General features: G+C 53.6%; 4 protein-coding genes across 4 annotated transcripts; 2 read left to right on the top strand and 2 right to left on the bottom strand.

Moving 5' to 3' along the window:
• Nucleotides 1-23649: 23649 nt before the first annotated feature.
• On the top strand, nucleotides 23650-25189 carry IUM83_18700 (gibberellin 2-beta-dioxygenase; the record flags this gene model as incomplete). The annotated part of the gene is made up of 4 exons (XM_067943710.1): nucleotides 23650-24483; nucleotides 24790-24808; nucleotides 24980-25019; nucleotides 25087-25189. 4 exons carry the CDS (start codon nucleotides 23650-23652, stop codon nucleotides 25187-25189), a joined length of 996 nt encoding a protein of 331 aa, XP_067780040.1.
• A 5583-nt stretch (nucleotides 25190-30772) lies between these two features.
• On the bottom strand, nucleotides 30773-32918 carry IUM83_18699 (KIF-1 binding protein; the record flags this gene model as incomplete). The annotated part of the gene is made up of 4 exons (XM_067943709.1): nucleotides 30773-32412; nucleotides 32501-32561; nucleotides 32650-32739; nucleotides 32859-32918. 4 exons carry the CDS (start codon nucleotides 32916-32918, stop codon nucleotides 30773-30775), a joined length of 1851 nt encoding a protein of 616 aa, XP_067780067.1.
• Nucleotides 32919-33590: 672 nt separating this feature from the next.
• On the top strand, nucleotides 33591-34601 carry IUM83_18698 (uncharacterized protein; the record flags this gene model as incomplete). Its single annotated transcript, XM_067943708.1, has 6 exons — nucleotides 33591-33658; nucleotides 33765-33789; nucleotides 33865-34242; nucleotides 34304-34335; nucleotides 34427-34459; nucleotides 34523-34601. The coding sequence occupies 6 exons, from the start codon at nucleotides 33591-33593 to the stop codon at nucleotides 34599-34601; spliced, it is 615 nt and encodes a 204-aa protein (XP_067780066.1).
• A 3505-nt stretch (nucleotides 34602-38106) lies between these two features.
• IUM83_18697 (Phosphatidate cytidylyltransferase) lies at nucleotides 38107-38405 on the bottom strand (the record flags this gene model as incomplete). Its single annotated transcript, XM_067943707.1, has 2 exons — nucleotides 38107-38232; nucleotides 38304-38405. 2 exons carry the CDS (start codon nucleotides 38403-38405, stop codon nucleotides 38107-38109), a joined length of 228 nt encoding a protein of 75 aa, XP_067780073.1.
• Nucleotides 38406-52442: the final 14037 nt, after the last annotated feature.

Below are 52442 nucleotides of genomic sequence, written 5' to 3'. Positions count from 1 at the left end.
CAAGCGTTTGAGCCTCCGCAAAACGAGTTCCGGTCGAGGGCGGAATTCCTCGACCTGCAGTAGGGTAAGCATGACGTCCATGCTTACGCGCAGCGTGCGCGGTACTTGGTCTCGAATATCGTGACCAACCCGATAGACGAGGCGACCAAGGTCGTCACATTCATGAAGGGACTTAGAGATGGGCCTATGAAGACCTATCTCTTCCCAGAGTACCCGAGTACTCTCGAAGGTGCGATTACTCTCGCAATGCAAGAAGAGTTTAGCCTGCGGCAGGCTAAACTCCATGCGAACGTGCCGAGGCCGCAACCGCGCCCGGTAGTGAGCACGGGAGGTCCGGAACCCATGGACCTCTCGAACGCAACGGCTGCTGGTCACCAGCAGCACGGAACTAATGTGCGATGCTTCCGTTGCGGAAGGATCGGTCACTTTGCACGCGAGTGCACAGCTCCCATGCCCCCTGGAGGTGGCCGTCGTGGCGATGCTAGGCATCGCCGCGGACCAACAAAAAACGCGAACATCCAGTAGGCGCGGGGCGCCCTACTGGTAATGCAGTCGCGCGTGCCGACATCGGGCACACCACGCTGAGGACTGCAGCCCCCAGTGAGACCAGCTCTCACTACAAGAAACAAGATGACAGGCCGAACCTAGTCATCTTGAAGGTTTACTCGAAGAGAGCGAGTGACTCTCTTCGAGCTTTGATAGATTCAGGCGCGTCGAACAACTTTGTTCGACTACGAAGCCTGTCGAGACTTGACATCGAGGATGTAAATGTACCTCGAAGTCTTCTGGAAGTACGACTGGCAATAGGTGGCATCGTGAAGACCGAGAATCGCGTCGTGAACGTGCGCTTCTCGTACAAACAACGAGTGTTTGTCGAACACTTTATCGTCCTGGACCTGGACGATAAGTTCGACGTGGTAATGGTCATGCCGTGGCTTGCACGGCATGATCCGGTAATTGACTGCAAGAAGCGCACGCTCGTGCGTTTTGGCCGCGACTGCGGAACAGAGAGCGATGGCCCTGTTACCCCAGCGCACGCACCAGCAGGTGCGCGCAACTCACCAGTCGAGACAGCGCTTAATGCCGCTGTCCCGAAGTGCCGAAGGGGTGCGAGAGGATGCGCACAAGTGGGATCCACGTCGACGGTGCTGCCGACGTCAGAAGAAAAAGATGTGCTGGTTCCGGGAACCAACACCCACGTCCAAGTGCGAAAGGGACAGCCCCTGACCCGAAGAGGTCAGGTCGACGACGACGCGTCGGCTCCGGGAGCCGACGTACCCTCGGTCATGAAAAGCTCCGCCAATGAATGGCGTCGAGGTGACAAAGGCGTGTCGACTCCGGGAGTTGACGCTGCAAACAGTGCGGGCGGTTGCAAATGTACCGCACTGACGCAATTTGCATGCTGTCGTGCAGCTGGGCTGCACGACGAAGCGCTATGCGATCCAGCCGGGCTTGATACCACGCGCCCGCGGACAGGGTTCGCCGGCGAACAACTGTCCACGGCCGGGCCCGGACCAGAATATACTGTGCGGAGCCTGGCTCCGGACAACTAGAAGACGGCTCATGCGAAGAACGCTGCGCAAGTCTCGGTCCGGGACCGAGATGCCACGAGAACTGTCTGCCGGGCAGACAGAGGCGGCGACGCCGGACGTCGAGACGCTAAACGTCTTGACGCGCACCGATACTGGATTCCAGTATCGTGAAATGGAACTCGCTAATCCTCCGACGACGGCGTCGGAGTTGACTTCGCTTCCAGTCATGAGCTGGAAGCGCTTCACGCGCGACTTGCACGATGGATGCATCGAGCAGGTCTGCGTTCTTTCGAACAGCGAAAGAACGGAGAGCGAGAGCAAAGCGCTGAGGCAGCTCTTCATGGGAAGTGCTACTGAAAGTGTCTTCACTCTCAGTGCGAAGACGAAGCGAGAGCGCTTCGAGGAACAAGGTTGGGACTCGGTAAAGTCGAGTCCCTATTACGAATTGTTGAGGGAGTACAAAGATGTACTCCCGGAAGAAATTCCTGCGGAGCTTCCGCAGGATAAGGGCATTCAGCACGAGATTGATCTCGTGCCGGGCACGAAGTACTGTGTCACGCGGCAGTGGCCACTGCCGCGAGAGCAGGTAAAAGCAATCGACGACTTCTTCGAAAGTCGTCGCAAAGCAGGACAAGTGCGGGAATCAAAGTCCCCGCACAGTGCTCCGACGTTCTGTGTCAAGAAGCCACAGGGCGGATGGCGCATCGTTCATGCGTATAATAAGCTGAACGATGCGACGGTACCGGCGCAGACGCCGATACCGCGAAAAGATGTTATCATCGATTCGATGGCCGGGAGCACCGTTTACAGTGCTCTCGACTTGCGAGACGGAATCTATCAGATCCTAATGCGTGAGAGCGATATCCCTCTCACGGCAGTGAGCACGCCAAGCGGCATGCTCTGGGAATGGCTAGTAATGCCGCAGGGGCTTAAGAACGCCCCTGCAACCTTCAATAGGTGCGTGGCGCACTTGTTGCGCTCGGTGCGCGATTTCGCACCGAGCTACTTCGATGATGTATTCATCCACAGCCGGGCTGTGGACGGGAAGACCGACGTAGAGATGCACAGGGTGCATCTCCGGAAGCTACTTGAACTTATGCGAAAGCATAAGCTCTACGCGAACCTGAAGAAGTGTATCTTCGGGGCGAGCGAGATACCCGTCCTCGGGTGTCTCGTAAGAAAGAATGACGTTCGCCCTGACCCGGAAAAGGTCAGAGTGATAAATGAATGGCCAACGCCTTCAAGTGTCAAGGAACTGAGGCAGTTCCTTGGCTTGGCCACGTACTTGTGCAAGTACGTGGAGGATTATGCGGGCAAGATCCGCCCGCTGTCACAGCTTCTTAAGAAGTAAGCTGTGTGGAATTGGACAACCGGTTGACAAAAGGCATTCGATGTAGTCAGGCAGGGCTTGACGGAGGCACCGACCTTGGCAGTGGCTGACCAAGATCGTCCATTCCACGTCGTATGTGACGCATCCGACTTCGCGATCGGATGTGCGTTGATGCAGCACAATCAGGATGGCCGTGATCGTGTCGTCTACTACCAATCGCGTCAGCTGAAAGCAGCTGAGCGTAATTATCCGGTACATGGCAAGGAACTCCTTGCCATAAAATACGCACTCGCAAAGTTCCGAGTGTATTTGCTTGGGAGTAGACCGTTTGTGGTCTACACTGACCATGCATCACTGCGCACTGCAGTAAAGGCACCACACATATCACAAAGAATGGCGAGATGGCTCTCATTCTTTGCGGAGTATAACTTCCGGGTCGAATACAAACCCGGAAGATTGAATGTAGTGGCCGACGCGTTATCACGTCGGCCGGACTACGCAGAAGCTGCTGACGTCAATTCCATTGGCGTCATGCGATCGAGAAAACCCACATCGTCTCCGTTGGACGATGTGAAGGCCGCGTACGCACACGACGCGGACATGCAGTCCTTGCTAGCCTATGGCACAGCGCCTTCTGACAGGTCCCGTCAGAAGCTGCCCAAGCACCTTCGTGCGCGTGAACACCGCTTTCGAGTGCACGACGGACTACTGCTTTACGATGCAGTCTACGACAACGCGGATCGCGTTGTCGTGCCGAACGATCATGACCTGCGACTCAGGATCATGTACGAATATCATGATGCCCCGACTGCGGGACATCTCGGACGTGAGAAGACATACGTCCTTCTCACGCGCGACTTCTACTGGCACCTCCAGTATAAGTGGGTGCGCAAGTACATCCGAGCTTGCGAAGTATGCCAACGCGTAAAGCCTGCGCCATTCGCGCAGGCTCCTTTGCAATCACTACCGATTCCGTCGGAGTGTTGGAAGTCCATGTCTTGGGACTTCATCTTTGGTCTTCCACCGGACAGCGGTGGGAATACCGGTGTTGTGGTCTTCATCGACCGCTTCAGCAAGATGGTCCATCTTGCTGCAGTGCCGGCAGAAGTGACCGCGAAGCAGACGGCCCGTCTGTTCGTCGACTTGGTGTTCAAACACCATGATGGCATGCCGACCGACGTCGTGTCGGACAGAGACCCGCGTTTCACAGCGCACCTGTGGCAAGAAGTGTTTACACTTCTTGGGAGCCAGCTTTCAATGTCGACTGCGGATCATCCGCAGACGGACGGTCAAACCGAGCCCGTGAATCGCGTGCTCGTCAATATTGTGAAGAGCTACGCTCACTCGTTACAATACTTGAACAAGTGCTTATTGATGGCAAAGTTTGCCATTGATCTGTCTTCCTCGACTTCCACTTCAGTTTTGTGGAGAAAAATGGAAACTGACATTGATCTCTCGTCTTCTCGGGGGCGAGCTCCGCTGGCCCCCACATGCACACTCACTACTCAATGGCTACAAACTAGATACTTCGAAGTACTTTGCAACCTAGGTACACCATGAGTGCTCCTCTGGGTGTGGGTACAACCCAGATCATTTCCCCCCTCGACGACGGCCGCGACCAACTTGGCGAATTTCAGTTGTCACAATTGGGTCCTTCGGTGCCAATATCGTCCACAAACGGCGTGCCAAAGAGTTTTGCGGAGAGGAAACAACGTATTGGCGAACAAGATGAGGAACATCTTCGTACATCACGGCCGCTGGTTCCCATGAAGCTTCGTCAGGGTCGAGGCCAATCCACTGGACAAAAATCTCCCACTGATGAGAGACTTGACCCAGTCGGCACTCCAGCAATTTATCAACCAAATGTCCTCCTTCGCCATGTAGAGCGTGCGCTAGCAGATCTTCAGTAACGCCACGCTCAGAGTCGCGATGCGTGACGAACCACGATGCCGTAAGGTGCGCACAGATCTTGCACCACGAACGTATAATCGTTGAGGTAGCGCACGATTCGCTTCGGACCACGCCACAAAAGCGCTACTTTGCTGCCGCCTTTGACTGCTGAAGCTGCCAGCACAAAATCACCAATTGCGAACCTTGCCATCCGCACACCGGGTTTGTTCGCTCTGCGACCACGTGCTTGGGCATTTTGCGCGACGATGTCTCTGAACTTTGCTGATGAATAGCATCCAAAGCTGTGCGAACCTCTCGCAGGTATTTTTGCTGTTGCTCTTCGATCCAGGAAAGAGAACAATTCTCTGCAAAAGTAGGCGGGAGGATAGCATTCAGTTGCGACGACCCTGGTAATCCAGTAAAAGCTGTAATTGGCGCGATTGCCCCGAGTCGGTCCGAGGGCATGCCATTCAGCGCTGCTTGCACGAGTGGTAGAAGGGTCGGCCACTGTTTAATTTGCAACTTTAGCTCACTGGCCATGGCCTTCAGACTGCTCAGCAGCAAACGGTTCACGACTTCAACTGAGCCATTTGCCCATGGAGAGTATGCCGTGACAAAGTGGTGGTGTGCTCCTAGTATATGGCGCAACCTGTCTATCACGTCGCTGGTGAAATGAGGGCCTTGATCTGAAATCCAGGTGTGAACAACACCGAATCGCTTAAACCAGTCGATCAAGCCTTGGTACGCGAATTCTGAAGTAGCTCTTGCGCACTCAATAAGTTCAACATACCCGCTCATGTTATCCTTGAGGACGAGCACGTAATCAGTCGAGTGTTCACTTCGAGGCAGTGAAAGAAAATCGAAATGAAGAACTTCGTTGGGTTTAGTGGCTCGTAATGTTTCACCGTAAGGTCGAGGCACTTTTTTTCCTTGTGTGCTGAGGCAATGTATGCAACCCGCCACAAACGACGCCATATCGGTGGAGAGGGTATCCCACATGAAAGTATCACTCAGGATCGAAGTCGATGCATCCACGCCGCGATGACCACTAGCTCCTGCATGCGATATCACGCACAGACGCTGCTGCAAATCGGTCTCATCGTCCGGAATCCAAATTCGGTTATCCTTGTACGTGAATGTACCACGAGAATCGTCCCAGCGAATGTTGCTTTTCGCTTGGCGCGAAAGAGCAGGTTTCTGCAAACGAACAATGTCCTCGTACGTTGGCCACTCAAACTCAGAGTTTGGGAGAGGAGACACTTGATCGATGATAGCGAGCTGACGCATGCGAGCCGGCCTCAAAGCGCCCAAAGGAGCACCCCACCTCGATAATAAATCACCCCACACGTTATCTTCACCACGGATGTTCTCAATTTCGTACTGAAAACAGGTGAGCGACATCGACCAGCGTTGCAGCTTGTCTGCTTGATAGCGCTGCATGTTGCTGTCCATAGCGTAAGGGTTGAAAATGTAAACAAAGTTACGATGGTCAGTCAGTAGACGGAATCCTCGTGGCCGTAGGAGCAAATATTCCAGTCTTTTGCACGACTCCACCAGAGCAACTCAGTGCATGCCTCGACCGGGCATACACCGTTCTGCGCGAATGCCATGCGGAATCCACGTCTACCGAGTTTACTCGGAGTGACGGCTCCCACTTTAAGTGGGGGAGGATCTACGACTGCAACACAGCAGCCGCAGAAAACCACTGGCACTTGCACAGTGTCAGCTGCAACAACGAGCAAAACGCATACGTCTGCTCAGGGCGTAGACTCCTCCACCAACAAGGGCGAAGACCACGGGTCTGCGCAGGGCGCAGACACCGCGAAGAACTACACAGAGGCCAGGCCTCGAGCGGAGAGCGAGTTGAACGAGATCAGCTCGGATGCGATCGACTTCATCCATCGCAGACAAGCCGTAATTCGGTTTGTCCAAGACGTGATTGCAACTTCTGTGGATAGACAGAATCTGAATGCTGATAATGTTGGCAGGGGCAACACAAATGAATTCAAGGTGAGTTCATTGGTTTTGTTATCTACTTAAAACCTGCCTAAACATGCAGTTTCCGATCTCGGAGCAAGTAAGCTTGCTCCGCGCTTCATTGGGCCATTCACGGTGATGGCACGCCACGGTAACGTATACACGCTAGACATACCGTCTAGCATGCGGCTCCACCCGACATTTTATGTCGGGCGGTTAAAGCCATGCCTCCAGCACGAGCCACATGGCTCGTCTGACCCGAAGAGACAGACTCGGCAGGGGAAACCCTCCTCTCCAGCGCGTAGTCGCGCTGTAGCAGTAAATACAGTCGGGCCTACAGCCCGACCAGCACGTTCAAGGCTGTCTGGGAGACCGCCACAGCCGGGACACGATGGTACAGAGCGGCAACCTCCGCGCTCTGAAGGTACTCCACGACCATGTGACGGTCGTGGAGCGACACGAGATGTTGGTCAACACGGCGTTGACCATCGGGGCGTGTTTCCACCACCTCCGCCACCGCTGCGAGACGCACGCGAAGAAATTCGCTGGATCGTCCAGCGAATTGTTGATCATAGGAAAACAATCCGAGGCCCGGATTGTTTTCGCATTCGCTGGAGAGGTTTCCCTCCCCAGCACGACACATGGGAACCACGGAACGTCCTGATGGAAGACGTTCCGGTCATGGTGAAGGAATACGAAATCCAACACGCACTACCAGCAAGAAGGTAGTGCGAGCGCTGTAGTAATCTACAACGCCTGACGACTCGCGTGCTAGATAATTAGCACCAAAATCATTGAAGCTTTTAGGTATACATATAATATACCTGTTGTGGTCGCGGTTGCTAATACGCACCGCCACCTGGACGGACAGTGCGCACGGCGCGCGGACACCAGCCTCCACCGCAACAGCGTGGAGTTGTTAATACTTGCCTCACTTCGAGAAGGACTCGAAGTACTTTGGCGCTTGCTTACCCGATCACGGTAAGCAACAGAAATTCGCTTAGAGATGTCGACGCACAGACGTGGTCGACATCGAAGAATCGTACACAGACACTGTGTTGTCTGTCCCCGTGGTAGCGGCGCACCTCGCGCTACCGCGCATGGTACTCAGCAACAGAGAGTTTACACTCTGCTGCAATGGCAGTATTCAGCTTGGTCGTGCTCATTGCGGATGAGCACGGAAACCCCCAGCACAAACAATTGACAAGCAGTCCATATTAATTGACGTGTCGAGACCGACACGTCTAAGCTTAACGGGGGGATGGTGTAACGGGGTTGCCCACACAAGTGACAACAGTCACTTTTGGTTTAACAGATAAATATCTGTTAAAGGTTTTAGATACTTCCTCACATTGGTGTAAGTCACACCAATGGATAAATTGAAGTGAGCCACCACAATGAGTGGTCCACACCTACCCAAAGACCCTATTGGTACAAAGCAGCATCTTTCTACCAATTAGAGACGTGCATATTGGTGGGCCAGCCGCTGTCAACCCCTTTCATAGATGATAAACAGTTTTAGCAGATTCAGGAGGAAGATCAATTTACAATCAATATAGTTTTCATTTTACCTTAAACTAACTACTTGGTGTTTTATTTGATTTATATTATACTTGTGTACTCAAGTATAATTAATTCAAATTATTAATAAACTCCTACGCTTCATCATACACGTAGCGCGACGTGTAAGCTAAAGTAGTGAGCCAAAGTGAGCCCACTACAATGGCACATAATCCACTGAGTGGAGGCTGTGGATCGAGCAGCACTTCGCTGGGTGCCGGTCGAGACGCCGGAGCTCTTCCAGAGCTGAATGAGGTGGCAACACCTGGCGCCGGTAGAGGCGCGAATTTGAAGGTCTCTTCGCGACGGACCACGTCGGCGAAGAGAAGGCAGCGGCGCCGTGCGCTGGCTGCGAGGCGCAAGGCGTCTGAACTCGCACGAGTCGGGAATGGTGTGTTGAGCGGCATGGCTCCACGCGAGAGCGAGCAGCTCTACACACTTGTGAATGGGGTGACGGGCGACGTCGACGGGAACATCAGTCTCGACGCCCTGCCCGCGTTTGAGGGTCTCTTGGAGCAGGACGAGATGTCCTTGGTCGAGTTCAGTGAGGCCTTGAAGGCTGGTGAATTGGCCGAGGTGGTTGTGATACGGCCTGAAGAAGAATCAAACTCGTCCTCGCTTCTTGATGAAGCTATCCTCGAGGACACTAAAAACGCGCTGAATGCGCGTAGCGGGTCCGCGGTCCTGAAGGACCCTTCGGATCCCTTCTACCAGGTGGTAAAGGAGTACCAGGATGTGGTCTCCAAGGACCCGCCCTCGGGGCTCCCTCTGGATCGAGGTGTGCGTCACGAGATTGACCTTGTTCCCGGAACGAAATACTGCGCGACGAGGCAGTGGCCATTTACAAACGGAGCAGTGTGACGTCGTTAACGCGTTCTTTCGTGCGAAGCACGAGGCATGCGTGGTGCGCGAGAGCAAGTCTCCGCACTCCACGCCCACCTTCTGTGTCAGAAAGCCGAATGGCAAGTGGCGCATCGTGCATGCTTTTAACAAGCTCAACGCTGCGCTCAGACGCCGATCCCGAGGAGGGATGTCCTCCAGAACAACATGGTGGGCTGCACGATGTGCAGTGCGCTCGACTTGGTCGATGGATATTATCAACTGCTCATGCGAGCAAGTGACATCCCTCTCACGGCTGTGAGAACTCCGAGCGGGATGCTCTGGGAGTGGTTGGTCATGTCCCAGGGGTTGTCGAACGCGCCGGGGACGTTCAACCGTCTGGTGGCGCAGTTGTTCCAGCCCCATCGGGCGTACGCACAAACGTACTTTGACGATATCTTCGTCCACAGTCGTGCAGAGCAGGGGAAAACCGACGTGGAGAACCACGTGGAGCACGTGCGAGCGGTGCTCGAGTGCATGCGCACAAATAAGTTGTACGCTAACAGTGATAAGTGCATCTTCGGCGCAGAAGAGATACCCTTCTTGGGGTGCTTCATTGGGAAGCAAGGCCTGCGGGCCGACCCAGTCAAGGTTAAGGCAATTGTTGACTGGCCGGTTCCCATGAACCAGAAGGATCTTCGCAAGTGGCTTGGTCTCACCAATTACTTGCACAATTATAGCGAGAACTACGCTGAGATGGCTCGGCCATTGTCTAATCTTCTGAAGAAGGTTACAGACTGGCGTTGGGACGCCGGGCATCAAGAGGCGTTCGAGGCGATTAAAGCTAGCCTGCTTCATGCGCCTATTTTGGCTTTGCCAGACCCCGCTCGTCAGTTTAGTGTCGTCTGTGACGCTTCGGACTTCGCCATCGGCTGTGCCCTGCTTCAAACAAATGCCAAGGGGCGCGAGCGCGTGGTCGCGTTTGAGTCTCGCCAGCTCAAGGCTACTGAGAAGAACTACCCAGTTCATGATAAGGAGCTACTTGCAATGAAGTATGCGCTTGTCAAGTTCAGGGTCCACCTGTTGGGCTCTCAGCCGTTCGTAGTTTACACGGATCACGCGTCGTTACGCACTGCGACTCAGTCGCCTCACTTCTCGCAGAGAATGGCCAGGTGGCTGTCCTTCTTTGCGAATACAACTTCGGGGTGAAGTATAAGCCAGGCAGGCAGAATGTCCTCGCGGACGCGCTGTCGCGCAGGCCGGACTATGAGCTCGCTCACGTCACGACGGTGACTTCGTCACTACCGGATCTAATCCGAGCGGCTTACGCCAAGGATAACACTTGTGTCGCGGTATTGAAGGCTCTGGGAGCAAGGAGTTTGAAAGCTCGGACATTGGGTTGTCGGCGCGGCTGCGCGAGCAGTTACATCGTTATACTCACGATGTTGGCCTGTTGTTTCACAACACGGGTCCCGAGGACACGCCCCGCGTGGCCATCCCTCATGATGAGGACTTGACGTATCGCAGCCTCTATGAGGCACATGATACCCCGCTGGGTGGCTATCTTGGTCGCGAGAAGACTTACAGGTCGGTGAGCACCCACTATTGGTGGCCGAAGTTGTACAAGTGGACGAGCACTTATGTGCGCACGTGTGAGACGTGTCAATGGGTGCAGTTATCGCCTCATGCGGCGGCGCCGCTGGCAAGCTTGCCGGTACCTTCTGAGTGCTGGCGCTCCATGAGCATGAACTTCGTGTTTGGCCTGCCAGCCGACAAGGCGGGCAACACTGGAGTCGTGGTCGTCTTCGTCGACCGGTTAAGCAAGATGGCTCATATCGCGGCTGTGCCGGATACGATTGATGCTAAAGGCACAGCAACGCTGTTCTTAGATCGCGTGTTTCGGCAACACGGACTCCCGGAGTCGATTGGCTCGGACCGAGACCCCCGATTTACGGGACACTTCTGAAGCGCGGTCTTTGCAGTGCTTGGCACCAAGCTAGACATGTCCACGGCGGACCATCCGCAGACCGACGGTCAGACGGAGCGCGTGAAGTGCGTCGTGGAGGATACTCTCCGCATCATTTGTGCTGAATGGCCGAAGTGTTGGAGCGCTATGCTTCCACTCGTCGAGTTTGCGTTGAGCAACGCTGGCCATGCATCCACCGGCTATACGCCGTTTTACGTTAACGGTCTGCCCCCCCCCCCCCCCCCCCCCCCCCCCCCCCCCGTCCCCCGTGTCCCTTTGACGCCACCACGCTGTGGTTCTGGGCTTGGTGGGGGAGAGATGGCCGACCTAGCCGATCGGCTTGCTGATGTCAGCCCGGCTATTGTTCGTAAACAGGTTGATGAGTTCCTGTCAACACGTCTAAGTGTCTTACGGCACGTGCGTGACGCAATGGCTGAGAGCCAAGACAAACAAAAGGAAAATTTGGATGCCAGGGGCAGAGGAAATGTTGAAAGTTATGAGGTCGGGAATCTGGTGTTGCTAAATGCAAAGAACCTACCCACACATGCAGTTTCGGCTGTCTTCAAGACGAAGTTGCGTTCTCGCTTCATCGGACCATTCAAGGTCGCGGCCAAATTGGCTGGGGGCGGCACTGAGTGTACCAACTCAGGGCATCGCAGTAGGGATCTTGGTTAGAGACGGGCTCCGACTAGGTCATAGATGTCGTTAGCCAAGACGTTAAGTGACATCAATGTACCTCAATGACAAAAACAAAAACAAGGTCGCGGCCAAACGGGGCCTGGCGTACACGCTCAACCTTCCCAAGAAGATGCGCACACACCCGGTGTTTTACGTGGGCTTGCTCAAGCGATATCACGATCCGAGCCAAGTTAGCGCGGAAGCGCTGGCTCCGACGAGGGCAGCGCCCGCTACTGGGGTGTCGGACGGACTGGGGCCCCGCGTATCATCGTCACCAGTAGCTCAATCTGGCCACGAAGACGGACGTTCTCAGAACGGAGCTCTGCGACCGAGCGTTCCAGTCCGGCCAAGCGCTGGTCCTGTGGACCCTCGAGGTCGCCAATTCGACGCTCCACATCGAGCAGGCCATCGTCGAACCGGGCGAACTGCACTCTCACCCAGTTCGGGAACGAGTGGGCCGAACGGCTCTCGTAGTCCAGATCGGACAGGCGCTGGCGCAGCACGCGCGGATCCAGCGGCGGCTCGTCGTCCTCCTGCGCTGCTCGACGAGCATGGGGAGCTCCATTACCACGTGGAACGACTTCTGAAGTGGCGTCGTCACCGGGGTCATACCCAATATCTTGTGAAGTGGAGAGGGGAGCCTCCGTCCTGGGAGTACGAGGTACCCCTGTGGCAGGACTGCCCGGAAGCCGTTGACGCTTTTGACCGTGAGCACCTGCGCCACTCAACGAGCTCGCGGTCGCCTCGCGCTTCTCGGCGCTAGACAGAGACAACGACACGTCAGAACGAGCGCTCGAGTGTGACGCGTGAGCTGAAGCCAAGGGCATAGATCTCGGTGTGTTGCGCGGGGCATCTGAAACAGTACGAGTGGCGCCTGAGGCGCGAGGCCTTTGGCCTGAATGACGATTTTGACGGGCCTTCTTCTTCGCCCACATGAAGCGGAGGCGCCGTTCGAGATAAACATCTTGCTTCTTAAAGCTTGCTCGAAGAGCATCAATCGACGACAAGTGGCGGGCGGATGCAGCCCAGGCCGTGAACTTGCCATCATCCTCGACCTCGGTTTCACCAGGGAGCAGAACCATGGGTATCCGATCCACCATCGGAACGGAGCGCAATACTCCGACGGAGCCGTTGTCTGTGGTGTCAAGTGACGTTGCCGCAGCGCAATGCGCGTATTGATCTCGGCCTCGGTCGATGCTGAAGGCCCGATCGCGTAGGAACCCAGCAGGCCTTTGGCCATTTCGTTCGTGACCTCTGCGGAATCCTCCCGGCTCCTATAGACATAGCCTCGACGGGAACCAACGAGGGGTAAGGCCTCAGAGACGTGTGAGCGCCGTGGCGTGTTGCGCTCTTCCAATTCCCGGTCCTGGGCCTCGTCCAGCGGATTCGTAATGACGCTGGGATCAACATGATCGTCGTTGTCATCGCCATACCTCGAGGACAGAGGTGGCGCGCTGCGCAGGGCGTCCATACGAGCGACAGCGCTAGCGACGGATCTGTGACTGCTTGGGTCGGCGACCCTGGGTTCAGGAATGAATGTCGCGGCGGCGAGGGCGGGCGCGCCGAGGACTCCAGGCTGTGGGCGCCCTTTGGCGAACCGTCGCCGTTGTTCGACGAGTCGTAGTCGACCTCACCCTCTTCTTTATCGCTGAGCTGGCCGTCAGCGCGGTGCGCACCACGCGACGTCTGCTCACCGGTATGGCTTGAGCTTCGCTTGGACATCACTGTCAGTCCGTGCTTGCGGAGGTGCGCGGCACGAAACTCGGCTACGGAGAGCCTGTGGGTAGTGGTGGCCGCAGCGGTCCCGGATGGGCTGGGCGCAGACAAGGAGACAGGCTCGGCTGTGGGGCTTGGCCCTGGCGACGAAGCGCGTGTGCGCGGTGACTTGGGCTGACGGTCTGACGACCCGAGCGCGGCTTGCATGCGTGTGCGCGTGGCACAGCGAAAGCTATAGTAAAGCTCAAGGAGCACGTCGGCCTCGATGCGAAGTGACTTCGACGGGAGGAACGCGAGTGAGGATTCGGCGAGTTCGCCGTTTTGATGGGGGAGAGTGTAACGGGGTTACACGAGGGGTTACCCTTTTGGTGTAGCTTACACAAGGGTTACCCCTGGATGATGTACGGCCGCGGGCCAACCATTAGGAATGAACTAGAGCTAGTTATAGCTGATAGTGAAGTGTAGATACTTCCACCTTAGGCGGCGAAGCCGCAGTAAAGAAGTTAGTACAGTTTGCCTTTTGCAAGGAAGTCTTCGTGACTTGTTCTGAGCGGGTCCTCGGATAGGACCCTGCTGGACTCTCGGAGTCGTTAAACCTTCCTCTGTGCAAGGAGCTACGGCGGCCCCGCTGCAAGTGGGCAAGGCTTGGTTTTAACCTGCCACTACAAATACGTAGCTAGATAATACAGGACTTTTCACTGTGGTCAAGCACGTATGAAATTTTCTCAAGATCTATATATTCATGCATCACGTACCGCTGCGCGAAGCCCAACATGACTGCTGTTGTTTCGAGCTCGATTATACACAGCTACTAGCAGCTTTCTCCCGGCTGCAAGAGCTCGTGCTCCAAGATTTCATCGAGCGATATCCGCCTGACTGGGTCGATTATCAGCATCTTCGAAACCAGCCCCACGATCGATGCACCTATCCGTCAATTTCCAGGATTCAAATACTGTTGCAACCGCGCTCTCTTCCAGCGCCACAAATGCCTTGCTCTGTCGAGACGCGACCGAGACAAGCGGAGAGCCTGTGAGCATGATGAACCACATGACGCCGAGCAACCAGATATCGGCCTTCACGGGGTCGTACTCGTCGCCCGCCACCACCTCCGGTGCCATGTAGTACTGTTTGCCGACGGGCCCCACGCACCGAGTGCCGACACCGACAGACAGTCCGAAGTCCGAGATCTTGCTCACTCCGTTGTGTCATGTCGATAAGATGGGACGCTGGTCGATGGAAGTTGGCTGGGTGCTTGGTAGGAAATTGTGGCGAGCAGACAGGCAGAGTGAGGGCTAAGGTGCACCGCGCCTGCGTCGCTGTTCTTTGCTTCGTAGTCAACAGTAATACAACAAGGAGAAGAAGCTGGCGGGTACCCCTTTCTGTGCGTGAAGGAAAGGGTTTGGTGACTCGAGCCGAACGGACGTGGACGTAAAGACGCGGCAGCGTGGATTTCCATCGCCGTTTCGGATCCCGTACGGTTTCAGTGCGGCCTTCCCTTCCCAAGCATTTCCGAGTGCTGGTCCGCCGAACTAACATTTATCGCCCTTGTCCCTTCAATCTCGCTGCGGCGGGAGACTCACACCTTGCTAACTCCTGCAGTCGGGCGCTGATCGCGGGGGCTATCGACGCCAGTGTTTCAACCCCGGGTTGGCAGTACTTGCGCTGGGCAGACCCCGACTGAGAAGCTCGTCTGCGAAGATGCGTGGTGACTCAACGGAAGGGCCCTGCGTACCAGATACTCACTCGGACAAGCGAGTGCTGCAAAGGCCGCAAGCACTGTTCTATCAGCTATCGCTGGCCTGTACCATCTGCGGGTTACGACGGTTCCGCTTGTTGCATGCAGATCCGTTTACGCGTGTGTTGGATGGGAGAAATCACTTGAAGATTTATCAGTTGGTCGGCTGAGCCACAGTGTCGAGATGGTGCTTGGCTGTCCGTTCATTTCTAAAAGGGCGCAAGCGAGTGCGGATCTCCTTGTGAACTATGCAGATTGGTAGCAACTCGGCGCGTGATCCTTCAGTTCCGTTAACTACCGACGAGGAAGTATTTCTCGATGTGCCGACTCCCAATCCCAATAAGTGGGGGCTGTCTTTCATCTTGAACGCTGCCACGGCTGAGACTGACACCGAAGCAGGCACTGCAGCGATTCAAGATGAGAAGAGACGCCGGCGCATGTGCCGAGTGAAAGGCTGTACGAACTACATCGTCCAGATGGGCCGGTGCTGCCGTCATGGGGTAAGCCTTGTGATGATGATGGCTTATGGAAGATGAACGATAGATGACTTCGAGCCCCCGCGTGCTGCGAGTTCAGGGCGCAAAGCAATGCCTCGTTGACGGATGTTCGACAGGTGCAAAGCATCACGGTTTGTGCTGGAAACACGGTGAGTGTCTGCTATTTCAAGCAGTTGGCGAGCGAGCACTTTCACTCATCAAGCTCTGTATAGGTGGCTGCATCGAGTGCTCGATCGACGGGTGCTCTAAGAAGGCGAAGGCGCGGGGTCGCTGCTGGTCGCATGGCGGTGGAACCAAGTGTCAGCACCCGGATTGCTTGAAGGTGACCATCTCGAAGGGCTTTTGCTGGGCCCACGGTGGAGGGAAGCGCTGCAAGATTGCAGGCTGCATCAAGCCAGCGTTCGAGCGCACACAAAACTACTGCGAGTGGCACTTCAGCCAGCTTTTAGACAGCGAGTCCGTCTTCAGGATTTCTCACAGTCAAGCTCCTTAGCACCCGCCGACTGGTGTAGCAAATGGATTAGTTCAGTATGGTGGTTCTGAAGCAAGCCATCACGCACTGCAACACGTTCTTTGGCCCAAGCGTAAGCTCCACCAGAACAGTTGTGTGTCATTCATTGCCGCTGCGCCTGCTGCTATTACTTGAATCCGAAGAAAAGCGCTCGAGTCACCGAATTGTTTTCATTTCGTTTCGTGTTCGTTGTAAGGTAAGTTTTTAAGCTAGCTAGCTAACGACCAAGAAAGAAGTCACCAAGTTAGCATGCTTGCTGCCTTAGAGTGCGTTCGCCCATGGATATTGTCTGCCACCTTGGTGGCTCTATGTACACCCACCCAGCACCTGTGTTTTCAGCGTGAATCAGGGGAAACCTTGCTGGAGGGGACGACCGCACCTTGCCCAGCCACTGAAACCGCGCTGATCCTGAAACGGCACTGCAGTGTCTTTGCGTCGACGTCCATTCAACCCTTCAAGAGACAAGAAAGGTAGCCATGCACCAAGAGCAAGCACTTGAAGCTGCGACCGTGCTGCTTCGCGTGGGTGATTCCGCTGGTCCCAATTCGTTTAGCTAGCCACAGGATGCGCGTGCACCATCATCCTGTACTTCCGGCAAATTAACTTGGTTCTAGCCATCATGAACCGGGCAGTGCCATACCCTGCAAGCGACACGCAACACTCGAAATGCTTCAGCGTTCCGTTGCCTCGCTCGAGCGACAATCGACCTTCTGCGTCCACGCACGACTGGTCTCGAGTTGATTCCATTGTTGTGTTGCTGATGACTACGAAGCAAGAACAGCGACACAGACGCGGTACACCTTAATCCTCACTCTGCCTGCCTGCTCGCACCACAACACAATTCCCTACCAAGCACCCAGCCAACTTCCTTCGACCAACGTCCCATCTTATCGACATGACCACCTCGCAACTCCGCTTCCAACGCAAACTAGCCGACGCACTCTACGGCGAAGTGACCGAATGCGAGCTGCGCCCCACCGCGCGACAACGACAGCGGTCTCCCTCGATCCCCCTCGACGAACAACTCGTTGTCGCCGTCAAGTGCATCTCGCTGCCCTACGCCGTCGACATGCGCGCTCGACACGGAGCTGGTCGCAACCTGGACGACCCCCTGCAGGAATGCCGCGTCGCTAGCCTGCTCGCCACCTCCGGAGGGGGCCACCCCAACGTCGTGCGCTCCTACTTCCACTTTCACCAACACGACTGCCTTTACCTCGTATCCGAGTACTGCGCCGACGGAGACCTCTACACGCACCTCACCACCGCCACGCGGAACGGCTCAATGGACGAGTGCACCTCCGTCCACTTCATGAAGGAGGTCCTCTCTGGTGTCGCCTTCAACTGGGTATCGCCCACCGAGACCTGTCGCTCGAGAACGTGCTCATGCACAACGGAGTGTGCAAGATCTCGGACTTCGGACTGTCTGTCGGTGTCGGCACTCGGTGCGTGGGGCCCGTCGGCAAACAGTACTACATGGCACCGGAGGTGGTGGCGGGCGGCGAGTACGACCCCGTGAAGGCCGATATCTGGTCGCTCGGCGTCATGTGGTTCATCCTGCTCACAGGCTCTCCGCTTGTCTCGGTCGCGTCTCGACAGAACAAGGCATTTGTGGCGCTGGAAGAGTGCGGGGTTGCAACAGTATTTGAATCCTGGAAATTGACGGATAGGTTGTCGGCATCGATCGTGGGGCTGGTTTCGAAGATGTTGACAATCGACCCAGTCAGGCGGATATCGCTAGATGAAATCTTACTAGCTCTTGCATCCGGGAGAAAGCCGCTAGTAGCTGTGTATAATCGAGCTCGAAACGACAGCAGCCATGTTGGGCTTCGCGCAGCGGAACATGATGCATGAATATATAGATGTTGAGAAAACTTCATACGTGGTTGAGCACAGTGAAAGGTCCTACATTATCTAGCTACCTTATACGCGATCGGGCTGCTAGACACATTGGTATGTAATTGGTCGTCGTCTTGACTCCATGTCCAACTACTGCGTTAGTAGTAGTATGATCGTCTCTGGCTGCTAAATGGAGTCATTGTCGTCTGTCCGTCGACGCACTCGTCGTCGAAATCCGTGGAATTCCCGAGTTGTTCACACTGGCAGTATGTTCCGGAACTGGTGTGAGAAGAAGGAGGAAGAGTTCGGGATCGTTCAGAGGTCGAGACTTAATGCTGATAATCTCTCGGTCGCTCTGCAAGCCAACCTTCTCTCAACGCCCCCACTGGAGCACGACAAATGCTAGATTTAGTCGAAATTGCACTGGTTGACTTTAATCGGATCGGTCCGTCATGTCCATGTTTTTATTAAGGGTATCCGCTTCCTCCCCAGCACTCGAAAATAAAATACGGATTCCAAATCGGTACTAGGTTGTGCCGAGGTTAAACTATCTCGGCCTACTGCCATCCCCGCCTGGCACCCATCAAGTGAGTGAAATACGCGGTCAGAACGTAAGGCAAAAGACCGCCTGCGCGAACGTGATTCCGAGATGAAACCCGGAACTTATACGTCTAACCTGATCGAAACGCGCCCAACCTCTCCACAACAGCCGAGATCTCGCTCTGGGCCGATGGTTACGCTAACAACATCGGGTAGTCATGCCTACAACGAGCTGCTACCCACAATGAGGTGATACAGAGATTCCGACTTCGGAAGTAGAGCCTTATCAGCTAATAAAGCTGTATCGCCAGCCTTTGGGCGTGACAAGCACCTCATCATCGACAAGACAACCGGTCGCAAGCACGCCAAGGGTCTGCGATTTTCGTTGAATCGCATGATAAGGTCGATCTTTGGAATCAAGGCAAGGAAGCAGCTTCTTTCGCGGTTTATGACGCCGATCACTCCCAAAAGCTGGACACCTAGCGCTCACGGAGGAATCATGCTTCTTGCATACCACTTCCCGTAGGTGTATCTTCCGTTTCTCTGGTTTCTCTGGGCTACCCGCTAGATAATTCCCAGCGCTCACCAACGACATTGACGCCACCATGGACAAGATGGATCTGCCGCTTGGTCTGCGCAAACGGGTAAATGAATACTATACTCACCTGTGGCAAGAGTACGAGGTGCTCAATGGCAACATCAACGAACTTGAAAAAGAGCTCATTGAAGGAATGATGCAGTTGATGTACACCATGGTTGAGAAAATTGGGTGCATGCAAGAAAATCTAATTGAGCTTAAGAAAGAATGCAGTTGCGGTGGCGACAGCAACGCGGACGGCAACTTAAAACAATCGCACCGGTTAGCGCTCTCGTTGCGACCCCATCAAAAGCGGACCTTGGTGCTGCATGGGTGGCTCCCTTGGGCACCTTTGATCTGAACTGAGTCGACCACCCAACGCCTGCTGTTGAGGTATCTTCTCCTGACAGACGTATATCCTGAGCTTCGCTAGACACCTCCACTGAATAACGCCATTCACTGTACTTCTCATGCCGAGGGTTCATCCAAAAGCAAGCACGAGAGTAATGCAGATTGGGCGAAAACTGTTTGCGTGAAGGATCGCCGACGTTCAGTCATATGCAGTAACACGGGGATAAAGCTTTCACCACGGTCTGAGATTCCGGCCGCACTGCAACCGAACTTGGATCAATACATGTAGCGTCGTGCAGGAAGAGTTTCTGGTCGCACGAGAGTGCGGCAGCAATCAGCATTCGGTGATTTTTTGTGGAACACGAGTGTGAATTTGAAGCATTCTACCCGTCTATCTGAAGCCAGGCCCTCCGGAATAGTCTTCCTGCCGGAGTTTCAGTAGTCGCAATTGGATTCGTACTGAGCGAAATTCCCCCGATAATTGATGAGCACTATGCACCCTAGGAAAATGATGGCAACGACGCTCAGACACCCTCCGTCGCGCGGTTGAGTTCTTTAGACGAGAATACAACAGGGCAGCCAAATTGTGATCCAGACAGGTAAGTTGTGACATGGCTCTGACGATATCTAGCCGGCTCCAGTATTGGTAAGGAGTGGATACATGCACAAGCGAAGAAGGACCGATAATTGCCTAGCTAGCCTCGGCACTTTGTCGATCTAACGTCGCACCATGCTTGGTTACAGCTCGGTGGGGAGATGGGCTTGACGACACAATTTTCTGCCACTAACGACAAGCAGTCGTCGGGCATACCGACTATACTTTGCTTGACGAAAATGAGTGTGATGCGCCATAGTTCAGTCGTGGATACGAGGTGCAGCGTGCTCATCATTGAAAATCGTTCTTTGAGTGAACTTTGTTTGCTTCTTGGACAAATAGACTCTTTGATAGCGACGACCAGCGACTCCAACGACCAGGATGTTTGATATCGGCACGCCCAACCTGCTCCTTGGCATGATCGCTCTCGGTTTCTTGGTCGAAGCAGAGGATCGAAAACTCGTTTGAGGAAGAGGTAGTTCAGCGAAGTTCAGGAAAAGGTGTAAAATGGCGAGCAATCTTCAGATCGCAGCAAGTTGGTTACTCATTTGGGTGGGGATGAGTGGCGGCAATTTTTCGCTGCTACCCTGGGTGATGGGTTTCGGATCTTGTGTTGCATCACCTGCACACTATAGACTTTGTTAGGAGAATATAACTACTCCCGAGATTCCACCACAACACCCTCGTGGTTCAGCTATGTTCTATCAGGCGCGAAATCGCTTTCCCGTCCTGCTGCCGGACGCAACTGAGCAGATGTGAGGGTCACAGTTCAGTCGTGGATGCGAACTCCAACCGTTGAAATCTATTGCCACCGTCGTGGTGTTAAATCTTCAGCCGTGAGTGAATTCGAGGATTCGCGACAGACAGCAGAAAACGATATCTGTCGAGTCTGTAAGCGAGTGAAGACCAGCAACTCCAACGACCAGGACGTTTGGACATCAGCACGCCCAGTCTGCTTCTGATAGGATCGCGCGCGGTGTCTTGATGGGAGCACAGGGTCGGACGCATCGTTTGAGGAGGAATTGGTTGGCAATCCTACATTGAGTCGATGCCATTGACTGGCAGCGGTAGTCCCTCACCGCTGCGCTACAACTTTCTGCAGATTCGTTTCTCTTTCCCCGCCCAGGTCGTAAGCAACGAAGTACAAACCCATCTCGGCACGTGCTTGACCTTGTCCACCCGATGCAGTTGGAGAAGCACCAACGACCGCTCAGTTGCCCCCTGCAGAAAGATCCTCGGGACAACATTCACGAAAATCGTTGGCAATGGCAGTGCTGTGGTCAGCTTTCGCCGTTATTGTCGAATCATTTCTGCTTGTCTTTGCGGTGATACAGTTACGCCAGCGCGAAGCAACCGCAACCAACTTCACTCGGCTTAGCCACCCGCCGTGCTGCTTCACAGCTGAATTTGCTGCTTCGCGCTAGCCCGGTCTCATCGATTTCCAATCGCCTATGTCCAGGTCGCAGCTTCAATTACGACGCAAAATAGGCAACGCACTCTACGGCGAAGTCCTGGTGTGTGAAGTTCGACCCACACGTGCCCAGCAGCAGCTCATGCCCCCGCTCCCCCTCGGTAAACGGCGTATCGTAGCCGTTAAGGCCATGTCGCTGTCCTGTGCTGCCGACATCCGCAGTGCGTCCGACCCCGAGAGCACCCTGGACGACCCAATGCAGGAATGCCGAGTCGCCGACCTGATATCCAACACCGGAGGACACCACAACGTCGTGCGGTCCTACTTCCACTTCCAGGAGAACGACTTCATCTACCTTGTCGACGAGTTCTGCGCCGACGGAGACCTCTACACCCACCTCACCACCGCCATCCAGAGCGGCACCATGACTGAGGAGTGGACCATCCACGTAATGAAGCAAGTCCTGGCTGGCGTCGATTTCCTGCACCGCCAACTCGGCATCGCGCACCGCGATCTGTCGCTCGAGAATGTCTTGATGCACAACGGAGCGTGCAAGATCTCCGACTTTGGGCTGTCAGTTCCTGTAAACACTTTGTGTTTGGGTCGGGCGGGCAAGGAGTACTACATGGCGCCGGAGGTGGTCGCGGGGGGAGCGTACGACCCCGTGAAGGCGGATATCTGGTCAATGGGCATCATGTGGTTCGTCATGCTCACGGGGTCTCCGCTGGTCTCAGTTGCTTCTCGTCAAAACAAGGCATTCCTCGCGCTAGAGCAATTGGAGGTCACCGGGATTTTCGAGTTGTGGGAATACGACACCAAACTGTCGGCGTCGGTTATTGACCTGGTCTCGCGAATGTTAAAGGTTGACCCATCAGAGCGGATATCGCTGAGTGAGATTTTGAGGCATTCGTGCCTGAATAGTGTAGCAGCATTCTAGTCTCAGAGATAGTTCTCTGGATTTTATCCAGAGCTGTTAGGGCGATTAGTTTTCATATGGAAATCACTCTATAAACATATATGACTGAATCACTTATAACATGATTAAAATGATGATGTATCGATGCGAACCTGTTAGGTTTTATACCGGTGTGGATAGTATATTATCCAGTTGCGTGCTGCTTGAGTCTTTTAGGGGCTACATTCGCGTGGCAAGCCCCATTTTCTATTGTCACAGTCGATCGAAGCACTCGACTTCAACCAGCAAGTTATGCCACGGTCACACGACGATGAAATAACTCTATCTAATGGGACGACTCACACGGGATTTCCTACATCCTTCACGCCGACACAAGATCTCTGGTAGAAACGAAGAGGCTGTGTAAGTTAGATGTAGAACTTACTTCACGTCGTGAAGTAAGTTCACCGAGCTGAGAACGGTTGGCTGTAAACTCAGCAACTACACTTAAAAAACAAGAAAATTTGATTGTAGTCCAAAATGAATTGGGTGTGTTCAAATTAATTATTAAATATTAAAATTGGAATGCATTATAATGGGTATTATTTGTTCGGCCTCACTGCTTCAAGATAAAATCCAGAGCTTCTCCGTGCTTTAGCACTGCTTAGTATGGTAAAATGCAAGACATTGCTTATCGGCCATATTATGAAACACTAAGACCAATTCAGTTTGTTTCTTCGTCTCGCGAAGACGACGTGATTCTACAGGTTGCAAACCCAAAGTTACCCAAATCTAAGATCGGTGTTGATGGAGAAGAACACATGAAATTTATGGCAACTTGCCACAAATTTCTTGTGCCGTGCAGCTTCGGCCGGACCCTCTTTCATCACACCCGACGACGACATCGACGCCAGGAATAGGAGCCTCCACCGCTTGGTACAACGTACGCAAGCCATCACAACCAATGGTTCCATACGCGCTCGCGCTATAATAGGAGCAGACTTACCATGCGTCCAAAAGCAAAGTGGAGCAAGCCTCACCCTTGGATACAATAACACTGGGGTCCAGCTTTTCGACGAATAAAAAATGATCGTCACTTCAACTTGGCATGACGCACCAGACGTCGCGCCAATGACCGATCCTCGTCCAGAAACGGGCCACGCTGCACCGCCGGACCGGTACGTCAGCCAGTCTTGAATCTGCGCTCAAGCCCGTAAGTCAGGAGGCGAGACGATGGTGGACATCCCAGTGGTGGACTTCTCGAGCCCCGAGGCGGCCGAGCAGCTGCGCCGCGCGTGCACAGACGTGGGCTTCTTCTACCTGGTGCGCCACGGCATCCCGGCCGAGCTGCTGGCGCAGGTGTACGCGGAGATGCGGGCGTTCTTCGGCCAGCCGCTGGCGGAGAAGCGCAAGGTGCTGGCCAACGAGTCCATGCGCGGCTACACGCCCCTGCACGAGGAGACGCTGGACCCGGCCGTGCAGACGCGCGGCGACACCAAGGAGGGCTACTACATCTGCCGCCACGTGCCGCCCGACAGCGCCGAGCTGCAGCTGCCTTTGCACGGACCCAACGTGTTCCCGGACGCCGCCGCCTTCCCCACGTTCCGGGCCACCATGGAGACGTACCACGCCGCCATGTGCGCGCTGGGCTTCGGCGTGGCCCAGCTCTTCGCGGAGGCGGCGGGCCAAAAGGGCCGCTTCGACGGCCCGGGCATGTTCGACAAGCCCATGGCGGCGCTGCGGCTGCTGCACTACGCGCCCGAGAAGTCGGACGTGGCCCGGGGCGTCTTTGGCGCCGGCGCCCACACGGACTACGGTCTCATCACGCTGCTATCCACGGACGCGTCGGGCGGCCTGCAGATCCGCCACGACGGCCAGTGGGTCGACGTGCCGCCCCGCGCGGACGCCTTCGTGGTCAACATCGGCGACATGGCCGAGCGGTTCACGAACGGCCGCTTCCGGTCCACGCTGCACCGCGTGGTCAACACGTCGGGCCAGGAGCGCTACTCGGTGCCCTTCTTCTACGAGCCCAACTTCACGTGCGTGGTCGAGTGCTTCCCGAGCTGCGTGAGTGCCGAGAACCCGGCCAAGTACCCGCCCACGACCAGCGGCCAGCACCTCGTGGACATGTACAAGCAGACCCACGCGTCGTTCGAGGAGACGACGACTTCGGCCGCTGGGAAGCAACAGAAGCCGTGAAAAGGAGAAGAAAAAGTGAAGTCTGGGGAGAAAAAGTAGCAAGAATTTGGACGGGATACCGATGTGAACGCTGCATCTTTTGAGTATTTCAGTTTTCTGCGCTGGATTTGCTCCTGCCAACTCAGTTCTGCGTGTTTTGTCTACTTGAGTCACTCTATAGTTGTGTGGCGCAAGGAGCTTTTTGCTGCTAATGGTAGGGTCTCAGATCTGAGGAGCAGTTCATATGAGCTACGCTTATCAATCAGAATCTTGTGAAGTTACTTCTCCAATTTCCAAGATCCTAGCACAAGCGTTCGCGAAAATTGGTTCACATGTACTTATTCAGTTGTTTTCTGCGTATTTTTTTTCTTTCCACCCGTACTAGACAAAGCTGGAAACGATCTAAGAACTGGACGTGATTTTCGGTAGGTTTAAAGCCTCCGCACAACCAAAATCGAGCTAATAGAACAAAAAAATACCCGTGAAATGCAGGCATTTGAACCCGCAGCCACGATTTATCGTAGGGTTCTGCCAATGCTGTTACTGCACTCACCCGAACTATTTCCAATCTAGAAATCTTCCATCGCCTCCTTGAATTGGCAAGCGAACTCGGCTTCGTGCTAGGCGTACACGGTTTCCTCAGCAGCATTACGTAGCTGGTCGCGATGTAGTCTCCCAGCCGATCCGTAGTGTGGGCGTCTACACGTTGGCTGGCGCTCTATCGATTGGTTTTGGATGTTATGAACGACTACGTGAAGATTTGTTTTGATGTCGCGGTGCTCATACCGATGCTGTGTCGCTTCCGCGGAAAGATAAGCGAGAGCAATTTTGTGGAACGGGCGGCATGGCATGTACTCACTACAGCTACCTGAACTGTACTGCAATTAACCATTATACTCAACTACGTACAGCCTATGACGGTCTAGCCATTCGCGCACAGCTGCATTTATACTCTATTATCAGTGCTACGCCAAGAAAAGCAGTAATTCAGTGTAGTTTAGTTTTAATTGTCAGTCGAAGACACACAATCGTACCCTCGTTTCTCGGTATGTCTATTGCGTCGGGTGCTCATCTATCCGAGGGTCCATACACACATGTGATGCTAAGGCTAATGGAGCTCAACGCGCTTTGATAGTTATTGTAATTTTCAAGACATCCGGTTAGAAAAGGCTTTCAATTTTACGAAGTAATACTAAAGCGCGCCAACTACAACCAAGATGAAAATTACTCGTTTATCTTACAAAGCGCCATCTTTATTATTTCTATCTGTGCATAAATTGAGGTAAGGGATCACTTTGCTCAATGTGCACAAAGTTTATTGATCACTGAGACTTTAAGAACGGCAACGTTGTCGAATGATTCCGTTTAATTAACCATTTGAGCCGGTGATGAAAGCTACGGGATGACCGAAGTACCTATCAAGGCTCAGCATGCTTGGGCGGTTCAGGGCCCAGGTTTTGCGCTCGATAACCGTATTTGATTGACGATAAACTAAGAGAACATGTAGTTGTGCGTTACAACATACCTATCTACAGTACTTGCGTGTAATTGAACTGAGTACTGTGTTAAGATGCTGCGGATGTGAACACTTGCTAACAACAACGGTATGTCTGAAATCGTTCGTTTCATCGGTGTAGTCGCAAGATGAGATCGTGTACTCACTCGCACACTATATTCGTGTTTCCGTCTTTGAAGCACCCGGCTGAGGTGGCTTGCCTGGCCTCCACCATGTCATTTTGCAAGCGGCTCTATGACAGCATGGGCAACCACGACCTCCGCTCCGCAGACTCAATTGATGAAGAAAAGGGGGAACTGACATTCACTTTGAAAGTCACAACCACGAATTCTCGCCGCTTCTGGACTGTGAAAATGCAAAAGTCTTCTCTTCGATCGACGATCACCATGCTCAACGTCGCACTGTCGATTTGAACCACCAAATCTTCAGACCAAGCAAACGCAATCGCCAAGGCGATGGTCGAGAAGCGCAAGGATAGAAGATGGCGACACAGTGGGTTTTGTTTGCCCCACGCCCAAACGGCTCAGGACGGATGCTTATGAGGGCTTGATCATGTCCAGGAGCTCAGCCCTCGAGCCTGAATTCAAAATCAACCGAAACATCTCGCCACCAATAACGCCATTAATGACGATACCCCACACTTTCCTACCCATCCGCTGGCCTGGAGATAAAATGGTAACGCACGCTTCTGCAGATCATTTTCAACTGTGAAGCTGATGTTTCCGTCAGGATCCATCAAAGCGTATGCATAAGCAGAAACCTACAAGTCTCCAATCTAGACAATAAATACTAAACTTTAACGTTGTTCGTTCCACTCATACTCAAAAAAATCCCACACGAAACCCATCTCTTCTTGTTTTGCAGTGAGAGCTGTTCGCGCCGTTCTCTTCTTTACGGTATTACTGACATGCTGTATTCGAAGCTGTCTTCGCGCCGATCCTGCACTGGAACCGCTTTGGAGAAAAAGATAATTTAAGCAGGATAGTTAGTACTTCAAAGTAGAAGCTTCCGATGCTAAATTGTTTGGTGCTGTGGTTGCTACATCTCCCGGAGCGATCCTCTCCGCTCTAGCTTTCCCAACTGGACGCCCCAATCCTTCTCTTCCCAAGGAGAGATCGACGGAACCACGAAGTCGCGTTGCACGTTGCGGTGGCCGTGTAGCTGCTCGAACATATCCAATATTGGCTCGACACGCTCGTTCCACCTGGAAACTGCGATCCTCGAGTCGAATTCGATCGCCTCCAACTTGTCCATCGCTCGACCAATTTGGTTAAAGTAGTAGGAGTGCTTGCGGATGTGGTTAACGACACGGCCCAGATTGAGACTATGCACTTCCTTCGGCCAAGTTACTTCCAACGGGACCACAAACGAGTAAGGAACCCGACAATGTCCATATACTTGGTGAAAAGTCGCCACCGCGGGCAAAATGCGCTCGCTCCACTTAGACTGAATACAATCCCACACAAAACCCAACTCCTCTAATCGAGTCTTGTCCCGCGAAACTTGCGCACTGTAAGAGTCATGGCTACGGATGCTGTTCGTGACGTTTCCGAGCTTTAGACCCCAAGACGATGTTGGCCAACTCTCATTCGATGGTACCACAAACGCGGATGGAACCCGGCAATGACCCCAATTCGATGAAAAGTCGTCAAAGCAGGCATGATGCGCTCGCTCCACTCATACTCATAATAATCCCACACGAAACCCATCTCTTCCAGCTCGGACTTGTTTTGGTTGCTGCCGTGTCTCTATAACGAATCCATTTGACAGTACTACCTAAACGCATCCCCCACGCTGCTTTCGGCCATGGTAAGTGCAACGGCACCGTGAATGCATTGCCCACATTGCAGCGGCCAAACTCCCGATGAAAGGTTCTCAATGCCGGCATCACTTTCTCGCGCCAATTGCGCCAGTACAACGTGGACTCGTGCCAGAAGTTCAGTCGTTTCAGCTCGTCCTTGTCTGCTTGTACCTGCTCAGCGAAGTCACTTTGACGCCGTATGTTAATGACTTGGTTACCCAAAAGCCGACCCCATAAGTGCTCAGGCTCTCTTTCGGAATGCGAAAGACCGACGGTACATCGGTGTGGCCGTTCAACTCGTAGAACCTCCGAAGTGCTGGCAGGACGAAGCGGTCTCATTTGTATTGGGACCAGTCCCACGCGAACCCTATATCATCCAGCTCCTCCCGCTGCTTCTGGTCAATTTTGCGTCCCCCCTCTCTCCACTGCTTCCGCAGCCACTTGGCGTGTTTGCCCAGGGGATATCCCCACGCTGCCTCGGGGTACGCGCCATCTCCGTGGGGGACGACGAACTTGACTGGAACCATCAGGTGCGACGAGCGCCGGCTTCACCGCCTCTTGCCACGCCACGGGATTGGACACTGCGTTGGCTTTCCAGGGTGTCGTGGACGAAGAGAAGAAGCGAGGCGCCTGGTAGCAGCGCTGAAAGGGGGCGCTACCAGCAGCCAGGTGAGAGGCTGCAGGGTCCACAGCAGCCGCACTCGCAGCAGGTGATTCCGCGCCGACGATGCCAGCCGCTGCATTTTGTGAGCGATTGATTGGCAAAGCGTAAACACTGGATTTGTTTCCTCCAATGAAACGAGGCCTAGGAAATTGACAGTGATCGGATTGGTCGAGGCGTTGTAGAATCGAGTAACTTGTCGTCAGTGACTGGTACAGTAGTAAAATCAAGATTAGTACTACACACTACTAATTGTATAGTACTAGTACTACTAGTATTAATATCATTAGTACAACTTCCATAAGTAGTCATTAGTACTAACATAAACTTCGTAGGAAAAAGTTCACAAATGATCTTTTTTTTTACCATAAAACTCAGTAGAAATAGCAGACCCCGGGAAAAGTCGCAACCACTAACCACCAAAGCATTCCAGGTAGACAGCAAAATGGGCGCCAGTGCATCGACGAAGGCGTTGGGCGAGTTCGATTCAGCGCTCAAAAACTCGGCCAATACTGGAAAGTTAGTGGTGACCCACTGCGAGCTTTTGGCACTGCCGCCGGAAATGCTCGAGCGTGCCATCCACCTGCGTGATCTAACACTCGAACACGCCCAGCTACAAAAACTACCGGCTAGCTTCGGTTGCCTCGAACTACTCGAGTAAGAATCATCAGCAATTCATCTATCTACCAACATTCTACGAGTTTTAACGGTCCTTTCGCGGATTCAGACGACTATCCCTAGCTGGAAATCAACTGGAGACGCTGCCACTCTCATTCCACCAGCTTAAACGTCTTGAGGAGCTCGACCTGAGCACCAATAAATTGCGCTCTCTCCTCGGGAATTTCTGCGATCTCAGTGCACTACGCCGGCTTCTCGTTCACGATAATGCGTTCGAAAAACTACCTCGGGAGTTTGGCGCACTCAGTAACCTCGAAATGCTAGACATGCGAAGAAATCAGCTCCGCAGACTGCCAAAGTCATTTCCTTGTCTTTCGAAGCTCACTCGGCTCGATTTAAGTCGCAACAAGCTTCGCAAATTACCTGATGCGTTCGGAAATCTGAGCGCTCTACGCGTCTGTAACCTCGGACGCAACATGCTCCAGGAACTGCCCGAGTTTATCGGGATGCTTGGGTGTCTCGAGGTTCTAACGCTGCAGAATAACGCGCTGTTTAAGCTTCCAACGTCTTTTGCAGAGCTTATAACTCTCAAGAACCTGTCGCTCACTGGTAACAAGATCGAGTGCTTCCCTCGCTCGCAGATTGGCTCTCTGAAGGCGTTGGTCACATTGACGTACGCAGACAACAAGCTGCGCCAGTGGCAACCAGGCGAGAAAAGTATCATTCTTGACGAGGTTTCACCAGACAAAGACGAAGTTGTCGATACTGAAGATGATGGAGACGTCGAAGATGTTTCGCAAATGCCGAGCAATCCTCTCGCAACCTTGACCACAGTGCAGTATCTTGATTTGAGCGATAATGCACTAGTTGTGCTCCCAAAGCAGGGCTGGGACTGTCTTGCCGACCTTCTGCACTTAAAGCTTGCTCGCAATCGACTTCAAGCGCTTCCTGCTGGAATAGGCAAAATACCAAAGCTCCAGCAGCTTGATATTTCTGGGAACAAGTTGACGACGTTGCCTCTCTCCCTCTTCAAAGGTAAAACGCTCGCGTTCCTCGACCTCCAGCAAAACGCACTGGAAGAAATACCAGACAATGTCGGTGAGTGCGAGGCTCTCGTCCGCCTCGTGTTGACGCGAAACCGTGATCTGAGAGGTCTACCAGGAAGCATTTGTCGTCTTTCTCGTCTGCAGGAGCTTCGGGTGGACAAATCCTGCTTCTTGGCACTAGAAGACGAGCAAACGACTTTTTGTCGGGGTATAGCCTTCTTCTCAGCGGAGTAGAGTTCGCTGGGTTTTCCTCCGCCATTTGACTGAGTACCGTTGATAGGGTCTGTTCCTCACCCTCAACTCATTTACGGCAACGAAGGGAGGAGGAGGAGCTGGTTCAACTCGAAGTTCCTCCAAGATGATGCCAGTGAATCATCAACCTGTAGTCATCGAGACGACCAATATCTACGACCGCAGCGAGTTGTACGAGGCAGTAGCATTCACCTAGGCAGACTAGGAAGAAAGCAGCAGCAAGATATATAAGCATAGCTGACAGCAGATAGACATGGTATAAGATTCAGGTAGTGCCGTTCATCTTACAGAGCCTTGCCGTTGTACACGAGCTGGTTGATCTTCTCCGGTAGCAGCTCGGCCATCTCGCCGCAGATGGTGAGCTCCGTCTGAAAGCTGCGCCGCAGCTCTGTACCCTGCTCCCCCGGGTACTTCTGTTCATACTTCCGAACGAGTTCTATCACGGCCTCGTGGTAAGCAAGGCTCTGGCGCCAATATCCCACAGTCTTCGAGGTGTCTGACGGAAATGCGACTTTGCCGCAGGCGTGAGCAAGGGCGAAGTAGCCGAGCAGCATGGTACGGAACTCCTTTGGTGACATGGCTTCACTTGGAAGTGGAACCGACCTGCCACCACACAAGACGCTAACCCGCACGGGGTCTTCTTTGGTAGATCCGTCAGGCTCAGACGACGGGTAGTAGAGTAGCAGGAACTGTTGGTAACACTGGATCGCCTTGATTGCGTACGCCATGGACTTCTCCCCCGCTTCTTTACTGCGTTTAAGCTCGAACACGTCGGCATTCACCTCTGCGCACTCGAAGTAGAGTTCCTGTAGCAGATCGCTGAAGGCGCGCTCGTTCAATGTGTCGCCCAACATTGGTGTCAGCAGTGCCAAACGTCGTCTGTGCATAGCAACTTGCCGTCCCCGAGCATCTTCGAAGGGCAGTAGTCGCTTATACAGAGCGCTTTCGCGCTGGAGGAGGCGCACATGCTGCGTCACAAAGCCATCCAGCACGAACAGCTCGCGGGCGCGGGTACAGGCCCTGAGACCCATCTTAAACACGTCACGAGCTTGGCCAAAAGTCTCCACACTTGATGCGGGTACAAACTCCATGCCAAAACCTGGCAGTTTGGTTTGTTCGTCCGTACTAGGTACTTTCTGGTCACTCAGAGCCAATTTGGCCAGCGTGGTCTCCATGCTGCTGGGCCGTGGTAGGACAGGGTAAATATCCTCAACACTGTAGCCATCCCTCCTCATACCTGCAAGCTGAAGCGTTATGACATGCAGCCTGCTCCAGGTCGAGTAGATCTCAGCCACTAGAATCTTCTGGTCGTCATCATCGCCACTGTTGTCAGATCCGTGGTGGAGCAGCATGTACTCGCTGGCTTTAAGACAGGTCGCCGCATCCTTCGGGTTGTCCGTATCCAGGTAGAACTCCACGAGTTTCAATGCATTGCGCACCCACTCGTGCGCTCCTGCAAACCGCGTCGTGTCTCCCTGCTCCGTATCATGCACGCACTGCAGCAATTGAAGCTCCAAAGTCGACAGGCAGAACCTCGCCGAGTCACCCGCCATCCCCAAGCTGCCATACACCTGCGCCAAGTAAAAGTGCGTGTGCGTTAAAGCCGCCGCCAACGCGCCATGCTTCTTCTCCTCGGACTTGTCGCACAGCGTCTGTGCCGCCGAGAGATAGCACAGCGCCCTCAACGGCCGCGAGCGGTTCGACCAAAGCACTCCGAGCTGGTTCAGCAGCTCCACCACGAACTCCTCGAACTCCTCGTGCTCTGGCTTCACCTCCACCCGGGGCATCTCATTCAGAAGCTTGGGCGCCGTCTCCTTGGCAGCTTCAGGGCCAGAAGATCCGTCGTCCGCCACGATGGCCGTCGTGAACTTCACGAGCCCCGGGAAGAAAAAGTTGCCCGCTTCCTCCAGCGCTGGCTGGGCGTCTAGAACCACACAGAAACGTAAAATTTAGAGCTAAACTCTTTGATATGAGGCCCCCAGAGCTCGGAAAGGGCTCAAAACGCCACGTACGGTGGGGCTCCTCCACCGCCAGATAAGTGGCGCCCAGTTTGGCGGCTGCGACGGCCATTTCCTGCATGAAAATAGGCAGCAACAGCGACAGTTTAGTGTATTTTCGCCTAAGTTTTGGCGTTTTGAGGCTTCTAGAGGGCGTCACGCACAGCGGGGGGAAGCGCTGTGGTCCGCAGCTTCTGCAGAATCTCCAGCACGCGGTAGTGAGACGCGTAGGGCGTCGCATCGGGGCATTCTTCCTGCTCAAAATGTGGGGATTAGACGCTGTTTTAAGACTGCAATTGCGGCGCTACGACTGGACGGGGGATGAAGCCAAGTAGTGCGGCAGGAAGAGGAGATCTAGGCGCGTTCAACGCACCGCCGCAATGCTGTCGAGACGGCGCAGAAGCGCGTGGAAGTCCTCGGGAAGATCGCTCATGCTGCGACGTCCGCTGGTATCCTGTCGCACGAAGCGCTCTATGTTGTATTTTATAGATGCGAAAAAGTACTACAGTAGGTTCAAAAATCATCAATTAGGGTATAATGAAGTTAGGTGAATTGGAGGTTTTGTGAAAATCTAACGACAGTTGTTACTATAATAGTCTAGAGACCGTAATGACTATGAAGAGTGTGTACCGGTTTGAAGGTACTCGCGGATTTTTTTTTCGGATTTTACCAATCCGCCATTTACAACGAGCTTGTGTCTGGTATCACTAATCAGGATACACTGATGCTTTGAGAGACCACATGAGCCGATTCTGGTGAGGACACGGGCAAGATGGAGCTTCCTGGGTTGAAGTTGCTGTGGTCGCACAGTCCATCAGTGTCAGCTGAGAGCGGCGCCCAATCTGATTGCCGTTTTCTGGTGCTTGAAATACAATCCTCGCTGTAGTTAGTTTAGTCGACGGCAGTGTTCGCGAGGGTCCAGCACGACGGGACTCTTCAGAGTGAACTGGCCCGAATCGCTGCTATCTTTGCAGCGCTTCACGAACGAACCCGCCTTGGTGCGTTGGCTCCGTCGCCCTCATTCCGTCAATCTCGACCAGCGCAGACAGCCAACTTGATAAGAACTGAAGCGCTGTTTGGTGCTGGAGTGATGACGCACGTGGTCATGTGCCGCTTCCTGCGCTTGGGCTGCAGCGAAGACGAGCACCCGCTCTTCCGCCGCGAGTACGCCAGGTAGGAGGCGCCACGCGTGACGCGGCGTTCACGAGTTCACTCGTGAACATGTCTACATGGCAAATTTTCGCTAATCGCGGGACGGATACAATTGTGTCCTCCACAGGAGCAACCGAGAGAAAGGAGTCAAGGTGCAACATCGACCGCCAGTGTCTTCGATTGGCCGGTGTAGGACCAGGACTAACGCAATGCTCTTGTTGAATTAGCTGCTCCGGTGCTTCCCGCACTGCTGTCCGGAGCACGTCAAGCGCAGCTACTGTGGGTGCTCCGTCCACCTGCTCGTGACCTTCTCTGCGGATGTGCGTGACGTTGATCTGGATGAAGTGTTGGTGGCGACGCGGTTCGAGCCCTCGCGGGTGGCTCCGCTGTGGCCAGCCAGTCTGGCAGGATTGTTTCGAGATGCTGGAGCTCCGGGGGACGACGACAGCGCCAGACACGACAACGAGCGGAAGCTTGGCGTGGGAGAAAACGTTCAACTTCCCGCGAGTCTGCTCGCATTAAGCGCAGGTCCGCCGTCCAATAAGGGGGCTGTCTGGGTGCGTGCTGAGAGGGAGAGTGCATCGATGCAGGGCCGTTTTCCAAAGGTAACTACGAGAGTCGACTGCATCGATATGGTCAGCGTGAAAAGCACTAACTGTTTGATAGAATACTGTGTTGTACGCCATCAACAAGCGCAGGTACCCCAAGTGGTTTTACAACTACGACAGCAGTACCACGCGCACGCAGCGTGAAATGACCCACCACCTCGTTGCCTACGTTTTTCAACAGAACGTTTCAAGGCATCCTGCGCACCAAAATCAGGTGCATGACAGCGATCCACCGACTGCAGTTGTGTTGGCGCGGCATGCCTCGCCTGCATTCCAGTTGGTCTCGTTTCGACGATCGGGCACAACCAGCAACGACTCTGGCTGCGCACTGCCAGCAGTGGATGCCCCCGCAGTAAACGAGGCCTCACGAGTATATGGTGTCTCAGCGCAGCAGCACTACCAACATCAAAGCCAATTCAACGAAAGTACGCAGCAATACGCAGGTCCACACCAGCAGAATTGGTTCCCAGCCTATCAAAGAGATGAGTACGCTGTTGTAAGCTACAACAGCGATGACGACCTTGATGTTGGTCATAATTCTGCTGGAGGTGATGATCCAGGCCAGTGGCATGGATCTCGTGAGAAGGGGCAACATCTTCTGATCTTGTGGAAGTTTCTCAAGTGTATATCATTGCATGACATGGGGATCAGCGCTGCCACAGTCGGTTCATATCTGTTGCGTGTTTCGGCCACCAAATCTGAATCAGAGCGAGAGCATGTAGCGGTCTCTTTCTTGATCGGTATCTACGTTCGTCCCCGTGGCCATCAGGATCAGTCTCCATCGCCTATATTTGGTAGCACGTCGCCAGCAACATCATCCCCAGCACCAGAGCGTGATATCATCCGGGTGGCTGTCTGTCTTTTCCTGCGTGGGCTGTCCTCAAGTACTGTCAAGGGGATTCTGTGTACAGCAATCCGAATGGGATGCGATACTAGTAAAGAGAAACTTCGAGAGCGGTTCATCTTCCTCGTAGACAGGCTATACGACGCTCTCGACGATATTCTGCGCGAAAGCGCGCATGATACCACGGAGTTATCATGCGGGAACCAAGAGACCAGCGTACCTGCTCTCACTGATGCCATCCTAGCGCTCGTGTATGGTCAAGATCGGTTTGAAAGCGTTCGATCGGAAATCTCAGTCCTGCTGGATAGTCAACAATCGCCAGAGCTGCTGATATATGCATTGGACGACTTGTTCCAGACGTATACGGCTCAGGTTCGGGAATTCATGATCGCGTCTGCAGAGGTGAGAGTCGCCAGGAGCGCCATGGTTCAAAGCGGGTTCAGCCGTCGATGGACGCTAAAGCCTCAGTCGGTAGTAGTTCTTGACGCCGCGTCGAACAGGGCGAGAGACGTACTCCAGGACTTCCGCGTGATTGACGTCGCACAATTTGTCTACGAGGCCGGCTGCATCGACGTCGATATGGATATCACGACACCGAGACTCGCCCTTCAGTCCGCATTATCGCTCGCAAATGATGCGAGTCAAACGCCGACTTCACTGCTCTTGGATGGTAAGCTGCGCGTCTTCCGAGTATTGCCCAGCGGCTTGTCATCCATGGTCGCGACAGCCGGAGGATGGTCCATCGGCGATTATGCCGGGACGGTGTCAAACGACGGCCAGTCGCTGAGTTTGGATTTCTTCGCGTTCGCAGAGGGATACCATCCTCAGTCTGGGGTCGAAATAGCAGTGGCGCGTCGAGTAAACCTGACGCTGACCCTGGTTCTGGGGTGTGGCATCGCTGAGGGAAAACCCATGTGCACCGATGGTGACTCGAGAACAGCAACCTTGCTAGTCTACGGGATGGTGTACGGCTCCGCATTGAAACCTTCGAATCTCGGCTTGAGAACTGGAAAGCCAAGTGGTCAAGTCTTCGCCCACAAACTGTCTACAACTTCAAATTCCGATCGAGCTGCCGTGTGGAGCGATCAGAGGTGGATTCCTTTGATGGAGACACAAGCAGAGTACGTCGCGTTCCCGCTGGCATGTAGCTAAGCTCCGGAATCGTACATCCAATTTCCAAAGTCGACAACGAGCTCATGTCGCCATCCTAAGTTTAATTTACGCTCATTCACGAACCGCGTCGCCACCAACACTTCATCCAAAGCAGTAGCGTTCTTATATGCCGAGACAGCCACAAGCAAGTGCACGGAGTAGCTGACAACGTAGACCAGCTTAGCACCGGCAAGACTAGATAAGTTGTCCACGGCCATCTCGATTTCTGATAAAATTAAACGCATATCTCCTTGCAATCGACCCGCTCAAGACAGGTGGTGGATCTTGGCGCAGTTTGTCATGTCAAGACGATCACTCGCGTTGAAAGGGGGTGGGGTGGGGGGTACTCGTCTTCATTGCAGCCCAAACGCAAGAAGCGGCACGGCACCACGTGCCCCATGAGTGAAGTTGACGTTGGCAATGATCGTGTGCAATGGAGCTGAGCGCAATCATCGACTCCAGAAGCCGCTGTAAAGCACGGCATTTACCGTGACGAATAGAGCCTATCTCTCAGCGATATGCCCACTTCCTGAGCTTTGTGAGAATGAAACTAGGTGTGGGAAACACGAGGCCGAGTGGCATCCACGTTTAGAATCGGCGGAGATTTTCAACGGGGTGAGCAACGCAGAATAACTATGGGAGTTTCGCGAGTGTTCATCAGCAGCTACGCCTTCCCTAATATGTTTGCTTCGTTTTTCTGAACGAAGCAGAACACATTCGTCCCAAAGTCCTTGCCTTCTTGGCCGTAAATAGCATCCACTGTCGTCCTAATGAGCTTGCCCTGGATGGCGAACGGGTTGACAGCATGACACGAACACATCCTGGTGGAGGGCACTTCTTGTCGAAGCAAATGTCAGTTGGAAGCTAACGCTAGACCTGGGTATTCTTCCTGCATCTTCATCAAAGCTGTCCACTTCAACTCACTCCACACTGTGGCTCGGTCGGCACTCGATGCGGTAGACAGCCTGTACAACAAGATTGGGCCAGTCAGGTGTGCAGTTCTGAAGCCTGGTCTCAAGGCGGAGCCGTAGACGATCCCATGCATGAACACGGTTGAACGACCTGTGACATCCTGCTCCGGCGTCAGCGCCAGACTTATGCGGCTAGCCGCGGTTATTTCGCTACCAGAATGAGATCCACAAACATGAAGAATCGAGGCTCAGCAACTGGGCGTCGACCGATAGAGTACCGACGTACACATGTAGTAGTCCCCGATGGACCATCCCCTGGCCACTGATAACGCATCGGGTAAGCCTTCACACGTATTTGACATCTCTCGATCTACGCAACAGTCCCATGAACAGCTGCAGCAACATGGCATTGATGACAATCGATCAAAGTCAGATGCAGCGGCGACACTCCAGCGAACACAGTTTGAAGTTGATGGGGACAGTAATGGCATCTTACGTGTAGCTGACATAGCTAGCTTGCGGCAGGAGGAGGCCTGCGCTAGAGAACTGGAATTCCGGGAATAGTTCCATCATCTACTTGTCCTGTGGAAGTTCCTCAGGTGCGTATCGCTGGCGGATGTCCACCTCGACGCCGATATCGTTGGCTCGTATTACTTGGTGCGTGCTGCAGCGCTTGCACTGACCCCAGAAACGAGCTAGAGCGTGTAGCAGTCTCCTTCTTGAGCTGTATCTTCGAACGTCCCATGTCTCCAATGCCTAGCGTTGGCAGTACTCTCCAAGTGGTAGTCCGTCTATTCCTGCGTACTGCGTCCTCTTGTTGTGTTGAGCGTCTTCTGCGGTCAACCATCCGACCAGAAAACGATACGGGTCGCAAAGAGAAGCCCCACGAGCAGTTTGCCCATCTCGTTTCCAGTCTGTACGACATCCTCGACAACATGCTGCGTGAGTTTGCGTCTACTCAGCACCAGGGCAGCTGGCGTCGCTCTCCATAGTGAAGAGCTCCCAGTCGTCCGGCGCTTTCGCGTCGAACGCGTACTCGCCCGAGGCGCGCACCTGCAGGAAGCGGCCGTTGCGCGCGCACTGGATGGCGACTTTGTCGACGCGCACGTGGCGTAGAACGAGCTGCTCTACACGTCGCGACTGTCGTCCACGCTGCGCGCCGACTTGGCGCCGAGCGGGTTTTGCAGGTTCTTGCGCTGGTAGAGCGACTGCAGGATGATAGGCACGTCCAACGAGATCTCGGACAGGCCCATGGCGGCTGGCGTTGTGGAGACGAGGAAAATCTCAGTCCTCCTGGCCCGAGAAGCTTAAATTGTGGAAAACCTGAGGATGCAAGCTTACCTGCTCTTGTACATGCCATATTGTCACTCGTGTACGATCATGATCGGTTCGACCGGAGATCTCAGCTCTACTCGATCAGCAACATTCGCCCGAGACACTGGCAAACGATATCAACAAATTGTTCCAGACGTATATGACACAGATTCAAGAATTCTCGATTGAACCTGCAGAGGGTAGAGTCGGACTCCACCCGCACAGTCGCCGAGTCTGGATTTCTTCGCGTTCGCGGAGGGGTATCATCCGATCACTGGTGGAGAAATAACGGCGGTGCGCCGGGTGAGTCTGACGCTCACACTGGAGCAGGAGTTAGACGCAGTGTGTGCCGGTAGTGACTCGAGAACAGCAACCTTGCTCGTGCACGTGATAGTGTACGGGTCTGCATTGAGACCTGGCTTGAGATCTGTACATCCGAGTGATCGAAGCGTGACACACAACACAGACTGTCTGCTGCATCGCCTTTCGGCCGAGCCACCGTGTGGAGCGGGTTAAGATGGACTCCGTTGATGGAGATGCAGGCCGAATACCTAGGTTTAGCACTAGCTTGAGGCTGGCCTTCGCTCGATAATAAATGCACTCCTGACAAGATGGGCTCATGTTATGTTGCCAATCTGTTCGCCATCGGGGCAATCACATTAGGACGAGCGTGGGTGCAATTTACATTCGAGAAGGCAAGAACGTTAGGACGAGAAATGCAACCTGACTGAAGCAAGCGCTTTAGGAAAGGCGTGGTTGCTGCTGAGAGCAGAGCCAATTTTTTGCCGCGAACCCCCCCGTTCGTACTCATCCCGCGCTGCTCATCCATCAGCTTCTCCGCCGACTCGAAATGGGGACACCACGAACCGCGTGGGTCCAGTCGCATTTTCGTAAAAACGCTGCAGGTGCACATCTTGCCAATCGACAGCCATTGCAGCCAGGGTTCGGTAGTAGACCCCAGAATAGTAGCGTTAGTAGTGCTATATCACTACTAATTAGTAGTGCTATGCTATAGTACTGGTGGTTTGGCCGATTAGTAGTGCTAATTGAATAGTAGAGAGAAAAAATGCCGTTAGTAGTACTAGTTACCACTACTATAGTTCCCCAAACTTCAACCCATGTGAGATCTTCGAAGGGCGCGAAAATTGGTGGCTTCGCGGCCTCTCCCACTCGCTCCGTCGCTCATTTCTCGGTTTGCGGGGCAAGCAACACACCTATGAAGCGGACTAAGATCGACTGCCATTGGAGCTAGATAGCGGAGATATCTCCTTGCCCTGTTTGTGGCGGTCAGGTACATCACTTGTGCAACAATGAGCTCTGCACGAAGCCAGATGTCGACCTCTCAAAACGGTAACAATGCTGTGGTGATATCTTCGCGTATGATACTTTATGAATGCAGGTTCTGCAGTCGCTTGCGTGTGAGCAGATTCTTCAATACTGGTTGTGATTTTTATAGGAGCTCACATCAAGCAGCATATCCGGTATCTCGTGTCCAAGCGACGCCACCGCGATAGCTCTCGCGCAAGGAGACGCTGAGAAAGAAGAATCATCGACGGGGGCAATCCAAATCACATCGTTCACAAGCTGCCTAAGAAGGGAATGACTCGGTTTGAGATGTGATACAACGCTTAGAGAAGACTACCACCTATGGGGGCAAGACGTTCGCACATGTTTGCCTGCTGTGTGCGAGGACGAATAGATGACAAGAGTTGCCATGCCGTGGAAGAGAGTATAGCAGATGCGACTCTAAACGCAAAGGCAGACGCACTGTTGGATGAGTGGTTCAGCTATCGAGTGGGGTGGGCTGAAGTGGCCAAAGGGCAGTATCCAAGCAAAGACGACTATGAGCGGGTGCTATCCAAGCTGAGTGTGCGAGATAGGAAGCGAAACGTCCGGGTGTGGAACGTTGAACAGTGTGTGGAAGCATTGATGTGTGTCGTTGGTTCACCGAGGTAGGCGAATAAACATATCCGTATATTGCTAAACTCGCTCGTGTCTGGCTAGGGCGGGGTTGCTTGACTGCGTTTCAAGAACGCGTTTTCTCGACAGGATCCTTCGTTGTGAGCCCGCTAAGGACAAGGACTGACAACGAGCGAGCGCAACTGCAGCTAATATTGCACCACAATCGTCAGGAATTGAGGTGCATGGAGGAAAGCAAGCGAAAGCTGTGGTAGACGTCAAAATGGATACACAGTGTTAATTAATAGTGCTAATTAGTAGTGATACTACTAACGCAAAAGCCGTTCTACTATAGTAGTAGTAGTGATATTGGATCAGAGTCCGTTAGTAGTAGAAGTACTGTGCCTTTCACCTCTTTTGGCAAAAAGGGTGCCCCCCAACAGCGAGGGCTAGGCTTTACGTCTGTTTTGACGGTGGTAGGCACCACGAATTACCCTCGCACTTAAAGCGACATCATATTTTATCCTATCACAAAAGCGGAATTCTCAATTTTCATCCAACTATATAGCATCCGGTTGCACTCTTTCAAAGGGCTTAAGGAACTAGTCTCGATTTCAGGGAAGACCTGAATGGCCGACACCTGTCCAGCCATTCTAGCTTTTTGCCACTACAGAAGAGTTAGAGATGACCTACTCAATTGACATGCGTTGGAGAGGCATCGTGCTCATGTACGGATATTCCATATACATAGCGACAGTAGCTAGCGTTTTAGGACTATCGGTGCGTAATTTAGGCCGCTGGTACAGGCGATTTCGTACGACAGGAAACGTACTGATGAACGAGCCAAGGGCTAAGACGTCGCGATGGCCAAGTGAAATGTGCGCATTTGTATGAGAAATCACCCTTGCTTCTACTTCGAGGAGCTACGACTCGAGCTTCGCGCTAACTTTCGCGATAATATCAACTTGTCGGACTCAACCATCTGCCGGGCACTTCGCTTCGACCTCAATCTGACAAGTACGGTGCTCACCAAGCGGGCGCGAGAATGTGTGCCTAGCGAGCACCGCGAGTATCTCGCCCGGATTCTGTTCTATAGCGGCCTTGACCAACTCGCCTTCATTGACGAAACGTCCAAGGATGGAAGGTATATTTCAGGATTAAAGTCGTTATTTTACTGTGAATTACTGTTCTGACAAATTCTTACGGCTCTTAATTTTGATTAGATCTCTACTTCGTCGCAATGGCTGGCCGACGAGGAATCCCCCTGCCCAATTGACCCTTCCGTTTAGTCGGGGAAAGCGAGTGTCCAAACAGCTCGTTATCGCCAGCCGCCCACACCTTCATCTCTGTATATGAGCACACACGTTCCAGACCCCCCCCCTATCGAGCATAACACCCCTCAACCGCAAGCTGCTTCGCATTCCTATCTGCATTTACCTCCCGTTCAGCAAATTTTCCCTGAAGCACTTGTCGCTTGTATACGGCTGTTGTTGCGTCACTGCAGCTCGAACCAGGCGACACACGCGCGTACCTATCAATACCACCGGAAGGAATCGAACCCCCGCCCCCTGTAGTGGGCCTACTTTGGCTCACTACTTTAGCTTACACGTCGCGCTACGTGTATGAGAAAGCGTAGGAGTTTATTACTAATTTGAATTGATTATATTTGAGAACACACGTATAATATAAATAAAATAAAACACCAAGTAGCTAGTTTAAGGTAAAATGAGAACTGTATTGTTTGTAAATTGATCTTCCTCCTAGATCTGCTAAAATTGTTTATCATCTGTGAAAGGGGTTGACAGCGGCTGGCTGTCAGAGCCCCGCCAATATGCACGTCTCTAATTGGTAGAAAGATGCTGCTTTCTACCAATAGGATCTTTGGGTAGGTGTGGACCACTCATTGTGGTGGCCCACTTCAATGTATTCATTGGTGTGCCTTACATCAAAGTGAGGAAGTATCTAAAACCCTTAACAGATATTTATCTGTTAAACCATAAGTGACAGTTGTCACTTGTGACCGTTGTCATGCGCAAGTGACTGTTGTCACTTGTGTGTGTAACCCCGTTACCCCCCCCCCCCCCCCTTAAGCTTGGACGTGTCGGTCTCGACACATCAATTAATATTGACTACTTGTCAATTGTTTGTGCTGGGGGTTTCCGTGCTCATCCGCAATGAGCACAACCAAGCTGAAGACTGCCATTGCAACAGAGTGTAAGCTCTCTGTTGCTGAGTACCATGCGCGGTAGCGCGAGGTGCGCCGCTACCACGGGGACAGACAACACAGTGTCTGTGTACGATTCTTTGATGTCGACCGCGTCTGTGCGTCGACATCTCTAAGCGAATTTATGTTGCTTACCGTGATCGGGTAAGCAAGCGCCAAAGCACTTCGAGTCCTTCTCGAAGTGAGGCAAGTATTAGCAACTCCACGCTGTTGCGGTGGAGGCTGGTGTCTGTTCGTCCAGGTGGCGGTGCGTAGTAGCAACCGCGACCACAACGGGTATAGTATATGTATACCTGAACGCTTCAATGATCTCCGCGCTAATTATCTAGCACGCGAGTCGTCAGGCGTTGTAGATTACTACAGCGCTCGCACTACCTTCTTGCTGGTAGTGCGTGTTGGATTTCGTATTTCTTCACCATGTCCGGAACGTCTTCCATCAGGACGTTCCGTGGTTCCCATGTGTCGTGCTAGGGAGGGAAACCTCTCCAGCGAATGCGAAAACAATCCGAACCTCGGATTGTTTTCCTATGATCAACAATTCGCTGGACGATCCAGCGAATTTCTCTGCGTGCGTCTCGCAGCGGTGGCGGAGGTGGTGAAAACACGCCCCGATGGTCAACGCCATGTTGACCTTCCTCTCGTGTCGCTCCACGACCAGGAGACGATCGTGGAGTACCTTCAGAACGCGGAGGTTGCCGCTCTGTACCATCGTGTCCCGGCCGTGGCGGTCTCCCAGACCGCCTTGAACGTGCCGGGCTGTAGGCCCGACTGTATTAACTGCTCCAGCGCGAATACGCGCCGGAGAGGAGGGTTTCCCCTGCCGAGTCTGTCTCTTCGGGTCAGACGAGCCATGTAGCTCGTGCTGTAGGTATGGTTTCAGCCGTCCGACGTAAAAGGTCGGATGGAGGCGCATGCTAGGCGGTATGTCTAGCGTGTAAGCGTTGCCGTGCCGTGCCAACACAGTGAACGGCCCGATGAAGCGCGGAGCAAGCAAGCTTGCCCCGAAGTCCGAAACTGCATGTTTAGGCAGGTTTTGAGTAGATAACAAAACCAATGAACTAACTTTGAATTCATTTGTGTTGCCTCTGCCCACATTGTCTGCGATCAGCTTCTGTTTATCCACAGAAGTTGCAATCGCGTCCTGGACAAATCGAATTACGGCTTGTCTTTTGGTAAGGAAGTTGGTTGCATCCGAGCTGAAGTCATTCAGCTCGCTCTCCGCAAGAGGCCCGGCCTCTGCGTGGTTCTTCGCGGCGACCGTGGTCTTTGTCCTTGTTGTTGGAAGAGTCTGCGCCCTCCGCAGACTCATGCGTTTTGTTCGTCGTTGCAGCTAACACTATGCAAGTGTCAGCGGGTTTCTGCGGCTGCTGTGTTGTAGTCGTAGATCCTCCCCCAGTTAATGTGGGAGCCACCACTCCGAGTAAACTCGGCAGACGGGGATGCCTCATGGCATTCACGTAGAACGGTGTATGCCCGGTTAAGGCATGCACTGAGTTGTTGATGGCAAACTCTGCCATCGATAAGCACTCGCTCCAGTATTGGAACGAGTGAGCGTAGCTCTTCAAATGTCGACGAGCACGCGATTCACGCGCTCGGTTTGACCGTCCGTCTGCGGATGATCCGCAGTCGACATGGAAAGCTGGCTCCCAAGAAGTGTAAACACTTCTTGCCACAGGTGCGCTGTGAAGCGCGGGTCTCTGTCCGACACGATGTCGGACGGCATGCCATGGTGTTTGAACACGATGTCGACGAACAGACGGGCCGTCTGCTTCGCGGTCACCTCTGCCGGCACCGCAGCAAGATGTACCATCTTGCTGAAGCGGTCGACGAAGACCACAACACCAGTATTCTCTCCGCTGTCCGGGGGAAGACCAAAGATGAAGTCCAAAGACATGGACTTCCAACACTCCGACGGAGTCGGTAGTGATTGCAGTGGAGCCTGCGCGAATGGCGCAGGCTTTACGCGTTGGCATACCTCGCAAGCACGGATGTACTTGCGCACCCACTTATACTGGTGGTGCCAGTAGAAGTCGCGCGTGAGAAGGACGTATGTCTTCTCACGTCCGAGATGTCCCGCAGACGGGGCATCATGATACTCGTACATGATCCTGAGTCGCAGGTCACGGTCATTTGGCACGACAACGCGGATCGCGTTGTCGTCGACTGCATTATAAAGCAGTATCCCGTCGTGCACACGAAACCGGTGTGCACGCGCACGAAGGTGCTTGGGCAGCTTCTGACGGGACTTGTCAGAAGGCGCTGTGCCATAGGCCAGCAAGAGTTTCGTGTCCGCGTCGTGCGCGTACGCGGCCTTCACATCGTCCAACAGAGATGATGTGGGTTTGCTCGATCGCATGGCGTCAATGGCATTGACGTCAGCAGCTTCTGCGTAGTCCGGCCGACGTGATAACGTGTCGGCCACTAAATTTAATCTTCCGGGTTTGTCTTCGACCCGGAAGTTATACTCCGCAAAGAATGAGAGCCATCTCGCCATTCTTTGTGATATGTGTGGTGACTTCACTGCAGTGCGCAGTGATGCATGGTCGGTGTAGACCACAAACGGTCTACTTCCAAGCAAATACACTCGGAACTTTGCGAGCGCATATTTCATGGCAAGGAGTTCCTTGTCATGTACCGGATAGTTGCGCTCAGCTGGCTTCAGCTGACGCGATTGGTAGTAGACGACACGGTCACGGCCCTCGTGATCGTGCTGCATCAACGCGCATCCGATCGCGAAATCGGATGCGTCACACACTACGTGAAATGGGCGATCTTGGTCAGCCACTGCCAAGATCGGTGCCTCAGTCAAGCCCCGCTTGACTGCATCGAATGCCTTTTGGCAATCGGGTGTCCAATTCCACACAGCTTCTTTCTTAAGAAGCTGTGACAGCGGGCGGATCTTGCCCGCATAGTCCTCCACGTACTTGCACAAGTACGTGGCCAAGCCAAGGAACTGCCTCAGTTCCTTGACACTTGAAGGCGTTGGCCATTCATTGATCACTCTGACCTTTTCCGGGTCAGGGCGAACACCATTCTTCCCTACGAGACACCCGAGGACGGGTATCTCGCTCGCCCCGAAGATACACTTCTTCAGGTTCGCGTAGAGCTTATGCTTTCGCATAAGCTCAAGTAGCTGCCGGAGATGCACCCTGTGCATCTCTACGTCGGTCTTCCCGTCCACAGCCCGGCTGTGGATGAATACATCATCGAAGTAGCTCGGTGCGAAGTCGCGCACCGAGCGCAACAAGTGCGTCACGCACCTGTTGAAAGTCGCAGGGGCGTACCTAAGCCCCTGTGGCATTACTAGCCATTCCCAGAGCATGCCGCTTGGCGTGCTCACTGCCGTGAGAGGGATATCGCTCTCACGCATTAGGATTTGATAAAATCCATCTCGCAAGTCGAGAGCACTGTAAACGGTGCTCCCGGCCATCGAATCGATGATAACATCTTTTCGTGGTATCGGCGTCTGCGCCGGTACCGTCGCATCGTTCAGCTTGTTGTAGGCATGAACGATGCGCCATCCGCCCTGTGGCTTCTTGACACAGAACGTCGGAGCACTGTGCGGGGACTTTGATTCCCGCACTTGTCCTGCTTTACGACGACTTTCAAAGAAGTCGTCGATCGCTTTCACTTGCTCTCGCGGCAGTGGCCACTGCCGCGTGACACAGTACTTCGTGCCCGGCACGAGATCAATCTCGTGCTGAATGCCCTTATCCTGCGGAAGCTCCGCAGGAATGTCTTCCGGGAGTACGTCTTTGTACTCCCTCAACAATTCGTAATAGGGACTCGACTTCAGCGAGTCCCAACCTTGTTCCTCGAAGCGCTCTCGCTTCGTCTTCGCACTGAGAGTGTCTTCACTCTCAGTGGTACTTCCCATGAAGAGCTGCCTCAGCTCTTTGCTCTCGCTCGCCGTTCTTTCGCTGTCCGAAAGAACGCAGACTTGCTCGATGCGTCCATCGTGCAAGTCGCGCGTGAAACGCTTCCAGCTCATGGCTGGAAGCGAAGTCAACTCCGACGCCGTCGGAGGAGGACTAGCGAGTTCCATCTCACGATACTGGAATCCAGTATCGGTGCGCGTCAAGACGCTTAGCGTCTCGACATCCAGCGTCACCGCCTCAGTCTGCTCAGCAGACTGCTCTCGTGGCGTCTCGGTCCCGGACCGAGACTTGCGCAGCGTTCTCCGCATGCGCCGTCTTCTTGTTGCGCGGAGTCCGGCTCCGCACGGTGGTTCTTCTGGTCCAGGCCCGGCCATGGACGGTTGTTCGCCGGCGGACCCTATCCGCGGGCGCGCGGTATCAAGCCCGGCTTGATCGCAAGGCGCTTCGTCGTGCAGCCCGGCTGCACGACAGCATGCAAATTGCGTCAGTGCGGTACGTTTGCAACCGTCCGCACTGTTTGCAGCGTCAACTCCCGGAGTTGACACGCCTTCGTCACCTCGACGCCATTCATTGGCGGAGCCCCTCATCACCGAGGGTGCGTCGACTCCCGGAGCCGACGCGTCGTCGTCGACCTGACCTCTTCGGGTCAGGGACTGTCCCTTACACATTTGAACGTGGGTGTTGGTTCCCGGAACCGACACATCCTCATCTTCCGACGTCGGCAGCACCGCCGACGGGGATCCCACCTGTGCGCACCCCTTGGGCACTCCGGGACAGTGGCATTAAGCGCTGTCTCGACTGGCGAGTCGCGGTAACAGGGCCATCGCTCTCTGTTCCGCAGTCGCGACCGAAGTGCACGAGCGTGTGCTTCATCCAGTCAATTACCGGATCATGCCGTGCAAGCCACGGCATGCCCATTACTACGTCGAACTTATCGTCCAGGTCCAGGACGATAAAGTGTTCGACAAACACTCGTTGTGTGTACGAGAAGCGCACGTTCACGACGCGCTTCTCGGTCTTCACGATGGCACCTGTTGCCAGTCGTACCTCCAGAAGACTTCGAGGTACATTTACCTCCTCGAAGTCAAGCCTCGGCAGGCTCCGTAGTCGAACAAAGTTGTTCGACGCGCCGGAATCTACCAATGCTCGAAGGGAGTCACTCGCTCTCTTCGAGTAAACCTTCAAGATGACCAGGTTCGGCCTGTCATCTTGCTTCTTGTAGCGAGATCTGGTCTCACTGGGGGCTGCAGTCCTCAGTGCCGCGTGCCCAATGTCGGCACGCATGACAGCATTACCAGTAGGGCGCCCCGCGCCTACTGGATGTTGACGTTTTTTGTTTGTTCGCGGCGATTCCCGGCACCGCCACGACGGCCACCATTGTAGTGCACCGGAGCTGTGCACGCCCGTGCAAAGTGACCGATCCTTCCGCAACGGAAGCATCGCACATTACTTCCGTGCTGCTGGTAACCAGCAGTTGTTGCGTTCGAGAGGTCCATTGGTTCCGGATCTCCCGTGCTCACTACCGGGCGCGGTTGCGACCTCGGCACATTCGTATGCAGTTTAGCCTGCCGCAGGCTAAACTCTTCTCGCATTGCGAGAGTAATCGCAGCTTCGAGAGTACTCGGTACTCTCGGAAGAGGGAGGTCTTCACGGGCCCATCTCTCAGTCCCTTCATGAACGTGACGACTTTAGTCGTGTAGTGGGTCTAACTTGACTCACTACTTTAGCTTACACGTTGCGCTACGTGTATGAGGAAGCGTAAGTACTTAGTAATTACCTAGGTTAATTATATTTGAATACACAAATATAATTTAAATCAGATAAGACTCCAAGTGACTTAGATTAGGTAAAATGAGAACTGTATTGTTTGTAAATTGATCTTCCTCCTAAATCTGCTCAAACTGTTTATCATCTATGAAAGGGGTTGACAGCGGCTGGCTGTCAGAGTCCCGCCAATATGCACGTCTCTAATTGGTAGAAAGATGCTGCTTTCTACCAATAGGATCTTTTGGGTATGTGTGGACCACTCATTGTGGTGGCCCACTTCAATGTATCCATTGGTGTGACTTACACCAAGGCGAGGAAGTATCCAAAACTTTTAACAGATAACCTATCTGTTAAATTCACAAGTGGCTTGTAGCCACTTGTGCGTGTAACCCCGTTACACCATCCCCCCCTTAAGGTTAGACGCGCGGGGTCTCCGCACGTCAATCTTCCGAATTGACCATTTGTCAATTCTCCGCGTTTGGAGAAGAAACCCGCGCTCATTCAACGATGAACGCGCCCCAGAAGAGAAACCCGAATCTTTGCCTCAAGGGCCATGTCAGTACGCAGTTGTAGACGAGCTCTCTTTGTGTTTTTCGATTGTGCTACTACGTCAGCGGTTGGAACTGCGTACAGGGGATCGTCACGGTATTCTTCAGGCACGAAAGGACGCACTTTTCGGTACATCTGCTCCATTTTTTCTGCATTCGGCTTTGGAAGGGGAATCGGTTCTAAGAAGCTTGTAAACATCTGCATTACCTTTGTTTTGGTAGTGAGAAAACCGCCAATCTTTCGTCGCACGTCCTCCACGATGCCGGCGTCATCCAGATCAATTTTGCACTTGACGCTGCCTGGTGTTTCCAACCTCATCGAAAAAATGTGATACTTCTGCACTGCGGACAACGGCTTGTATAACTCGGAAAGTATCGTCTTGAAGCTTTTAAAAACGGTGTCTTCGCTCGTGAGGTGGTTGACCGAGGATGTTTTTGCTGCTGCAGTAACATTCTCCACGACGGAATCCACAGTCCAGCAGTCTACCCGGGCGATCCTCTTGCGGATGTGGCCGAAGCCGCGGTGTAGCGGGTCTAACTTGACTCACTACTTAGCTTACACGTTGCGCTACGTGTATGAGGAAGCGTAAGTACTTAGTAATTACTTAGGTTAATTATATTTGAGTACACAAATATAATTTAAATCAGATAAGACTCCAAGTGACTTAGATTAGGTAAAATGAGAACTGTATTGTTTGTAAATTGATCTTCCTCCTAAATCTGCTCAAACTGTTTATCATCTATGAAAGGGGTTGACAGCGGCTGGCTGTCAGAGCCCCGCTAACATGCATGTCTCTGATTGGTAGAAAGATGCCGCTTTCTACCAATAGGATCTTTTGGGTATGTGTGGACCACTCAATGTGGTGGTCCCCTTCAATGTATCCATTGGTGTGTCTTACACCAAGGCGAGGAAGTATCCAAAACTTTTAACAGATAACCTATCTGTTAAATTCACAAGTGGCTTGTAGCCACTTGTGCGTGTAACCCCGTTACACCATCCCCCCCTTAAGGTTAGACGCGCGGGGTCCCCGCACGTCAATATTTTGGAATTGACCATTCGTCAATTCTCCGCGTTTGGAGAAGAAACCCGCGCTCATTCAACGATGAGCGCGCCACAGAAGAAGGCCTCGAAGTCGGTGGGGAGTCATCTCTCCATCGACGACTACTTCGAGCGTCAGAAGGCGAAGTACGGCGACGTCGTCGACTTCGACGACGACGATGAAGACATGGAGGGCGAGGAGGACTCGCCCTCAAAGCGTAAAGTGACACGAAGCGGCTCCAGAAAATTTGCCCAAGTCTCTGCTGAGTGACCCGGCCAGCGACAGGCCCGTAAGACATGCGACGGAAGAGCACAAGAGAAGAGCGAAGACACAAGCGAGAAAGAAGACTCAAGCAAGTCCAGACAGAGAGCCGAAGAAGATTGCTCAAGATCGTCCAGACTCCCGTCATAGTAAAGTCAAGTCAAACTCCAGACTCATTGGTCTCCGGACGCCGGACGCAGGATTCCAGACACCAGGCTCCGGACGAAGATCTTCGATGGGCGACCGGTCGCGCCCTGTCCCAGCCTGATTTGTACCCAGAAAGGCCTTCCAAGTTTCAAGTATACTCCGACCAAGATGTTAACGACCGACCAAGACGACCGACCATGATATGTTATGCACTGACCAGATTCCTGCCCTATCCATGACCTGCTCGACATGCGACGTGATTACGCCACGCCCCGACTATAGTGAAACCAAGATAAAAGAGCTGATTCCAGAGAGAACAGTGGATACAGAAGCCTAAGAAAAGATAATCAGAGAGTTCAATTTGCCAAGAAGGGCGCAAGTGCTTCCCCGTCCCCAGGGACGAGGTGTGCTGTCAAGTAAGCGAGAGGAACAAGCCTCGACCGGAGGGATTAACCCTGCCGGCGGCCCTAAGCTACAAGACCTGCGCTTGGACGCGTCGTGACCGCGAATACCGCCGTGGAACTCTCCCAAAGGCTAAGACCAAGTTAGGCGGTGATCGGGCGACGCGCGCTCCGAAGTGACCTGTCCTATTTCATATTCCAGTTGTTGGTCCTCCATTTGGAGGTCCCATTTCATATTAACTGCGTTTCTAGGAGGTTGTGTGTAGTCACCCCTAGATCCGATTGATTGACTACTGTGTGACAGGATTGTATATTGTCTGACCGGAGGTTGTTCTCCTTTTTTTGGAGTTGAACATTTGGAAAGTCTTCCGCCTGGAGCTAATTATCTCCTTGCGGGAGCTGGTGCGCGTGAGTGAAGGGTGCTTTCGGACTCGACCGGTGGTCCGGAAGAAACTCCAGTAGACCGGTGTACGGGCCCCCCGCTCAAGGGCCCCCCAAAGAATAAGTAGCGGCTGTATATTTGTATATTTGCATATTAACTCTCTGATTTTGAAGGTTTGGCTGGAAGGATCTGCTTGTGATCTCAACCCCAGTCGTGGAGACCTACGTTTGAAGTAACGTAAGCGCTCTACACCCAAGACCTTATCATTGTGAAGACAACTCATCAGGTGAAGTTCGTTCTATCGAAGATAAACGACACCTACAGGGATTCACAAGGTCACACACGCCACCTCCGTTGGGAGCACCTAGTGCTGCTATCGGAGTCTGACCCCATTGGGAAAATCCGTAAGGAGGAGTAATTCTCCGGACGGGCGGCCCCGTGGCATCGTGCTATACACCTGGGCGGCAAAAGGCGCTCACCTGCCTCGCCACAGCTGGTGCGCGTGCCCGGATTTGGTAGTCCGTGGAATTTCACCGAGTTGTTTTTATATTATATTGATTAAGATCTAGGGTGTTGACTGCTAACGATCTTCTAACCGTGGTTGATATGGCTGGAAGTGGAAGCAGGAAGAAGGAAGGGCGACGGCAGTCGGCGGAGTCTGAACCAAGCCGGCAGTCGCGCCGAGTCGCGAACTTGGGAGTCGAGCCGCATCGACCTCTGGAAGACGTCGAACGTGACGCCCGGAAGGCCAACGCGGCAAAACGCAAGGCTGCCAAGGAAGCGAAGGAAGCGTCGGCTCCAGGCGAGACGACTTCTGGACCCGCTGTTCCAGACGCGCACCAAGTGTCCAAGGACGGCGACCAGGAGACGGCTCCGGGAGATGCTGACACTTCCATGTCGGCGGACTCGAAGTTGGGTCCGGATGACGAGGACAAGTCCGCTCCGGACATGTCCGCCAAGGCGTCTGCGGGAGGCGCCGATGTGGTTGAGCCCCCGATGGGTGGTCGAGTTTCGGACTCCCCCCAACCGGAACATGAGGTCGAGGCTTCGGACGTCGACGACGAAGTCGAATACGTTGGGACGAAGAAGCCTTTGGAAGGTCCGGCTGAAGACGTCGAAGTTGTCGAAGTTGACTCCGAGCTGGACGACGAAGTGCAGCTGGTGAAGGTCGAACCGGCGGTAACGAAGGAAGCCTACCTGTCTACGGTTCAGGAAGACCAAGTGCTCGAGGACACGGAAGTGTTTTCGCCGAAGCCCTCCGCAACGGCTTCTGCCCGAACGCTGACGCAAGTCCGACCGACACCGGTGTCTCCATCGGAAGTTCAAGTGAAAGCGTATGTGGCTGACCAAGTGCGACGATGGGAGAGGGACGTCTCCGAAAGAAGTGTTCCTCTGAACATCAAGTATGAATGGCCTCAAGCTCATTTGG

This window comes from Phytophthora cinnamomi (assembly GCF_018691715.1).
Source record: "Phytophthora cinnamomi strain GKB4 chromosome Unknown Contig129, whole genome shotgun sequence".
Lineage (NCBI taxonomy): Eukaryota > Oomycota > Peronosporomycetes > Peronosporales > Peronosporaceae > Phytophthora > Phytophthora cinnamomi.
The sequence above is the reverse complement of the archived record's forward strand: the minus strand, read 5'-3'. Positions and strand labels throughout refer to the sequence as shown.